Below are 66921 nucleotides of genomic sequence, written 5' to 3' on the forward strand. Positions count from 1 at the left end.
TAACATCAAAATTTGAAAGGTAACATGCCACAGGTGCCAGTACAACCACTTCTGCCCAAGTGACAGCACATGTGCCACTGCATAAACTGTTCACAAACCAACATTTGTGGCCCCTCTGCACACATTTGGGGTTGACTTAGTTGCCTCTTGTGCTTTCCTACCCATGGTGCAACTCTTGACTGCCATCAGCCTTTACCAGTATAGGCTGGCATCACCACCATGAGACATCAAAGCTTGCAACTCTCATCATTCCCCCCGTAGGCCACCCCTAGAGTTGTTTGCTCACCATATGCATACTCATTGTGCTAAACACCTCGGTTCAGAATTGGCCCACTGGTCCTGTGCCTGTACCACAGCCGACAATCTCAGCAGGGCTTCCATATTTTCCCAATTAGACTATACCTAAACATCGGAGCCCATATGTCTTGCAAATGTATCAGCTGCACCTGCTTTCCTGAAAAGTTCACCAATTTTCTTAGTATACATTTTCCTTAATTATTAATTATATTAATTATCCCACTTAATTAATTAATACCCAGAATGTATACTTTATGAGCCCAAAATGAATCCCCTTATTTTGGCATTCCTAACTGGTTTGTTCAGTTTCCACCCCTTGGAATATAAATTTGCTGCAGTAATGAACAAACCTTTCCTTTTAAACTATAGCTATTGTGACTAGTCCTATTATTGCATGACTTGTGGACTTGTTACTCACTTAAACCCCAGTAAGTGTCTTTTTTGCTTTGTCTCTTCAGTTCTTCTTCATGTCTTTGTCTTTGCTGTTGTCTTTTCTTCATTCTGCTATGTAGGCAGGTCTGCAAAATGGAAGGTGACAAAGCAGTTTCTGTCCATCTCATTTTCTTGGCTGTCGACCTGGTGCCAAAACTCAAACTTTGCTTCCAGGCATTCATTGGAACAGCTTGGCACTAGTGCCACGCCACTCCAATGTGCCAATGGTAACCCGATCTCCTGCATGGATTTTACTCTGCTAATTGCCTTCACTATTTATTACCTGCACCAAACCAAAGTCCATAAAACCTTACAATAGAAGTAGCACTATTGCAAAAGGCCAGAAAATTGAAACAGAAATAACTATTTCCCTTTGCTGTCTTCCTGCGCTACACTTCTATTTTTTTCATTGCCTGTGTGTCCTTTTTTATTGTATGGTAACTGCTACCTGAAAGTGTGGCTGAAGCCTCTCCAGAACCCAAGTTCTAAATCCAGCATTTCTGCTAAAACTGACCTGTGTTCTTTACTAAAGACCAGCTCACTTTTCTCCATTTTATTGCATGGAGAGTCATAGGCTGTCTTTTGAACAACTGGTCAGTCAGGTTTCAATTACTGAACCTAAGTGTGTGTGCTTTTAATTACTGCTGGCCCTAGCACAGCTGTTAGGACCTCACACCCCTGTGCATTCCTGGCTTGCTGAGCTGAGCTTCCTGCTGCACCATCCCCATCCTTTGTTCTTTGGCTTGTCCTGTTTCATTCAAACCAACTCCTAAACTGGTGCACTTTCTTTCCAACTCAGCCATTCTTGCACTAGCACATTCAGACCTTTCACACACAAGCACTTGAATTCCTTTCATTTCCATTGTTCTTTGTTTTAATTCCACACTTTCTTTACTCAGTATCCTTAAGCCAATATCCAGTTCATGCCCTCTAGTCAACAATTGCCATTCACACTCACCAGCTCCTCTGCCTTCTATCTGATCTCTTTGTCCTAAATCAAATTTCAATGCAGCACTGGTTACCTTTCCTAACAGTGGTGAAATATCTATCAGTGTAGCATGCTCTTTAAATACTGGACAGACCTCAGAATTACTTGGAGATTGTGGTGCAGTGGAGAATAAAGGAAGAAAACACCCTTGCTGTTTTCCTTCCTTTCATCTCTCTCCTTTTCCTCACACTCACATTCCCACTCTTTATCTGAGCACACATCTGTCTCATGTAAGTCACCCACCCATGTTTTAGGGTTCCAGTCCGATCTGGTTACTATTGCCCTAACTTTCACCATGGGGTTTACATTTCTTTTTCCACTTCTTTCACTGCTTTCTACTTTAGCAGTGGGTGTTCTACATGCTAACACTTCACAATTATCACACCAACTGTTACATCTTTCAAAACTCTCACTCAACATTCCATAACTTTCACTTTCATTCACTTTGCTATTTTCTTCCTTATCATGATCTTCCTTATTACCAATAATACAAGCTAGTAAACCTCTTATAACAGCAGCTGTCTTCTTTAAACCTGATCTCTGTTTTCTTGCTTTTAATCCTTCCAGCCCCCTTCCATTTTGTGGCACACTCAGCTCAGCTTCTGCTTTCTCTACCTGAACTACAGGTTTCCTAGCTTTAGCCTGCTTCCTCTGCCACTCCACTGGAAGATGGCTGACTTTAAAATGAACTTAGGCATTTCTAAGTCTACAATTTACTCTAATACAATTTGCCAAATTCGTTATGGGTTGGCCTACTTTTGCCCCTGTAAGCAAACATACACATACATACACAAAGATTCTAAACGAATAAGTACCGTATGAATGACGAATGCATGTCCCATCACTCCCTAGCACTTTAACCACTTAAATGCCGTATGAATGACGCATGCATCTTTCACCACTCCCTAGCACTTTAATTAGGGACTCACTACCACCAGTACTAACAAACATGCGGGTGTCCTTGTGACACACATGAAGTCTCTACACTTTGTTGGTTATATTCCATTCAGCAACCAAACAATGTTTTACTTCCACCGCATTTGTACACTGGGTGCCCTAAAATTCACATACATAAACAAACACATACATCAAAACAGTATTTGCAAACAGGGTGCAAAACTTGGTTACCCCAAAATCCTGCCGACTACGCCAATTGTTTTATCTTGGTAGAGTAATATATATTGCTCTACTTTCCCCTATTGTATTATTAATATGTAGCCTTAGAATGCCTAATCTCACAGACTTACCACTGTATATAACTTATCCCCACCTTCCCTTCTATATCTATAACCTCAGGCAATTAGATGTAGTAAAAAGACAAGCAGGAGTTAAGTTACACATAAAATAATGTATTACTGATAATATTCATAAATAATAACAAAATGCAAAGTACATTTGAATATTGGCAACCATACAACCTGATAAAATGGTGATGTGTAATTCAGGTGGCACACAGACTTGCAGTTACTTAAAATGTCTCTAGTTAAGGCATCGTTGGTGCTCAGCTTTCAGCCACATGTCTGTTCAATATGGCTGCTGAGCTGTGCTCTTCATTGTGTTGTCTTCATCATCACAGGTTAGCAAGAGAGATGCTTCTTCATCATATGTGGTAGAGAGAGAATGTGGTTGAGCAAGTAATTTATAGATGTTCTGTCCAATTCCTAGAACCAATAGGACATCATGGTACTTGAAGGCCTCTGAGACAAGCCAATTCCAAACAGCCATACCTCAGACCAATGGGTGAAATAGAACATCTTATCTCCTGCTCAAGACCATATCTAAACTAATAAAAGGCAAAGCCCTCACTCACTCACTCACTCACCACTCACTCATCACTAATTCTCCAACTTCCCGTGTAGGTAGAAGGCTGAAATTTGGCAGGCTCATTCCTTACAGCTTACTTACAAAAGTTGGGCAGGTTTCATTTCAAATTCTACGCCTAATGGTCATAACTGGAAGGCATTTTTCTCCATTAACTGTAATGGAGATGAGCTGGAATGACGTGGGGGGTGGAGTTTGTGTGACATCATCACGCCTCCCACGTAATCACGCGGAACTGACTGTCAACGCAGTGTGTAGAAAACCAGGAAGACCTCCAAAAGTGCTTAAGAAAACATGCATTTTATAATTGAGAAGGCAGAAACAATAAGAAGTGAGCGAAAGTGACATATACTACCATATTCATGAGTGTTGCCAGCTCGGAAAGAAAGAAAAATGTAAACCTAAACTTTAAATTAAGTTCATAGACAGGCTAACGCTGGCGGTTCACATACCCACAGGTAATGCGGGATACAAGTTTAATGAGAGGACGAGGATATAAACGAGAGTTTTGATCACTTTGTAACTAAGTTAAAATTGTAGGTGAAGGGTGTGCTTATGCAAATTCGAGAGACTGTGTTTGTGGGGATTGACAGTTAAAGGCAGTGGGGAGTCACGTCATCATCTCCCTCCCACCTCATTTTGCTCTGAGCTGAGCTCAGATGTTAACGCTGTCTTCAAGCAACTTCGCCAGACTGCCACCAAATACTCACAGAAAAATCCACAAGTTAATACACACGCTGTCTCTAGAGTTTCTACACACTGAATCCTCCAGGCACTACTTACAAAAGGTCACATTGACAATCGTGTTACGCTATTTTTAAAATCTTTCCTTTTCTTAGCACAAGCACAGACGAGAAGCTTCGATGCATGTACTCCATAACGCTGCTAAAAATAATGCATTTAATCACACTTTGCATTACAAGCAAAGGGGAGCTTTGTCAATGCATGATTTCCTGGTACACGGATTACATTGATCAGCGATCCCGATTCATTTTACCCTCGCACCACCTTAGTTTGAGAAGAAGTATGAAAAAATATGAGGTTAACACAGAAAAACAGATCACCAATTCAAGCTTTATGATTAATCGATTCGCCATCAATAATTGTTTTGGTAAAGCCATCCTCCTTCCATTTTATAATTTTTCCGCCACTAGCCATGATTAAATGAACGGTAAAAAGTAAGAGCAAAGCGAGGTGACTTATTTAGGCAGGCATATATATGACAGCAACACTCATGACAATGTCAATCATGTTACGTTATTCTTAAAATGTTTCCTTTTCTTTTTCATTACTTCTTTAACACACTACTTCTCCGCCAAGTAGGCGCTGGTATTTTGCTATATATATATATATGAATGACCTCCAAAAAGACTTTTGATATCATGAACGTGTCTGCAAACTGGGGTCTCCTGCCCAGCAAAGTCGAGCAGCCAGCGCTACAAGATAGCTGTGCCGCCTTTGAGACGCTGACTGCGCTTCTGCCTTAAGTCAAAGTGAGCACTTTTAATTTTTTCATCCTCCCTTGCGCTATAGCCCAGACAAGTGCAAACACGGACCCCTTTTCTACACCACGGCAAAATAATATTAAGGCGATTCACACTTTCTTTTGCACATATATGCATTATCAGGTCCTCACCTCAATTATGAAGACACGCACACGAGTGCAGGACTGACAGTGCCATCACAGCCGATTAATGGCGGGACGTCTCACCAGTCTACCTACACAAGACCCACGCGACTGTCCCCAAAAGGCGATCATAACGTCAGCGAACACATCTCTCTATACTATATAAAAGAAAAGGCAACTTTCCTTTCTTTACACCTTTTTCCTTTTATCCCAAACCAAAGCCTTTCTCTCTTAACACTGCAGAGGACACAAAACTAATTTTCTTTAAATGCCGGTAAGGCACATTACCAGAGGCACAAATTTGAACGCTCACATAGAAAATGTAATTTCAATGTACCTGTACTTTTAAAACGTTAATGTTTTACTGTTTAATAACTTATAGACTATAATTTATTATTTTCCCTTGACCAAACCTATACACACACATATAGACACATACAAACATACACACAAGTATATGTATGTGTATACAGTAATCCTCCTCGTCGCGGGTTATGCTCCAGAACCCCCCGCGATAGGTGAAAATCCGCGAAGTAGAAACCATATGTTTGTATGGTTATTTTTATATATTTTAAGCCCTTAGAAACTCTCCCACACTGTTTATAAATATTCTCCGCACAGTTATACAGTAAACCCTTGTTTATCGCGGTTAATCCGCTCCAGACAGATAAATGAATTTCCCAAGTAGGATTCTTTTATTTATAAATCTAATATTTTCGCAGTTAGAGCATAGAAAACCTGTTTACGACCTTCTAAATACGTTTTTAACATTATTAGAGCCCTCTAGACATGAAATAACACCCTTTAGTCAAAAGTTTAAACTGTGCTCCATGACAAGACAGAGATGACAGTTCTTTCTCACAATTAAAAGAATGCAAACATATCTTCCTCTTCAAAGTCTTGGCGTAAGGAGCGGAGAATGTCAGAGAGAGAGTAAAGTAAACAATGAAAAATCAATAGGGCTGTTGCGCTTTTAAGTATGCAAGCACCGCGATAAAGCAGCGGCAATGAAGGGATCAATGCTAAGGTAGCCTTTCAGCATTTTTACAGGAGCGTCCGTATCTTCTAAGAAACTGCTTCTGTGCAAACACAGAGAGAGAGAGTAAAGTAAACAATGAAAAATCAATGCGCTTTTAAGTATGCAAGCACAGCGATAAAGCAGCTGCAATGAAGGGATCAATGCGAAGGTAGCCTTTCAGCATTTTTACAGGAGCGTCCTATCTTCTAAGCAAACAGCCTCTGTGCAAAAGCCCTCTGCTCACATCTCCTCCGTCAAGCGCAGAGAACGTCAGAGAGAGAGAGAGAGAGAGAGAGCGCGAGATTAAAGCAAACAATCAAAAAATCAATAAGTGTGCTTTTGGACGCACCTCGATAAAGCGGCATTTCTTAGAGGAGCGTCCGTATCCACTAGGCAAACAGCTTCTGTGCAAACAGCACCTCTGCTCACACCCCCTCCGTCAGGCAGAGAATGTCAGAAAGGGTGAGATAGAGGCAGAGACAAGCAAGCAATCAAGCTCCAAGGCGGGATGCATATCTTATAGCATTGAGGAGTTTTAGTTAATATGTAATACGTGCTCTGATTGGGTAGCTTCTAAGCCATCCGCCAATAGCGTCCCTTGTATGAAATCAAATGGGCAAACAAACTGAGGAAGCATGTACCATAAATTAAAAGACCCATTGTCCAGAAATCCATGAATCAGCGAAAAATCCATAATATACATTTACATATGCTTACATATAAAATCCGCGATAGAGCAAAACGCGAAAGTCAAAGCGCGATACAGCAAGGATCACTGTATATATATACACACACACATACATACATACACACATATATATAATTTGTGTGTGTGTATGTATGTATGTGTGTGTATATATGATGTAGATAGGTATGTATGTATATATATATATATATATATGTGTAAATGTAGATATGAAAATATGTATGTGTATATATGTATATATATATATATATATATATATATATATATATATATATATGTATGTATGTATGTATGTATGTATGTATGTGTGTGTGTGTGTGTGTGTGTGTTTATATATATGACAGCAGCAATCCAAGCTGTGAGAAAACAGTAAAAGGAGGCGTTTCAGGCGTGGTACATTTTCTGATGCAGCTGCTGAAAACAACTTCGTGACGCTGCCGCCAAATACACAAAACAATTACTTTGACAATCATGTTACATTATTTTTAAAATGTTTCCTTTTCTTTTCATAACTTCTTTAACACATGACATCGCTGTGAAGCGGGTATTTTGCTATATATATATATATATCACAGCGACATTCATAACAGTGACAAAACAATTACATTGACAATCATGTTACGTTATTTTCAAAATGTTTCCTTTTCTTTCTCTTTTCTTCTTTAACACTCTACTTCTCATTGCCAAAGCGGGTATATATATATATAGATAGATAGAGATATATATATATAGATAGATATGAGAACAACATATATATATATATAGATACATAGATATATATATATATATATAGATAGATATGAGAACAACACTCATATCAATGACAAAACAATTACATTAACAACCATGTTACGTTATTTTTAAAATTTTTCCTTTTCTTTTCGTACCTTCTTTAACACACTACTTCTCCATGGCGCTGGGTATTCTGCTAGTATTACACTAACCTGGCTTTGTGTGGGGGATGGGGGAAAAGACTTTAGCAAAGAAATGCTCATCAAACTGGTTTAAGACACATCCCCCAAATCCTGTCGTAAAATTACAAAGAAAAGTCGTAAAACATGGGGGGGATAAACAAGAATGCCTCTCACCAAGGTACCACTAAATTACATTGGTTTGCCTAAATTATAAATAAAGACATACAAAACATTTATCAAGTTATATGCAAAATCCCACATCACAACACTCCGGTTGTATTGAATAAATTTTTGAACGTGCACAAGCTGGAGAAGTTGCTTCACCCGTGCACAGTTTTTACAGGTGGTGCAAACAATGCAGACGATCGCTGCAGACTTGAGAGGAGCGGCTGAAAAGTCTATGAACAAATTAAATGAGTACCTGCGGCGATTGTCTCGGGAGCCTCCTGTCTTAATTGATTTGGCGGTACAGGTAGGTAAAGCCGTACCGTATATAATGAAATAGGGATGCAGAGTGACACGGGCCCGCATTTAATCCATAGCGGGTGCCAAGTGGATGCGTGCCCTACAAGAGAGGCCGGAACGTTTACAGAGTGGCCGGGGGAAGGGCCGGTTGAGCCGGAGCAGCTGGATGGTGCTGTCTCTCGGAGCGATTCGGTCCTAAAGACCCCGACCCATGTTATTTATAAATCAAAGGGCGTGCAGACAGTAAAAGGGCTCTCTTTCACTAATAGAGAGACCCAGACTGTGGACAAGCCCCAGAGTGAACCGGAGATCCCAAAAATAAAGAGGAGGTCTCCTGAAAAAGTTGAGCAGCGAGCTGAGAGCTCAGGGGCGGCCGTGGAACCCTCCTCAGTGGACAAAGGGGCGGAGCGAAAGTTTCCCGACTGTTTCCAGACAAGCAGAGGGATACACACTGGAGGAAGGCGGCTGGGCTATGAATACGCCGACCGGGACATGGATGTCGAAGTTGTCCTGGGAGGACGTGGAATACAAATCCTTTTTATTTAATATTCCCCCAAGGTTCTCCCAGAAATTTTCTGGACTTCGCCAGGACCCGAACAACAACTCCTCCTGGAGGAGGACATCCCTCGGGCTGGCAGCCTGAATCATGATTCGTCACTGGGGAGTACTGTTAGATATGGCCGGCCATGTACCCCGCCAATACCCCAAGCGCCAGGTGGAGCCCTCCTTGCAGCATGGAGGCCCCAGAAGACCAGCAGGGCATTATGGACAATGTAGTTTTATGCACCGCCCTGCTGGATGCCATGGGGCCACGAGAGGGAGCTGCAGGGAGGACCAAGAGTTCTTCGTGCCCTATGACCCGGAAGTTCGATCATAGGAAGAGCGGCGGTTTCGGGTGAGAAAAGCATTATTTACCCTGACCCGAAGGAATAAGGACTTGTGGACTTTTGGATTGGGAACACTTCCGGGTCGGGGAATATAAAAGGACTGTGGGAACTCCCAGGCAATGAGCTGAGTTGGGAGGCAGGGTGGCTAAGCGTCTGGGAGTGGAGGATTGTGATTTATTGGTGTATTGTTTGTTTATTGAAGAATAGTGGAGTGGTGGTGCTTTGTGCACAATTATTATTATAATAAATAATTATTGGATTTTTATCTGGTGTCTGACGTGTGGTCTGAGGGTACAAGGGTGCGAGAAAACCCTAATCTGTGACACTGTATAGTAGACATCTGCCAGCACTATATGCTGACCTATTCAAGATGTATGGATACAGATTCTTCAATTCTGCATTTAACTTATTTTTACAATGAGTTCAAGACATTCCATAATAAATAAAAATGTGGTACATTTAAAATCACATGCATGTCTATATTTCTTAGTAGTTGGATCCTTTCCATCTCTACCCTTTTGTGCATTTTAAGGCACAATGGAACTGCTGCTGTTCTGCTAGTAATATGCCAATCAATTTACATGGATGGGACATTTGATAAATGATATCTGGGACACATTGTTCAGCTTTAACCCATGTTAAGATAGTTTCCATTTATTTAGTTTTACTTTGTAAGGTTTTAAACTCTTTGGGGCTCCGCCCAATGGGACAACATGCCAAAGAGCCTCCCAAAGTGTGATAGCTGCGTCTATGAAAGACAGCCTGTCGGTTGCTGGGGCAACTGTGGGCCTCAACCACTGTGGCAGCTCACTGCGAAAACAAATCGAAAAGATTGCGGTAACGTTATGAGCACTTGCTGTCAATGGGTGATGCAAGGAACATTATAACTGCAGGGAACAGTATAAACTGGCCATTAACCTGACCATGACCCTGCCTGATTGTTGTGTCTGTGTATAGAAGAGTGATAGATCCCGCTAAAATAAAACCGTGCTGTTCCTGTTTCAAGCTGAATAAAGTTGGTTTTGCTAAAGTACTGAAACACAACCTCGTGTTTTTGGGGTGCAAGACAGGGACTCACATGTTACATGGCACCAGTAGTGAGGTTTTGCACCGATGGATCCCCAGGAAATACAGCAAAACTCAGAGCAAGATGAGACTCTGGCGGCTGCCGCTGCCTTGGCGAGGCCAGGACATGTGCTGCCAAAGATGGCTCCCTCAGAAAACCCTGAGTGTTTTCTAATCTGCTTTGTACGTATGGCAACATTGATGCAATAGAACAGGGAGCCTGAACATCTATTCTAGCCCAATTTTAACCAGAGAAGGCCTCTAAGCTATGCGGAATCTCCTTCTGATAGGCTTGATGATTATGACTACCTGAAGTAACAGATCCTGCTCTGCACGGCAGTGAATGGTTAAAAGGCACCAGTTTTGGCTGTAGCATATTGATCCGGATTGTCCAGTACAAGGACAGAACCAGGACTTAGTGTACCTGACCCAGAGCTGGATCTGCGGAGACCCCTTTGAGTGCATTGTGGAGAAGCTCACTATTGATGCTGTTCTGTCATGGATGGATGGGAGCCTTTGTGATGAAATGCTATGGAACGACGTCCACTGATGCTGGATCTGACCCGCAGACACAAGGGTGCACAAGCCACCTAGAAACAAAGGGGATACCCAGGCTTGACCCGATGTCGATCCAGCCAGTACAGACCTTCAGGGTCACCAGTGCCATGAGTAGAAGAGGCCAGAGGGTGAACAATATAGTGCAGACTAAGCACAGCTGCTTTCGTTGTGATCAACTGGGACACCTGGGTTGGGAGTGTCACTCCCACCAGCAGAAACAATGGCTATCGGTCTGGCTCAGATATGCGGCTTGCAAGTTTCCCTCAGGTTGCTAAAGGATGACAATTTTAAGGTCTCTATTGTAACGGTTGTCACATATTATGTTTTTGTGTACTTTTTAGCTGGATCCACCTCTTGCTTCTTTCAGAGGGGTCCTAGACAATAGCTTACTGGGGATATCTCTTTAAGGGAAGTTGGGGGCCAAACTACGCCTGTGGGTCCTTGCCATACGCATGCGTTGGTGTGACGTAAATGTTAATGACTTTAAAAAGGCAAGGCGTGATGGAAAAAAAAAAAACAAGAAGAAATTAGAAGGAGTAGAAGGTGAACTAGAGGAAAGGAGCTGGGAAGGCGTATAACAAGGAGCTGTAAGCAGTAAAGCATTCAAGACAGACTCTGGATTAAGGATCTCTTCTTGTTATCTAAGTTCAGTAAAAAGTCTCAGCGGCATCACCTCAGGATTGGTCGCTTGTGCTACTGCAGTTTTTCCCTGGCCGAGTGAAGATAAACTTTTGAACAAAGTTAACATAAAAGGGACTGGGGTACATTGGGGGAATTATATGTATGCATCCATTGGTTATTTAGATATATGTGTATTATAGATATATGTAATTGAGAAGATATGTGGGGTGTTTAGAAATAGGATATTTCTTCTTCTTTTCATTTTTCCTTCTTTCCTTCTGGCTTTTTTTTATTCTTTACTGCTGCGCCAATTCTGGGTAATATATTAGAGTGTTCAAAGGGTTTGTATAGATATAGTGATTATAGGAATAATTTATAGGGGTTTATTGTTGTTTAAAATATAATATACAGTATATTATTTTTGTGTTTGATGAAAGATTGATTGGGTGATTACTTCCATAGCATAAATTCACAAAAGTACATTTCATCTGGAAACTCCAAATTGAGGCTTAGGTTCTGTCGGTTGCCGTTCCTAATATAATTTTTTTTTCCTAAGAGTAGGAGATATTTTGTGTGTGAGGGCTCTTCATTCAACAAAAGTGGAGTTTGCTACACTATTATGTTGGCTGGATGGGAATTCTCGGCGCTATTGGATTCTGGCAGCGACCTCTGGGTAGTCCAACGTGATGTACTCCAGCAGATCCCTTATAAGGTCACAGACAAAATGAACATCCCCTGCATCCACAGGGACTTGAGACTATATTACTACAACTGAAATTTAAAGGGAAGAACTTTAAGGTTTGACTGCCATATCAGACTCCTCACCCTGGTTATTCCTAATAGGATAAAGGAATGCCCTCTTCCAACGGGTTTTGGCCCCTACAGAACACCTACCCCCATAGTGGACAGGGAGGGGCTTGCCGCAGCCAATGTCAGTCAAGGAAGCGGACTTGAAATTGAACCGGAATTGTCCAGTGAGCTGGGGTGAATCCTCAAGTTAAGTCCCGGGATAGCGGGCACCTGGGCCGGTTCTAGACAGGCATATATGAAGGGGCAGACAGAAATGTGAAGGGGCACATGGTGATGACGGAGACGGAAAGGAGTGGGGGTGCTCTGGATAACTGTTTTGTCATGTAATTGGATTGCACTTTGTCAGGCCTCTACTCTAAGACCTGTCCAACTTGGGTGCCCCACCTGAAGGCTAAGCTTCTGCTGGTGTAGCTCTTAGGGTCACTGAGGCACTCAAACCCCTGACCACAATAAGGTGGCAATCCCTCAGGAGGAAAACTGAAAAATAAAACAACAAAAAGTAAAATAAAATATTCCTCATCAAATTATAACAACTAAAAACATGACATTTACCTTAATTTTATGGCCTATATCAAATATATTTGAAGCCAACAATAACACTTCTCAATACTAACAAAACTAAAAAAGGGTAGGCCAAGTTACAAAAAAATCAATTCACCAAGTCTTGAAAAATAAAATAAAGAATAGAATAAAATAAAATATCCATCCAGATCTTTACAACCAACAACATAAAAATTATCTTAATTGGATGGCCTAATTCTCAAATAAATTTGCAAAATAAAGTAAGAATAAAATAAGACCTCTCAATATAGCCAATATTTACAAAACTAAAAAGGGTTGGCATAGTAATTTAAAAAAAAAAGATTTACCATGTCTTTTCCTACAATTCTCAAACTAATTTGTAGAGCACAACAGATTTAGAACAGAACATTTGAACTTTTTTCTTCTTTTTCTGTCTCGTTTTAAGCTTGTTTGTTTTGTAAGCAACTGAACTCTCTGTTTGCAACTGAACAGCTCCGTTCTCCTTTCTCCTCAATCCACTCTACAACAACAGTCTCCTGTTTCCCTTTGCAAACACTCTTCCAAATTCATCCACATCCAAGTTATTTGTTATGGACTTCTCATGGGCCAAGATCACCAAATTCCTCTTTGTTTCATGTAACATGGTGCGACGATAGGGGGTTAGGACCCGTGACAAAGTGGAGAAGGAACTCTCACACGATGCTGAAGACACACCAATTACCAGGGCTGTTACATACAATTTATGCAACTCAGGAAAGGCTTCCTTGTACTCCTGCAGGAGTTTACACACAGTGGACAGGTCTGTTTCCTTTGAACATTTTTTGAGCAGCATCTGTTTTGCCACAAGAACTTCAATTTTCAGACTTACAACATCTGCTACAGTGCCAGCCATCACAGCAAGAGGGTGCAACAGGATTTTGAGCAGGGATCTTTTCAGAGACTGATGGGGGGAAATGGTAGGGTCACCAGAGTCTGTATGGCCCAAAGTTGAGAGCACAACACTTTGACCCAGGTGTTTGCTCATTGTTCTCCTTCTCTTTGTTGGATGTGACTCCTCCTCAGCAGGAGATGACACTCCCCAACAGTCATCCTCACGGATGTTTTTTAAGGAGTCCCGTGCTGCACTAACAACCTCAGAAGCACTGCACAGATCAACTGACTGAGACTGTAGAATAGCATTTGCTGGTTTCAAGACACCAAGCACCCGCACTAGGAACTTTCCAATCTCAAAGAAGTGATGCCTCTTAATTTGGCATAGCAGGCCTGATTCCTCAGTGCACAGGTCAACTGCAGCATCATCATCCTCTGTCATCTCAGATAGGATACTAAGGATTTGTTCTTGATTGTCCACAGTGCACCTTGTCACCTCACCTCATAGTGACTTGTCCATCTGATCTCAAGCAGCCTTTTTAGACAAGGTGCATCATGTTTATTGAGCATATAGTGGTGGTGAAAAAAGTTGTAGAGTGAACTAGATAGGCTAAAAAATCTTTTTGCACACGGCTCACTCTGCATGGCATGCACAACCACTAAGTGCAGTTGGTGGTTGTAGCAGTGGATGTATGGGACATATCTGTCAAGCTCTTTTGGAGCAGAGCTTGTACCCCATCTCTAACCCCATCATAACACTGGTTAAGTATACTGTCAGCACTGTAGCCAGCATCACAAAGGTGTAACAGTATCTCAGAGGTGATGTACTCTGCATCAAGTTGTTGCAAGTCAAGCAACCCAATAAGATGCTCCTCTGGCATGGAATTTCTGACAAACCGTATTATCACAGACACATTTTCCACATTGCACCTATCCCTGGTCCCATCACTTTTGAGGCAAAACCCTGCAGAATCAGCACTTTCATATTTTTCCTGACCTTCCAAGCACCATGTCAGCCAGTGTTTGGATAATTTCATTTTGGATATCCTTAGATGTGTATTTTGCATTTTGGGACACCCTTAGCAATGCTTGCTAGCTTCTCATCCTTCTCTAAGGTATATTCCATCAGTTTTAGAAAAATACCTGAAGCAATGTCATCATCATTACCCGCTGCATCATGTCTCAAGGTTTCTGCAGTCCCACGGAGCCCCAACTCATTTACACAGAGAAACCTTATAGCACTACCAATACTCTTGACATAATAATGTTTTTTTTCAAGTTGTGTTTTACCAACCAACATTGAATCCACAGTCCCCCCCGTGGCCTCTCTGCTTTTATGCTCAGTCCAGATGGTTGAAGCATGCACATGGTTGTGGCTGGACACATGCCTCTGTAGCCCCTTGTCTCGATCAAGTGCTGCTTTCCAGTTGTTAAAACCAGTTAAGGTAAAAACTACATCCCTCTCATTAACAGTGCTGCCATATTTATGACATGGGAAACAGAAGCATGCGTCCCACACAACAGAGTACTCCAGCCATGGTCGTGTGCGGTACCAGGCAGGATTGAATGATCTTAATGTTGTACCACCAAATACACGTTTGGGGTAACTACCCAGTATTGGCTGGGATGGTGTATTACCATTTAACTCACTGGGTAGCTGAGCGGGTTGCTTTGGGGCAGCAATTGTTGGCAGAGGTACAGGAGAAGCAGTGCCTGTTGATGCCACAGGAGTAGACATGCTAGTTGCTGTCTCTGATCATTGCTACTGCTATTGGTACAGGCAGGGCAGCGCCACACTTTTAAAAGCTTGGGAAAAGGATGCATCTCACAGCATTAACTTTCCTTTGTGAACTGCTGGAAGCTGGGGAGGAAAGTAATTAAGCTTTACTAAAATCGCTGTGATTTCATCAGTATATGAAACGAGAAAACTGTTGAGTGCAGAGTTGAAAGCTGGGGCGGGGCTTTGTGTCGGGGTCTGACAGACAGACACGGGTCCTCCAGTCGGCTCTATGCAGCAGCAGTGGTGCTTGTGGGATTGAGAAAGAAACACTTCTCTACCAGACTGAAACTGTGAGAAGAACAATGGACTAGTCCCCCATTGACTGTACAAATATAGATGTATTTTTTAGTTGTTAATTATCTCACGAGTCGCTATGACTTTGACAACAGAGATTTGCTGCTTCCTCAAAGCCTGCCGCTGTTGCGCAGCCCTGCCTACTGAGAAACCTGACACCGGGTCATTTGCATACTAACAGTGATTGGATGTTTAGCTGGGGGAGGCGAGTGGGGATCTCTGCAGAGTGCTGTGTGAGCTACGGACAAACAGTCCATGGAGGGAAAGAGCGAACAAGAGGTGAAACCTATCATCTCATTTGTGCCTTTTCCAGTGGATTTTTCAGCTACTGTAGTACATCTTGTCCATATTCAGTTTGTGGGTAATCTATTATTTTCTCTCAGCTTCTAAAAGTTTGATTTAAGGGGCAGGATGTTTGTTTAAGGGGCATTGCCCCCTTTCCCCAGCGTAGAGCCGCCCCGGGCACATATTTCCGTGCTGTCACACACATGAAAAGCCTCCAAAGACAGGAGACTCAATATGGACCCGGACGAAAACAAAATAGCAGTGGGAGGCAAGGGCGAGGAATCGGAAACACGAAGAATGTCCCAAAGTATGATATTCGGGTGAATGTAAGATAGTCTGTCAGTTTCCTGGCAAACGCGGGCTCCCACCCCTGTGGCAGCTCACTGTGTAAACAAATACGAAAAGATCGTGGTCACGCTTATGAACATCTGTCATCGATGGGTGATGAAAGGAACATTATAACTGCAGGGAACAGTATTACTTGGCCATTAACCTGACCATGACCCTGCATGATTGCCATGTTTTCAGAGATGTGAAAAAGATGAAAAAGAGGAAGCCTGCCAATATATCCCAATTGCTACACGTTTCTGCAATGTCGTGCCTCAGGCATAAACTATTCCGAGCCAGTTAGACGCTGCCATAATCAGATGTCTCACTACACATTCTAAAATGGTCAAATCGCTACTTTGTCTTGAACTGCTCCATATCCTGTTCCCACCAGTGATGACTCACCTCTTCTGTATTATCTTTCTATGTAGATAGGCAATGATGATGCCACTCAAAGCATCTTTAAGTCTTCAAATTTGCAGAAATTCTATAATATAAGCAGTCTAAAGTCAGCAATCATTTCTAAATAATTTTGAAGATCCACGTTAGATATTGAAACACATCCAGGTCGTAAGAAAACAACAACTTTTATCTGCCATAGAGGGTGACAGGCAGTAATAAAAGAAACATGTCTAGATTTAGACATAGTTGGCACGTTTTCACAACGTATGAATCTTAAAGTTAATAACGCTTTTATGTGCAAGTGAACTTGATCACATTTGTGTCAAGTGTATTACATGTACTGTTAAGCACAGAGCCACACAGAAAGAAATAAAGAACACACTTTACCTAAATAATTCTTTGGCTGAATGTCCTCAGTGTATAGTGTGTCAGATAGAGGATGTACAGCATTTATCATAATGGCACTTAGTTTGTTTTTTTTCTCTCCTGTGCTACTACCTCCAGGGGGTCCAAAGTGTGTCCTATAACCAAGCTTTCCTTTTAATTAGCATATGGATTCTTAGGGCCTATCTTGAAGACATATTACCAGCCCCGTACACCACAGCTTAGAGAATCGCTCTGGCCATCACGGAGTTATTAGAAGATGGGAAGGATGTTACTTTCCACGCTAAAGGAGCACAGTCTCCTAAGGGAAAAGAACCTGCTCTGCCCCTTTAATATTGTTCAACTGTGTTTCGAGACCAGTCCCTGAGAATGGACCACCTCTACATCTACTCTTTGAATAATGAAAGACATAGAGGCTCTTTTGTGCGACGAAAGTCAATATCCAGTTCCTTGGTCTTGCTGATGTTGAGATGCAGACAGTTATCTTTGCACCAAGTAACAAACTTCTCCACCTAACACCTATGCTCTGTCTCAACTCTTTCATCAGTACACCCGATAACAGCAGAATAATATGAGTATTTCTGCAAGTGACATGACCTGGTGTTATATTTGTAGTAAGAGGTGTACAGAATGAAGAGAAAATGTGACAGGACTCTTCTTTGTAGTACTGCTGTGTTACTCACGTCCATATCAGAAACACAGTCCTTGAATCTTGCAAACTGCAGTGTGCCTGACAGATGGTCCATTTTCTAGGACACCGAGGCACATCAACCTGCATATCTCTGAGTTTACCCCTTAACAGGGATGACTGGATGATACTGAAAGAGCTGGAGAAGTCAAAAGATTTAATCCTCACAGTGCTGCCAGCTTTTTCCATGTGAGAATAAGCCTTTTGCCTTCTTTGTCGATAGGCAAACTGCAGTTGCTCAGGGTGGTTTACCACAAGAGGACTCATATAGTCCTGGACCAGTCTGCTAAAGGTCTTCATGATGTGAGACATAAATGCCATTAGTCTGTAGATTATTAGGTGAAGAGACGTCTGCATTCTTTGGAACAGAAACAATATAGATTGTTTTTCACACAGTGTCAATTTCTGAAGTCTTAGGGACAAACTCAACAGGTGACAGAAGAAACCACAAAGTTGTTCTGGGTGACAAAAACAACCCTCGATGTGCACCACTTGGAAGATGCATTTTCAGGCACTCACGCAAACAAGAATTTAATTACTGATAGAAAACACATTTCTGCAAAATTAGGCTCATAAAAATGGTTTTAATTTTAAGTGGTTATGGACACTTATGAACACAATAAAAAATATAGAACGTAATATGTTAGCATAAATTGAAGAGAAATGTAATTACGCTTGTAACAAATGAAATACTTTTTAATTTATACAATATTCTTCTGAATCCATTTACCATGAAAGGATATTTGGTCAACCTATTATTTGTAAATGTTTATGCAAAGTATTTTTATTTTAGTAAGGGAACTGTGTGTATAGTCAACAGAACTACAACTATGATGGATACTTATTTTGTCTAATGGTTAATTCAGGGCTGCTTCCCACATAAAGCTGTAGATTAATGTGACTGGAGCCAATGTAGAGTGATCATTGACCCTTGAAATAGTTCCAGGGCTCATCCAGGACTGACCTCTTATTGGGGTTTAAAGTCACCTCGAAAGTGAAGAAGGACAAATTGAGTGTAAATGCCTTTACCACACTACTAGCAAGTAGACTTACCTTGATCAACTGGAAGAATCCCATCCCACCTGTTATAAGTCAGTGGGTAATAAATGTTCTGAACTATTTGAAATTGGAAAAAAATCTCACTTAAAGGATCTGTTGAAAGCTTTCTTAAAATATGGAAAGATCTAATTAATCAAATCTTAGAATAAGATTTTATATTGGGGAAAAAGACATTCTCCTTTCTTTGTTGTTTTTAAAGATTTGCTCATGCTGTTTGCTCTCCTCTGTTTCTCTCTGGTAGGGTTTGAATTCTGGTTTGTTAAATTCTACTTGATTGTATGGAATGTTGTTTTCTTTAAATGAAATCAATAAAATAAAAAAGTCATCTTGAGCACAGGAATGAACAGGTCAGGTTGCAAGAGGAACAGAAGTTAGTGTAAGTTACAGGAGGTAAGTAAATGGAGTATTCTGTTGTAGTTCTTTAGTGGGTGTATGGACAAGCCATCCTCTGGCAAATAAAGAGCAAACACCTTTGATAGGAAGGTCCATTTTGTTCATGGTTTTTGAAATTATGTTTTTATTTTTACTGCCACTTTAATTGACACAACACAGGAAAAGGGTCATGTGACCAGGACTGTTGCATTTGTTATGTCACCAGGAAGTGATGGTACAAAATGATGGTGGCCACGATTCAGACAATACAATCCTGAAGATCACATACTGTATTGTAAGAGAAGAGGGTAATCTGGTTTGGAAATTTTCTTGTTACTGCTAAAAAGTGTTGTAATTGATATATGTGTTGCCTATACTTTCAAGGAGCCAATTCCATGGTAAAGAACAGACGATAAAAGATAGGAAACCTAGAACCACTTAGTGCTCATTTAACACTAGAATTACCAGAGCCTACAAAAAACTCGTAGATCCATCCCACCTTAAATCGCTTATCACCTGTCTGTCAGCGCCTTTTGTCCTTTAAATGTGCTGATAAGCAGCAAGCAGTCTGCTATCACATCCCACACCGTGCACAGTTTTCTCAGCTCAAGTCTGTTTACATGCATTCTTTCCAACTCTATCGTCACAAGTTTGTAAATGCAACAAAACTATTTCAATTTCATTGACAAGTCATGGCTCTCTTCCTAATTGATATGCAGGAACGATTTTAAAATCCTTTCAGTGTTAATCAGTTACTTTTACTATCAGGTGAAGAAAATGGAATATTTCAAAACATGTTAGATCATTCAATATTAAGAGTTACACTCCATTTTAACTTACCTGTACATTGATTTTGTTTTTTACCTAAAATAAATTTAAACTAGTTGTTTTAGTGAAGACTAGGAGTGCTCAGTATCCAAATCCGCCCATCCACATAATTTTAGGGGAATAAATACATTTTAACTTCTGTTCAAATAAGTAGAAGCTACAGGTTGGTTGTGGGGTGGGGAAGAAATGACCAGGTAAATGCCTTTTCTATGGCAGTATAGAAATCATATTGTTAATAGAACTGGCCAGGCCGTGACCTTTTTAGCCTGTCATACCGACTGTTGTATGAATTAAATTAGAACAATCAGCCCAGATGTACAGTATATTTGGGGGCTTGGTCCTTAAAAGGATGCACAGGGTTAATTAAATAAGACACTCAAATCGGTGTTTGCCAGATGGTGTTGTGATATTCTGAAATACAGATTAACACTACAAGTGAACAAACATTAAGCTACCTGCACTTGTGTTTATCCCACGGCATTGCATTTGTAACTTATCAGCGACCTTTTGCAGACTTAAGAGTTGCTTGAGACTACTTCCGTATTTATTACTTTTATTAATATGAATTAAAATATATTAGTTAAATAAACTTGCATTATCTGATACTTACATCAATTAGTGATGGAAAATTATACATACTGTGAAAAATTTATTGCTTTTATTTTATTCATACATATTAAGACAAAACATAATCAAATAAAGTCACCAGTACATATTTAAACACATGAAAATATGGAAAATTTAAACACATTTGAAAAATATAACAATATGGTATGGATACATTATAGTTATAATATATTGAGCAAAAATCATAATAAATCCATTAAGTAAGTGACCCTCCATCCATCTATTTTCATGCATATGAGGACACACTCAAGCATACGTAAAAACCTATAACAGTAATTTTAACCATTTTGAGCTGCTAGCTAATCTAACCTGCATATCTCAGGGATTTGAGAGAAAAACAGAATATCCTGAAGAAAACCCACAAGGACATTGAGATGACACAAAACAAATGGTGAGTACACCAACCACCTTAACCCTTCATACTGGAGCTGTGAGGCAGCACTGCTAATCACGGCGCATCCAGTTCAATAAACTATCTCTATTATGTAAAAATTAAAATATGTTCAAACACAACACAATATTGCAATACTGCATTCTGCACTTTGTGAAAACCATGATAATTTAATATCCAAGAGTGATACTGCAGAAACATAATTACAAAGATTGGGCTTTCCAGATTGGGCTATCTTACTAAAATGAGAGGCAGACAGTTTACAACAAACAGACTAACTTTACATTATGCATCATCTCTCCAAGCTCTGGGGATTTGCCCGATATACACAACTGAGTCTATTGAGGGCCCATGAATGTCAAATGAAGAAGCTCTTTTGTAGTAAATATAACTGTTATGTTGCCAACTCTATTAGAACATTAAATAATATGGTAAGAGAAACTCAACTTTTTCATGCTGTGATCTAATCGTTTTTGTGCATCCTGTTCAGGGTTGTTGCTAAAACTCCCACATCCTTGAAATAGAGTAAAAGATTTGAATAATGAAGGAATGGACTGGCCTTTATTATTTTGCATTTCATAATGCAAATGCATACATCTCAAATATGCATAAGATACAATTATTTAGTTACTTCAAACTGTCCATGTGTGACTGAGCATACAAGTGTGCCTTTCAATGGATAGGTGCCCATCTAGGATTGGTCCCTGCCTTGTTTCCCAACAGTGCCATGATAGGCACAGCCTCCACACACGTCTAGAAAATGGATGGATGGAAGGATATAGCAAATGCTGTTCATAATAAATATTAAAAGCAGATTTATGTAAAATAAATCAAACAGTAATAAAACTACTATAATCCAATTGGAATTTAATTTCTAAAGGCATTCATTGAACAAAATCAGTGGCTTTAACATTGACTTTTCTCATCAGATTAATGTTTCTCAATTACATAATAATAATAAAGAAAGGTTTACATTTAGGACAAGCTTTTATGCAAATCAAGTGAGTACCTCATAAATTATATATTTTAAATGATTATATCAAACATCATGTTATATAAAATAGTTCAAGACATTTAAAGCATTATCAAAAGCAGTTTATTCTTTTCTGTTAGCAACATTATTTTAAATCAGTAATTTGGCACATATTTTTTTGTAGTTTGGCTTACATAAATAACTTTGCCCTGCTGCAGGGTCTCACCACTTACTGTATTCAGTCAATTAATGTTTGAGTTATATTAACATCTCAACATCTTTTATGTCACATAATCTCAAAGTGCTGTCCTTATAGAATAAAACATAATTTCCTGATTTAAATTTTGAAGATTATATGATCTTGCATGATCAGAAAGAAAATCAAGTGTATTTTGGACTCCATGTTTAGTCACGTTTACTTGTCATGTTATTTTAATTTGTTTTCCAGCTGCCCTGAAACCCTAAATTTGAAATAAGCATGTTTAAAAATGAATGGATGTTTAAATGTGTTTATCTTTCCATGTATTCATTTTATTTATTTGGTAAATTCAATCAGCCTTATTATAATAATAATAGATACTTAACTCAATATAGGTCAGTTAACAGATAATAAATTGACTTCTGACAGCTTCTTTAACAGTTGAGTTCTGTTCATTTTTACCTTTTCAAATATGAATTTATTCTTTTATTATGGTAATTTCAGTTCTTTCTGGGTGTTGCTTCAAAAGTAATCTTCTGTTTCCTCAGACCACCTTTCATTTTTTGAAACTTTTTAGAAACTGGTAAAACTATAATGAAAATTTTTGAGCAATCCTTGTCTACAGTGTCTCATGCCTTTTTTATTTAGTGTCTTTCTATATCTTGACTTTAAGCAAATAATAAATGATTAGCTATGGTCCTGATAATAGTATTGGTGAGATATTTATCCAGCAAAGATTGTGATCACCTTTCATTTACTAGGCTATGACATTTACCAGCCCTTTTCAGTGATTATGTTTTTATTTTTACCGAATTTAATCAATGATTCAATCATCACATTTGATGAATCAGCAGATATCCATTTCAACCGAAAATTCAGATGTCTTAATTGAAGTACCATTGACAGTGAAGATGCCTTTCTTTAGTGCCGTTCTAAATCTACAAAAGAAAATAACAAACATTAAACATATAAAATATCAATTCTTAATCCATGTTTTCAGTGCTATGTGATCTCACATGTCATTCTGAGATCTTTGTAACTGGAGGAGTAATGTGTTGTTGGTGAAGAACATTGAAGGGCAATTTGCAACTTGTAAATAAAATTAAAGTTTGTTTTTCTTCTTCTAGTAGTCACCTGTGTGTGGCTAAGCAGCTTCAAACTTTGAGGCATGAACCACCCAGCACAAAATAAAGCAGTGCACTTAGTCTTCATTAAACGTGATCCTCCTTTTTCATGTAATCAGGAGAACTATGAGGTGAAACTGAACCATTTCTTTTGATGAATTCCTTTTCTGAATTCAGATTTTCAGGTTGCTGAAACAAGAGTATCTTCTTCACAAATCTTTTTACTGTTTAAGGTTGTTTGCTTCTCCCATTCTTGATTTAAATGCCTTTTTTTCAAAACCATAAATTAATGGTGATACTGCTTTGTATTTATAAATAAGACACTTTTATATGTAATTCTTCTTAAAATGTATACAATTTAAAGAAGAACTGAGGCAACAGAAACCTTAAATTTGTTGGTATGTTACAGAGGTGCTAATTAAGCAATAGCCAGACATTTAACAGCAGGAGTATTGCTAATGCCTTTTACTTCATGTGCAAAACTTCAGAAATCTCAAGAATCTGACATCCTCAAAAGATATGTGATCCTCCATCACTTGGTACCTGTAGAGTTAACTGCTTTAAAGAAATTTAGAATTCTGTAAAAAGAAAGTAACCACAGTACAGGAGAACAAAATGTTTACGTATTAAACGATGTAAGGAGATGGTACTATATAAGCCATATAGATTATTTATGTGTAGTGACTGTGTAATTAGGATTAATATAGTGTTATGGAATTCTTTAAATCAAATGATTTGAAATTACGCTGAAAAGGGCTCAGTGTATAAAAATATATATATATATATATATAAATCTACACCATCTGTTAAGCAATATATATATATATATATATATATATATACTAGACATTAAGCCCGTTAAAATAACAGGCGCTAGAACAGTAGTGCATAAACATTTGTATGAACAGTCTATATTAAATGGCAAGGGACCTTGTATGTGGCTGTAATAAGCGTCACTGTATTGTGTGCCTTTAATTTTCTCTCTCAGTAATACTGGTTTGTATTTCCGTAAAATGCCTGTAATTTTCTATGACAGTAATACAGTGGAACCAAGTAATTTCCCCCATAGGATTGTATGTAAATACAATTAATCCGTTATAGACCGTACAAACTGTATGTAAATATATATTTTTAAGTTTTTAAGCACAAATATAGTTAATTATACCATAGAAAGCACAGCGTAATAGTAAACTAAATGTAAAAACATCAATAACACCGACAAAACCTTGAATAACAGAGAAAACTAACACTGCAAGAGTTCGCTTATAGCGATACGAACCGCTTGCTAAAACACTTTTTAATGAGTTTTAAGCACAGGGAAAAAAACAAACATTTGAAAAATCCGTAATTTAATAAACAACCAAGAAAAATAACATTGCAACAATGCATGCGGGCCTGTGTGTGTGTCTCTCTCATGTGCCTGTGTATGTGTGTCTCTCTCTCTCGGCTACTGTGTGTGTGTGTATGTTTGTGTGTCTCTCTTGCGCACACACCGTGGTGTGTGTGTCTCTCTCTCTCTCTGCACAGGGAGACTGAACACGCATGCGGCCCCGCACATGCGACTTCACCAGAAGACACACACATGAACACCTGGACGCACACAGGGTTTTATTAAAGAGGATATATGTGTGTGTGTATATATATATATATATATATATATATATATATATATATAGTCAGAGATGGCTTATGGCAAGCCAGCCGGACACTCAGAGGGACCGGAGGAGAGCTTATGCCTTCCCCAGACCATGCGGGGTGACCGCCCTGGTACCTTTGGGGCCATGGGTACAGAGCTTTGACGCCAACCCTGTAGGGGCCTGTGGTAACCGCCAGGCGCCCTATGCCTTTGGAGCCCTGGACCTCAGCACTCCACCACACCCGGAAGTGCTGGGGGGAAGAGGAGTGCTTCTGGGATGCAGCCGCACTTCCGCCACACTGGGAGTGCCAGTGGAAGATTGCCAGGAAGCACCTGGAACACATCCGGTGGATATAAAGGGGCCATCTCCCTTCATATGAAGGCTAGAGTCAGGTGGAAGAAGACAAGGTCTTGGAGGAGGCAAGGAGGCAGCTTGAAGAAGATAAGGTATTGGGCTGTGAGGCCAGGACTTTGGGGACTTTTGGGTTTGTGGAGCACTTTATTGTAAATAATAGAATGTTCATTAAACGTGTATGGGGTGATTCAAACGTGTCTGCCTGTCTGTGTCCGGGCCAGCATTCACAATATATATAAATAAAGATATATGGAAAAAACATAAAAATGATTTCATTCACACTTAACTTTTCAAAATTATATTCTTTCTGTTTTATTGTTATTCAGGTAGAATTTACATGTTAAATAAATGAAATGGAAATGTTTTATTGGAATTAATGTTGGCTGATGGTTAAAAAGATATGTTTAGTAGGATTATAGTTTCTGGAGAAGTACATTTTATCTTAAATATAACAGTAATATTTGTGATGCATGCATACAAACATAAGTAGTCTTTGGTCAGCTTTAATTAAGTATATCACACAGTGTACCATATGGCCTGCCTGTGATCTTTGTACAAATACAAGTATTAGGCAGCAAACACAGTCAAATAAAATTCTGCCTTTGAATCCAGCCATTGTAAAGTGGAAAATAGAAATTACTAACAAAGCTCCTCAAATAAATTTAACATTTATAGCTAGGCTACTAAATATATAATTTAAAAATTGAAATAGATAAATTGTTCAAACCAAGCTTATTTTAAATAAAAGATGCCTCTTTTTTAAGTCATTAGTAATTTAATTAAATAGGAATGTGTTAAGATGAATCGGTGGGAGCACATTATGCAATTCTTCCACTAATCTCAAATCAATGTTTTATTGTATTACTAGAGTGGACTACAACTTAGTATTTTACACCAAGCATTATATATTGACCCTTACATTATGTTCTTTTAGGTATTATTATACTTGTTTTCTTTCTCCTGGGAGTGTGAAATAAATTAATAATAAAATAAATTTCTGTTTAATATGCAGTGCAAATCAAATTCAATAGCAATTGCATAATTCAAAAATAATTTGTGCTGCTTGATCTATTTTGCATTTGAAAGTTATATGTGTGATATATGGCTGGCCAGTCATCCCGCCAATACCCCCAGGCCACGGATGGAGGTGCCCCAATGCCAGTAGGGAATTATGGACAATGGAGTTTTTATCCACAGCTCTGCTGGATACCACAAGGGCCGCTAGAAGGCGCTGCAAGGAGGAGCAACAATTGTTTTCCTACAATCCGAAGTGCGCCCTAGTCACAGGGACAGAAGAAATGACGTGCTTCCGGCTGAAGAAAAGGAGTTTTATCTGACCCGAAGTGTTACCAGTCACATGGACAGAGAGAGAAACACCTCTGGGTCAAGGGCTATAAAAGGACTGTGGGAGATCCCAGGGTTGAGCTGAGTCGGGTGGCAGCGTGACAACGCGCCTGGAAGAGGAGGATTATTGTATTGTTATTATTATTGTTGTGATTTATGAGTATAGTGGAGTGGAGGGTGCTTTGTGCACTTATTTGTCTAAATAAAACAAGTATTTGGACTTTTATCTGGTGTCTGGTGTGTGGTCTGAGGGTTCAAGGGGACTACAGCGCCCCCTATCTGTCACATATGATAATACAATTTGATTTAAAAAGTCATAGTAAATTGTGTAAGATAAAATCCCTTTATCTTCTGCAGACTATTAATCAAATGCCCAGAGAGTCTCTGCCTGCCTTCTTAACCCTTTCCTTGGCTTGTAATGTGTGATGTGAATGTTCCAAGAGTTTGTGCAATGCTCAGTTCAGCATAACTGTGAAATATGCTGCTGTCAATCATCCATCCATCCCTGCCTCTTGTAAGGATAATATGCTGGCTACCACAATACAGTTTGCATCCATTATCACCTGTATGTTGATACTGTGATATCACTTGTGATTCACATATGCATGCTCCTTAGCACTTCTGGCAATAATCTTACGTGCATGCTGATTTGTATAAATGCAGCTTACTTTAACAATACATCATGCGGAATTGTGAGAAATGTATACATTTACTTATTACCTCATGCATTGTAAAGGCATTTAAAGTCTGTGTGCAAATTTCAAGAAGTGGTTGGTTGTAACATACCCACATCATCGCTATTGTAAAGCTGAACTTTCCTGTAGCCAAAAAGTAACATTACCACACTTTCATTTCGGCTGAAAGCATATGACTTCTCAGTGTACAGTAGATGGATCAAAACCACTGTGATCCTCCAGGAGAGATATCGGTCACCCATGATGTAATGTACAAGATTTATTACAAATATTGTCAAATCAATATCTTTTTACATGTTTTTATTGTCTAGAGTTTTCAAAGCATTGTGTGTGCCAGTCTTTGCCTGGTGAAATTTGTATCCTAAATTATGAACATTGATAAAATGCTTTTACACCTACTCCTAAGAACAGGACAAAATTTGTATCACTCTGAGATTTTGAGCCAGTTAGCATCATTTTTCTACTCTGAGATGCTGGATAAATATGGACATTGATCTCTAGAGATGTGGATCCTGAAAATAATGGCCACTGGAAGTATCTTCATGGTCTTTATAGTAGCCTCCATAATGGAGAAAGTGAAGTCAATCATCTTACAGCACGCATCCATCTGAACTGAGGGTGAAAAGAAAATGGTGCTAGAAAAGTGTCCCATTTTGACTTGGGATCTTATTTTTAAAGTTCTAAAGATGTCTTATAAGGATTCATGCTGCAGCTGCAAAAATATATATATATTTTACTGCAAGTTTGATAGTAGAATGTCTATAATTGGCAGGTTGCACAGCATCACAATCAGGAATTGTAAGAAAGAGAGTTAATTATTAAAGTAGAGGTTGAAAACAAAAATGCAAAAATCTAAACACCATATAAACATTAGTATAGTAGTATAAATAAGAAACAATCGCCTGTTTTGAAACATCTCTCTAACCCCAGTCCATTAATTTGTTTTTCTCAAAATCAACTTTGTGTGAGAAAGTAACGTAAAATTATGCAACACGGAAAAGTAGCTAATGTTAAATTAACTCTTAAGTTATAAAGATGTGTACACCGCTTATGTAAAAAGAGTAGGCACAAACAGAATTTGCTCTTCAAGTGCTGAAGTTATACTGATGGTTGTAGTTCTTCACAGATTCATCATCACAAGATGAAGCACTATATTGTTAGGTAAAATTGATCGACTAGATCTAACAAATTGACAATAATGGGGAAATGCAATTTGTGAAAGAGTTAATTCAGTTGTGCTTGGATACAGAGTACTAGAAACACAAGGAACAAGAATCTTACTTGATGGTGTCCAATGGTCAGATTGAAAGGCTCTTTTATTATAAAGGTTATTTGCTATTTACTATGTTCACATTACACAAGGACACAACATCACAGTTTGTTCCCAGTATGTTCTACCATTTTACTGATTACTAATGATTTTTGAGTACTTAATTCACCGGCTGTAACCAAGTCTTTCTGCCTATAGTGTTCCAGTGTAAGGTTAAAAGACAAAGTAGCTTTTAGGAGTATATGAAAGCTGAAATGTCTTAATTCCACCATTTCTAAACCCATTTAAACTCATTCAGGGTGGTAGGTAGACATTGATGGCAAGGCAGGAACCAAGTAAAGTATGGATCTGTCGTGCATAAGTGGTCTGTCTTTTATTTTTCCAACATATATATATATTATCATACTAAAAATACTACCATAGTAACATGTACAAAGAAAACAGAAATGAAACAGCAAAGTATAAATTATTATGTGCACTGAGAAAGAGGGAAATGGCAGGTTGTTACATTTACAAAAACGTATTTACTTTATATTACATGTATTGTTTATGTTCCACTTTTGAACAAAACTCGATCATGTTTACTTTATTGAATCTTGTGGGATGTGCAGTATACTAATTTCAGTCATTTAGGTAGAATTCAAAATAGTTATATTTAGTCCTCACGAAATTAATAAGCACCAAGCGGATTCATCATCAGCAGAGGTTGGATAACTTGTCATGTGACTTTCAAAGAAGAAACAGGTTGTGGGTTTGAGTTATTGTCACCGGTTAAGAGAAAAAGGTTAGTGAAATAAAAGTAAAAAAACAAAAAAAAAAACACACACACGAGAAATATTCAGATATTTATTTAAAGCACCTTAATCACACAGACTAAAGTTACTCCGTTTTGCATATTTACGTGTATTCTCTTTAATGTTTTATCAAACTATGCTCACTAACTACCGTCACAAGTCAGTAAATGTTCTATTAAGTTGTCTAGATTTATTTGCTTAGTACAGGTGCGTTTACGTACTTAAAAACACAATGGGTCAACAACTTTCAGTATTGCTATTCATTAGTATTATCATAACATTATGAAAACCAGATAAATACTATTAATAGAGAAAAATAAATAATACACCCGAATACAATACAAGGCAGTTGCTGAATCTGCTTGTTTGAAAATGTAAATATTTATACTAATAAAAGGCAAAGCCCTCACTGACTCACTCACTCGCTCACTCACTCACTTATCACTAATTCTCCAACTTCCCATGTAGGTAGAAGGCTGGAATTTGGCAGGCTCATTCCTTACAGCTTACTTACAAAAGTTGGGCAGGTTTCATTTCGAAATTCTACGCATAATGGTCATAACTGACACGTATTTTCGTCCATATACTGTAATAGACTGAAGCTCGATAGTGGGGGGCGGAGTTTCATTTTAAAGCATTTAACCAATCACATTTCAGCCGTCATTTGTTGCCAGGCAGAGAGGCTTTCACAATCCGTTGTGCAAGCACTCTAACACAGAATGTCGATTAACCTGTTGCTTCAACCAATCAGATTTTGAGTAGGTGTCATTAGGGCCCTCTAGCAGGCGACGGCAACGCCACGTATTCAGACCCATTGATTGGATAGAAGCCGATATGAGGAACTCTTCGAGGCCACTGAATGCACCACCAACGCCCGAGCGAAAGATTGTCGCTACGCACTCACGGCCAACTCCATGGCAGGATTCTGGACAATACTATTTGCCAGACACAGACCAGATTTCAAGACCACGAAAAACTGATGTTTGTCACGCTCCTGGAGCCCCAGAAGTTTCGGGAATACAAGAAAAATTTCACACATGCAGCCTTCTCCAGTTTAACACAAGAGCCACGGGCGCTTTTTGATCTGTCTCGGTAAAAACAGAACTGACTGTAATGTATGCCATGGACGATTTTGCAGGACATTCTCCACTAATCTCCTTGACTTCCTTCATCAGAAAAATCTGAATGAGAGCCTGGGACAGCTATTCACATTGGTATATTTGGTGATGAGCATTCCTGTACACTGCTTCTGTCGAGGGGAAATTTTCAGCCCTAAAGCGAAATCAAACTTATGCCAGAAATACCATAGGGCAGGTTCGCCTTTCAGCATTAGCTTCGATGGCGATAGAAAGGGACGCTTTGATGGAACTGAAGCGCACGGATAATCCGCACGACAGAGTAATTGAACTGTTTTGAGGAAAGAGTGGAGATTGGATTTTGTTTACAAATAATCCTAATTTTTGGTGAGTAAAATGTTGCGATTTTCCTAAATAATATTGCAAATTTATGAGTTATTATTGATGTTTTTATGTGTGTCGCGGCTGTGGCTGCAGTAGAAAGGAACTTGTTCTATTCAATAAAGGCACCTCTAGTGCTGACGTCCGAGGTTCGATTCGAGAGAGGGTGCAGTGAGTTTGTATGCCTGACAAGCCCAGAATTAGGGCGTAAATACATTCTGTGTTTTGCTTGCATTATTTGACAGTAAAACTATTTCAATATATTCACTATATAGATATACTAGCAGAATACCAGCCAGAGAGGAGAAGTAGTGTTTTAAAGAAGGTACGAAAAAGAAAAGGAAAAATTTAAAAATAACGTAACATGATTGTTAATGTAATTGTTTTGTCATTGATATGAGTGTTGTTCTCATATCTATCTATCTATCTATCTATCTATCTATCTATCTATCTATCTATCTATCTATCTATCTATCTATCTATGTTGTTCTCATATCTATCTATATATATATATATATATCTATATATATATATCTCTATCTATCTATATATATATATAGAATAGAATACCAGCAAGCTAGAGAAGTAGTGTGTTAAAGAAGGTACGAAAAAGAAAAGGAAAAATTTTAAAACTAACGTAACATGGTTGTTAATGTAATTATTTTGTCATTGATATGAGTGTTGTTCTCATATCTATCTATATATATATTTCTCTATCTATCTATATATATATATACCCGCTTGGCAGCGGAGAAGTAGTGTGTTAAAGAAGGAAAGAGAAAGAAAAGGAAACATTTTAAAAATAATGTAACATGATTGTCAAAGTAATTGTTTTGTGTATTTGGCGCAGCGTCACGAAGTTGTTTTCGGTAGCTGCATCAGAAAATGTACCACCTACGTCTGACACGCCCCCTTTTTACTGTTTTCTCACAGCTTGGATTGCTGCTGTCATATACACACACACACACACACACACACACACACACACACACACACACACACACATACATACATACATACATACATACATACATATATATATATATACAGTGTATATATATATATATATATATACATATATACATATATATATACACATATATATACACATATATATATATCTTCATATCTACATATACACACACTCGCACATACATACCTATCTACATCATATATACACACACATACATACATACACACACACAAATTATATACATGTGTGTATGTATGTATGTATGTATGTATGTATGTATGTGTGTATATATATACACATACATATACTTGTGTGTATGTTTGTATGTGTCTATATGTGTGTGTATAGGTTTGATCACTGAGTGCAAGGGAAAAATAATAAATTATAGTCTATAAGTTATTAAACAGTAAAACATTAACGTTTTAAGAAGTACAGGTACATTGAAATTACATTTTCTATGTGAACATTCAAATTTGTGCCTCTGGTAATGTGCCTTACCGGCATTTAAAGAAAATTAGTTTTGTGTCCTCTGCAGTGTTAAGAGAGAAAGGCTTTGGTTTGGGATAAAAGGAAAAAAGGTGTAAAGAAAGGAAAGTTGCCTTTTTCTTTTATATAGTATAGCAAAATACCGCGCTTCGCAGCGGAGAAGTAGTGTGTTAAAGAAGCAATGAAAAGAAAAGGAAACATTTTGAAAATAACGTAACCTGATTGTCAATGTAATTGTTTTGTCACTGTTGTGAGTGTTGAGTGTTGTTGTCATATATATATATATATATATATATATATATATATATATATATATATTTACACACACACACATAAACATATATATATACATATCTATACATATACACATATATACATACATATATATATATACATATATACACACACATATATACACACACATACATACACAGAAATACATATATATATACATACATACACACACACATATAAACATATATATACATATACATACATATCTACATATATACACACACAGCTATTTCAGATCAGTGCAATACGCTGTTTGTTAAAACGGTTGACTCCCGCTCTTACGTGCAATAACAAATCAAATCATTCAGTTGTCTTTGCTCATATGTCATTTTAGAGCTGGACGCCTGGCATCTTTTTTTGGCCACAAGTTCGTTTCTGTTTGGTGTGAGGTTCTGTGTTGTGGAGATTCTCAGGATGGATTGCAGGTGCTCATCAGTGAGGTGACTCCTGTGTGCTGTTTTGTTAGTCTTTATCACTGAGAAGAGCTTCTCACACAGATATGTGCTACCAAACATGCACAAGGTTCGAGCCGCATGTAGACGGACTTTTTTTGTTCTTCAAAGTCACCAAAGCGCCGTGCAAACTCAGTGCGCAATAACTCTAGCTTCGCAATAACTTGCAGCATCATAAGGTAGACTTGATTAACGTGGTAAGTGTTCGGCAAGGCAGCTGAAGCGCTGCATTATGGGATCTGTAGTTTATTGTGTTACCAGCGCTTCATATACCCGGCTTTAATAACAATAATACAGTATATAAAATGATCTCGGGCCGGATATAATTACATGCCGGGCGGATGTGGCCCGGCCCTTGAGTTTGACACATATGGACTAAATAGAACTTGAAAAGATATATTTTTCAAATGTGATCACGCAATTCAGATAGAGTTGACGCAAGACTACAGCCTTTATCCTCCCCTCGCTCTTACTTTTTACCGCTCATCTAATGAATACACTGAGTATGGCTTTACCAAAACAATCATTGATGGCGAATAAAGTATCCATTATTCGAGTATGTAGAGCGGGATATATATATATACATATATATATATACCCGCGTCGCAGCGAGAAGTAGTGTGTTAAAAAGGTAGAAAAGAAAAGGGAACATTTTAAAAATAACGTAACATGACTTTCAATATACAGTATTTGTTTTGTGAGTGTTACTGAGTGTTGCTGTCATCAAGGATTTGATTATCATTATTTCTTTCAATCAGGTTTGTATTTGTAGGATGTGTTGTGTTCAAGTTACATTCCGTGTTTGTCAATCGTTGTAAAGATGACAGGTTTCATTCATCGATTCGTTTCTTACTGCATCAATAAACAGCTCGTCTTCTTCTTTATCTGAGACCTGACACACTGCATGCACGGGTTTTTTTTACACTGTCTTCCTTTAGCGGGACATTGACTTTTTCCACCGTGTGCTTTGTTTCCACAGTAGCTGCATTTATGAATATGCTTATCAGACGCTTCATATTTTTGCTGCCTTTTCAATTGTGTAATTCGGTTTTATTCAGCTCTTTGGAACTGTTGCCTTTTATCTGTGCACTGCGCCAGTTCACGTGAGCCACTCGGTGTACATGCATCTAAGGTTCCCAGCTGTGCTGGTGCCATCTCGTGCTATGTCCATAGCTTTATTTAATGTTACCTTAGTCCTGGCACCTAAAAGTTTCTCTCGCAGTTTCGCTGAGTTTGTGCCAAACACCACACTGACCATCTCATCTTCCTCTGCATAAGCACAGTCCTTAACCCGTGAATATTTAGTGGGAGTTTGCTATTGGATTGCCGCTGACGGACGGCCTTATATGGGCAGGCACTAAATTACAAACGTATGACCATTACGTGTAGAATTTCGATATAAAACCTGCCCAACTTTTGTAAGGAAGCTGTAAGGAATGAACCTGTCAAATTTCAGCCTTCCACCCACACGGGAAGTTGGAGAATTAGTGATGAGTCAGTGAGTGAGTCAGTGAGTGAGTGAGTGAGTGAGGGCTTTGCCTTTTATTAGTATAGATATATATATATATATATATATCAGCTTCCGATTCATTTTACCCTCGCACCCCTTGGTTTGAGAAGAAGTATGAAAAATATGAGGTTAACGCAGGAAAACAGATCGCCAATTGAGGCTTTATGAATAATGGATACTTTATTCGCCATCAATAATTGTTTTGGTAAAGCCATACTCACTGTAATCCTCCTTTCATTTTCTAATTTTTTCGCACTAGCCATGATTAAATGAACGGTAAAAAGTAAGAACAAAGAGGGTGACTTATTCAGGCAGGCAGGCGACAGCTCAATAGCTCGCAGGCTCGATGTAGTGCGCCAAGTCCATCTAAAATGCGTTATCACATTCGAAAAAATTTTCAAGTTCTATTTGGATATAAGTAGGTTCTATTTAGTCGACAGTAATATCTTTGGTAGGAATGTAAGCTGAATTTAGTCCTTAAATTTCTATGGTGAAGAAAAATTTATGCAATTATGACTAAATTTAACTTACATTCCTACCAAACATTTCTGTCAACTAAACAAAATTCCTTATATTTAAAATTTAAATAGAACTTGAACAGATACGAAAATTCATAATACACACGCAGCACTAAGTGCACGTAAGAGCAGGAGTCTTCCGTTTTAACAAACTGCATATTGCACTGATACGAAATAGCCTGCCCATTTAATTATTTAGGAATGGATAGATAAATTAAGATTTTGTACAAATAATGTTTTTCATAATGGATTCTGGCACCCCAGCAACAGCTGCTCGCACCCCAAAGGGTATATATATATATATATACTGTATATAATATATGTATGTATGTATATATATATACATACATATATATGTATATATATGTATATGTATGTGTATATGTATATATATAATATATATGTATATATATAATATGTAGATATTTATGTATATATGTATGTGTCTGTATATATATATGACAGTAACACTCATAACAGTGACAAAACAATTACATTCACAATCATGTTACGTTATTTTCAAAATGTTTCCTTTTCTTTTCATTACTTCTTTAACACACTACTTCTTAAACTGAAGCACGGTTATTTTGCTAGTATATATATATATATATATATATATATATATATATATATATATATATATATATATATATATATATATATATATATATATATATATAAATTGTGAAAGAAGGTGCCAAGCAGCAATTTTTGCACTTTTATATGTTACTAATATTTAACATTTATTCTATAATATATACAGTTACATAAATAAATGTATTTTATAATATAACACTCTATCCAAGGTGCATTTTGTGTCATATTTAGTTATACATTGGTCATGGCATTCTGGCACAGCCAAAGAAGCAGTGTTCTTGTACAACTGTTGTACATTTCAGCTTTTGAATACTAATCTTTTGTATTTTTATTGATTTGTATTGTTTTACCAAATAAAAGTAGTTTTGGTATAAGCAAACCTGTTTTTCTTATTAATAACTTTGAACATGAACTATGAAATGATACTGGAACAAGTATAATTAACAAACTAAAAGATTAAAGCTACGTATCCAGGTGAGGTGCATTTTTAAGGTTTATAAAACAATTGTTAAAATATTATGCTTTATTGCCATGAGTCATTTTCAATTAACATAATAATTAATTTAACAGAGAATGAAAAGTTTAATTCATTTTACATAAAAATATGTTGTTTCAGGATATATTAATTTAGTACATTAAGTATAATTGAATTATTTTTGATAAAACAATTTTATTATCTGCAATTGTTTTATTTTAATCTGACATGCCATTTTTTCAGTGTGGGTTGATCAAATGCAATATATAAAAAGCAAACAATTATAGAATTTTTAGGCTTTCTTAGAGACAGTTTTAAAATTCATATTTTTCTCTTGCAGTTTAAGTAAAAGAAATAGAAAAATGGCTAAGGATTTTAATTCAATTCTTGCTTACATGGAACCAGTGCCAGTTCCAGCAACATTAAGCACAAGGCAGGGTGCCAGCCCATCACAGTCATGAACACACCTAATCTACAATTGGGCAAATTTTAGAATAACCAGAATTAGGAGGAGCGCTGGTGTACTGGAAGGAAAATCAATTTACAGTACACAAAGGAAAAATGCACAAACTCCACAGAGATCGTAACCCACTGTCTGGTTTAAATTTTGAATGCTAGATCTATGAATTGACAGTACTGAAAACTGTTCCATCATGCTACCTTTTAATAGAAAGCAGTGCAAAGATTTATTATGGGGCAGTGAATATACTGTAAAGTACAAATGATTATCAACTACAAAGAGGAGTCAGCATTTATTTAAATTGTACACGTGGTATCCCAATCCAGACTTGGTTCTGGCACTCTACATGATTTGCCAGGATAAGGATGAGGCCTTAGAAACTGTGTAATTTAAAATTAATGGAACATTAGAAGAATTTAAAGAAGAACAGACTATTTATTCCAGCAAGCTTGCCAACCCTATTTACCAAGATTCTCCAAAATGCACTACTTAGCAATTTATCCCATGTGGCTATGATTTTTGGAATAGAAAAGAAAAAAAAAGTCTACCATATGTGCAAAATTTGTCTTTAACAAATTTCAAACTACTGTATGTTCTTCGAACAACAGGGATCCACCATACTAATTCCCTTTATAAGTTTAAACATTTTAGTCATGGAACCTTTTAATCTGTGTTTGCTTAAACTGAAATGGTTAAATTCCTTTATTTTCTTCTCATACCTCTCAGCCCCACAATCAATCTAGTCAATATTCTCTAGATTTTCTCTAGCACTGCCTTGTCTTTTTGTAATATGGAGACCAAAACTGCAGAGAGTACTCCAGGTGATGCCACACCAATTATACCACTCAAGCATAAGGGTTACAAACTCTAAATACTAAGTTCTGTATTGATACTGTAATATTTCATTTTTATAAACTTGAATACATATGAGGCAATGAAAACAGCTGTAAAGGCATACCATTATTAACTTTAAGTATACAAGTAAATAAAAAAGCCTTTTTAAAATCAAAATTCACAAATACCAATACAATCAGTTACAGTTGAAATTCATGTGCTTTCTTGCTTTCTTTCAATTGCACTCTCTTTTGGTAAACAACCATCAAATGCCAATTATAAAGTATTAAAATTTAAACATTTTTCTTAGTTAACCTACTTAAAATAAAACATGAAATTAATATTTTATAAAACCTCTGTTTCTCAAATACTCTAAACAGAAGTCTTACCACAATAAAAGTGATGTAGCAATGGACGGCACTGACGTCCCAGGAGGCTCTGTGGCTACACTTAAAATTAGACAGTTAATTATGATTTCTTTCATGTTGAGTTTCAAACAGTTGTGTTTAATGTTGGTTTATTAAAGTAGCTGGAAAGACTAACTGAAATAAAATAATAATTTACTAAATATATTTTTAGTTTTCATTTTAAGGTAAATATTCTTGCTGTTAGTCTTTAATCCTTGTAACTTTTAACTCTGAAACAGAAAGTCATCCCTTACGAGCCCACTTGTATTCATCCAGTGATTGGCGCTGGTGGTCGAGGGCTTAATGTTCACACAGCATTTGCGGTGACAGAGCAAGCTGAATACGGGTGTGTAAAGCGTGTGAAATAGAAAGTGTGATAAAAGTGATAGTTCTTCAGGAGCTGATTGAGACAGCATGATAGATTCTGGTCCAAGTTTAGTGAAACATACCAAGGTGATGATTTTGTTTTGAATGTGCTTAGCAAGTTTCTAAGCTCCCATTCACTGAATCTCTGGGGCTCAAGAGAGAAGAATTAGATACAGATAATCCCTGTTCATTAATAACAGCATGTTAGCTGTAATTCTGACTGAGCCCAAGATATGCACACAGCAACTATTAAACAGCAGCAAACTAAGCCAAATTCAAGGCTTCATGAGTCTGACGTCCACTATGATGAGCTACCACATTTCTTTGCGCTTCTTCTATATCAACATGTAATTCAAACCCTGGAGTTAGAATGTGCTGGTCAACAAAACCTTTACCATATGGACAGAAAAATCACAACTTTTCAGTTTATTTCTCAGGTGCCTGCGTTTTGTTGACAATAGTTCACCTGCCACTTTGCACAGGAGAAATCCTTTTGAAACTAAAACGGCACTGATCGAGACTGACTAGGTCATCATACAAGATTAGCATATTGTTACTGACCAATCACTTTTGATTGAAAAAGTCATTTAACAACAAATCAATACAAACCTTGTAAAATAACTGAGTTGTCAATGTCTGCCAACTGCAGAAAAACTAAACATACTAATATGTTTTTGTATTTATTCTCTATTTATTAATTTATCTTTTTGTTTTACATTCACACCTTAAAAAATCTGATATTGTGAAAATAATAAAGCAGCAGACTTATGTTTTAAAATATTTGACCCCTTTCTTCAATTTTCTCTCTCTCAGAATGGATAGATGAAATATCACAATGTTAACTTGTTCCTAACATATATATATATATATATATATATATATATATATATATATATATATATATATATATATATATATATATATATATATATCCATCCATTTTCTAACCCGCTGAATCGAATACAGGGTCACGGGGTCTGCTGGAGCCAATCCCAGCCAACACAGGGCACAAGGCAGGAACCAATCCCGGGCAGGGTGCCAACCCACCGCAGGACACACACAAACACACCCACACACCAAGCACACACTAGGGCCAATTTAGTAACGCCAATCCACCTAACCTGTATGTCTTTGGATTGTGGGAGGAAACCGGCGCCGGAGGAAACCCACGCAGACACGGGAGAACATGCAAACTCCACGCAGGGAGGACCCGAGCGAACCCGGTCTCCTAACTGCGAGGCAGCATATATATATATATATATATATATATATATATATATATATTATATTACCTCCATAAGCGTACCACACAGATCATATTAGCAGAGTTGTCAATTACAATGGCTGGGTCTTTTTCTTTTATGTTCCACTCATCCAGTGCATCAGCACTAAATCCATGTGCATTTGAAAATGCTTCCTTTTTGTTTAAGGAGGAACTGTGAGGAGACATTTTCAATTCTGATTAACATGACTACTACAAGTGAGCAAATGAAGATAGGTTTAACTTGTAGAATTATAGAAAGACACGAGTCTTCCCACTGTATCTTTAATCTAAAACTAATTCAAGATTATTAGGTGAATAAATTTGGTTAACAGTTTAGTTGAAGGATGTCTACATGGATATTCATAACACATGAAAAGGTTATTGAGGAAGATTTATTATTTAAGAAGCAATGTTTAATTATTTTCTACTAACATTATTCGCAAGATGATATAGATGTTTTATGAAGTAGATGCCATTACATTACATTAAAACAAAGAGTCCCCGATAATATGTGTGGATTCTGTGAGCTACATTTAATTCCTGATTATATTCCCAAAACATATTCTTATTTACAAAGTAGGTACACCTCACTTTCCAAGTAACTGTCCAATGATTGGCAGGATTATAGGGAAAAATAGCATTTAAATTATATTTAAAGCAGATAAATGGGTATCAACAAAATGTTTGTGTGTGCACTTCAGAGGAAGAATATGCAAGACTAAATGTTTAAATTTATTTAAACATGGCATTGTTGTGCGTGTCAAATGTGCCAGAAAAATTGCATCAGGTTTTTCATGATACTGTGTCATGTGAGAACTAAGAATGAGCAACTACGGGGAAGAAACATAAACCAATGGTGTGTATGGAGTAGGAAAGAATTATTTTATTGAGGTTTTCCATAGTAATAGGTAATCTAAAGTGTGCCAACCAACAACTAACAACATCAGTGATGCCTAAAAAGAATTAGAGGGAAAAAATTATGGCTACGATGAGCTAAGGGATAATTAGACACTAATTCACAGTAAATAACAAATTTCCTTGCCTGGGGGTATTTTCCTTACGTCACTTAAATCATCCGAGATCAGATGCCTCATCTTGGATGAGTTAATGCTGGTGAAACTCATCTGGGATAAGTCGGTTTTCCAAACACAGCCGTATAGCAGATTAGTCTAGCTGGATCGAATCATCCGAAATGATTGCGCGCACCTGCGTAATTGAAAAGCCCATATATATTGAGTCTAGAAAACACGATCAGCAAGTCTTTGATAAGCTGTAACAAAATGACGAAAGAACGGTTGCATTTTTTTCACATAAACAGAGCAGGACCTTTTATTTAAAGGATATGAAGAATTTCAAGATTTAATATGCACAAGGGTAACACTGCAAAAGCAGCCCAAACCAGAAAAGATGGCTGGCAAAAGTGTCCGACAAAATAAAAGCGCAAGTAGTGTGCATTGTACTTACTGAATGCAGTGTTTCATTTCCTATGTGTCAAATTAATTATTTTTAATATGTCATAATTCCAGATCAAGCGTGAGCACAAAGGAGAACATGGGAACAGGTTAAAAGTGAAGTACAAGAATATACTTCAAACTGGTAAATATTGGTATATAACTATTTAAAGAATTGTTGACATAAAGAATCATATCTATACTAATAAAAGGCAAAGCCCTCACTCACTCACTCACTGACTCATCACTAATTCTCCAACTTCCGTGTAGGTAGAAGGCTGAAATTTGACAGGCTCATTCCTTACAGATTACTTACAAAAGTTAAGCAGGTTTCATTTCAAAATTCTATGCGTAACAGTCATAACTGAATTCTACTTACGTACATATATCGTCCATAGCCTGCAGCTCGGTCTCCGTGGGAGGCGTGGTGATGGGGGACGCAACTCCGCCTCACTAGTTGGCTGCCTACCTATATGCGTCCCCCGCCTCCCACATAATTGACTGCCTGCCCATATGAGGCCGTCCGTCGCTCCAGTCTCTTCATTCCCTTCTTTGGCTGCCTGCCTATATTGCATCCCCCATCCCCATGCCTCCCATGTAATTGACTGCCTGCCCATATAAGGCCATCCATCGCTCGGGTCTCTTCATTCCCTTCTTTGGTTCGCCATGTTATTCACGTCTCCCTGCTGATAACTGCAGCCTTTTATTTAATCTACGGCTTCTCTGCTGTTTGATGTTCGTTTATTACGATTATAGTTATTGTGTAGGTATTTTAGACTTAGTTTACTGTTCAGGTACCCATTTCCTTTATCATTCCAACCGTACCCCCATTAACATGTCTATCGAGGTGATCACCATCAATCAAAGAACTATCACTTACCGAGTGGTTTCCATGCCCGGAGATGGCGCCTGCCTTTTCCATTCTCTGTGTTACATATTGCACGGACATATCAGGCTCACTCTTGATATCCGGAGGAACATTGTGTCTTATGTATTGAATGACTGGGACAGGTTCAAGGTGTGGACTGATGACGGTACAGGAGATAATTATACTACACAGGAGCACTATAAGAGTGAAATGCTTAAGTACTTCTCCTATGGTTCTGCATGTGAGTTGATGGCTGCCGATGAATTGTTCGGTTGTCGCTTTCAAGTGTACCGAAATGGCCAAATATTTTACACCTTTCGAGAACCGCCAATGCCTCTTAAAAATCTTAGATTCACAGATGACGATTTGAGTAGTGGACACTTTGACGTTTAGGAATGTTTGAACTCTTAAAAGTTGGATGCGAAGTTATTGATGAAACCGGTTGTATGCTTACATCGCTTGACAGATGCTGAATGTCACTTCAACACAACAAGTCCTGCAAATACTAACATAATTGAAACAAACCATGAAACTCAAACAGATTATGACAGCAGCAATCCAAGCTGTGAGAAAACAGTAAAAAGGAGGCGTGTCAGATGTCATGGTACATTTTCTGATGCAGCTAGATGGAAACAACTTTGTGCCGCTGCTACCAAATACTCGCAGAAAAATCCACAAGTTAATAGACACGCTGTCGCTAAATACCGCAGGCAAATCCACAAGCTGATAGAGATGCTGTCGCTAAATACTCGCAGGCAAATCCACATGTTCATAGAGGCGCTGTCGCTAAATACTATGAGGCAAATCCACAAGTTCATAGAGACGCTGACGCTAAATATTCGCAGACAAATCCACAAGTTAATAAAGCTTCTGTTTCTAGATACAATCCCAATAATGAAAGCGGCTCATACAAAACAGCAGGTTTGGCTCAAAATGCCAATTGTGGATTTGCGTATGACCCAAACATACATTATGAATCTGACAAAACTGTACACATTGAATTCATGTATGTTCACTGTGACTATTGTCAAGCTCATAGGTGGAAATGCGAGTCTCCTGGTTTGTGCTGTAACGGTGGTAAAGTCTCTCTCACTCCTTTACATAAGCTTCCTGACCTTCTTGTGGGCCTATTAAATGGCGAACATCCTCAAAGTGAGCATTTCTTGAACAACATTTGAAAGTAAAAAAGCGCATTTCAAATGACATCATTTGGTGCAAACCAAATCGTTGAGGGAAATTTTGTGCCTTCGTTTAAAGTTCAGGGACAAGTCTATCACTTGATTGGCAGTCTTTTACCTATACCAACTGAGGAACACAAATTTTTGAAAATTTATTCCGTCGGGGACAATGAAAAGGAAGCACAAATGCAGTGCGCTAATGTTTCTTGAGTTAACACGCCCTGGTGTAGCAATTACAAAAAATGCTGGCATGATAGTAACACTCACATCCAAGACTTCCACTCCACAATCAACAGTATTTCAGATGAAGACAAAGACTTCAAAGTTGTCATTCACGAAAAAAACCATTACATGCACACAAAGGCAGGTTTAATAAAACTACAGTACGTCAAGTTGGTGTTGTCATCGTTGGGCAAACGTTCGAAAATAGGATATTGTCTTGAAAAGCAGAAACAATAAACTGCAATGCATTAAAGAAACCCACAGATCCTATGATGCACTTCAATATCCCCTCATGTTCTGCTATGGTGAAGACGGCTATTCTGTGTCTATACCTCAAGTTCATGCTGCCAGTAAGTTACCTATGAAGAAAACCGTCTCTGCAGCAAACTTCTATTCATACCGGCTTTGATCAGAGAACATCATGATTATACTATCCTTTTTAAATCAGTTTTAGTTGATATGTACGCAAAAATTGAATGCCAAAGGACTAAATTATATCAGACTAAATCAGAATAAACTACGAGCTGAAAATTACGTCCACTTGAAAGATGCTATTGACAAAAACAACACTAATTTAAGGGAACTTGGTCAAGCTCTGATATTACTTTCGTCGTTCACTGGAGGACCTCGCTATATGCACGAGTGTACACAAGGCGCAATGACATATGTACATCATTATGGCTGCCCTGACTTATTCATCACATTTACTTGCAATCGTAAATGGACTGACATCACTGAAGTTCTCCTTCCATGTCAAGAACCTCACGATCGCCACGACCTTATCAGTCGTGTATTTCATCTCAAGATTCGCAAAATGATAGACTTGCTCATGAAGAGTAACATTATCGGCTGTACAAATTGCTACATGTACACCATAGAGTGGCAAAAGCAAGGTATTCCCCATACACACATTCTATTGTGGCTAAAGGATACGATTAAACCAGCTGTCATCGATCAACTCATCCGGCGAAATTCCTGATTCACAGACTGACCCTGCTCTCCACAAAATAGTAAAATCCATCATGATTCACGGCCCATGTGGACCTCATAATATCAACTCACCCTGCATGATCAACGGAATATGAAGTAAGAGGTACCGCGTCCTTCGTCTCAGAAAATCAGACCGGAGAAGATGGTTACCCTCAGTACCGCGCGCACCTGCTGATGGAGGTCATACAATTAACATCAAAGGAGTACATATCGACAACAGATGGGTTGTCCCCTTATAGTCCTGTGCTGACCCGCTTCTTCAATGCTCAAATCAATGTCAAATTTTGCAATTCAGTAAAATCGATCAAATACATCTGCAAGTATGTTAACAAGGGAAGTGACCAGGCAGTACCGTAGATCCCGTTATATAAGCCGAGAATTTCGTCCTAGGTTTTTGGCTTGGAGTTTGGGGTCGGTTTATACAACGAGTATTGTTTCAGATTCAAGATTTCCAGCGCAATGGCGGTTTTGCCGATGAATACAGAAGTAAATAATGACGAAACCACAGAGCCATCTTTCAGATGAAGAAGTAACTTTGCATGCGGATACTTTAAATAAAGAATTTATTCAAAAAGTGTTTTAGTTGTTGATTTTATTATTAAAATTTATAATAAATTATCGGGAAGTTTAAAATAAAATTTTGTTTTGATTTACAATCAACATCTTGCGTTACGACCCGGATGCGGTCACGTGTATCCGCTTGCGCGATTGTAAACAAACAACCGAGAGCGTTAGTAGCGTCAGTCAGAGCCCAGATACATGTGTTTGTGGATGTAATTTCGGTCACTGCAGTGATTTACCTATATATATATAATTCATTAAGACCATGCAAGCAAGACACATAATTGCTAAGGAAGGAAGAGAAGGTAAAGAAAGCAATCACAATCGAAACGAAGATGGAAATTGTGTGGAAATATGAGAGTGCTGTTCGTGTGACCAATCTCGCTAATATGTACAGCATGAGGAAATCCACCATCTCGATAATTTTACAAAGAAAAGATTTGCATAAGGAGGCTCCTTCTAAACAATAACCACCTTCCGTTTCATTCTCCTCCTCCTCCCTTCCTGCAGCCCAAAGATGTCAAATTAAATGGTGAGTACAGTATGAAATTGTTGTTTCTAGAATAGAATGCCTTTTATTGTCACTATACACATCTACAATGAGATTAAAAGCAGCTCCTTCAGTGCAGAAAAAGTTCTGTATAGGGCTTGTATGGTTGTTTTTAGCCTTAGCATAACGCCGGATCTGCGGTCCCGCTTCTGCTTTCTTTCCCTCCTCCATCTGTGTTGTCTCCTAGACCCAACAATAATCCACGGAGAGCCCGCTGGTCTCGCTATGTTGTCTGGGATGTTGTGCGTGTGATGAAAAACACTCAAAACAGATGTCTGGCTCTGGACACCGATGTCTATAAGATTCTAACGGGTGTAGCGGATGTTAGCGGAACCGATCGTGCACAAACAAGGAAAAAAAAAAGTACAAAAACAACAAAAAAGTGCACTGAAAAGGAGAGCCCTGAGCTGCTGCGACCACGTGCGCGCCATGCTCCTAGCTTAATCTAGTCTAGGCACTTTTATAACTTTTGGTTAGCACATTAGAAAAATTATTGGTGTTTTGGTAAATTATGCACATTATACAACCCTTTTTATTATGAAAAGGTTAAGTAATTGTTGCAGTTTGAGGTTCGAACGCATTATGGGTTAGTCTTAGCGAACAATTAAGTTCGTAAGTCAAGGGTCCACTGTATTGCGTATTTATGTTAATCAAATTTATAACGAGTCTCCGAAATCCACCGCCGATGTACCGTATTTGTGTATATAGTTTCAACACAAAGTTTCATTTTTCCAAACGTCTCCATAATCACTTCCTGGTTTCCATCAAAATTGCCGGCAGTCTCAAATTCTCGCCGATAAACATGATAAATATACCTGAAGAGACACTTTTAAGGAAATTTAGAAAATTTTGCTTGGAGAAGGGAGTCGGCTTAAATACCGGTCATCGGCAATTACATGTAATTTAGTAGGTAGAGAAGGGGGTCGGCTAATATACCGAGTCGCTTATATTCCGGGATCTACGGTATTTACAATACAAAATCAAAATGATGAAGTATCTCTCGAAGCTGGGCATTACATTAGTAGCTCTGAAGCAGCCTGGTGTATTTTCTGTTTTCCCATTCACGAGCGTTACCCTCCGGTCGTTCATCTTGCTGTGCATCTTGAGAACGGACAAAGAATTTATTTCACAGAAGGCAATGTTGCCGATAAAGTACACAATCCACCACAGACAACCTTTTAAGCGTTGTTTGACCTTTGCAACCACGATGATTTTGCAAAACAACTTCATTATAATGAAATTCCATCATATTATGTGTGGGCAAACAACATGTTTCGTATTAGGAACCAGGCAACCCTGTACCAGGACATTCGGGAGTGAAAAAAGATAATGTGCTGGGACGGGTCTACACTGTGCACCCGAATAACTCTGAATGCTACCATCTTCAACTGCTGCTCAACAAAATCACAGGTCCCACGTCTTTCAAATCTCTCAGAACAGTTGATGGTGTCCTACATCCAACCTATAAGTCGGCCTGCAGGGCACTTGGTTTTTTACAGAACGATATCAACTGGGACAAGACTCTACAGGAAGCTGCTCTGTCCACCTCAAAAGATCCGTGAACTCTTTGCTGTCATGCTGGTGTTCTGCCAAATGGAAAACCCCTTAAACCTATGGGAAAAACATAAAGACAGCATAGCAGAAGATGTTAGGAGACAAACTGAAAGAGATCATATACGAACAGAAGTCCACCAGTGGTTACATTTGATCTATAACAAGTGTCTACAGTTGCTTGAAAACTACGTAATTGCTATTGGAGGTCAATCTCTTGATCATTACGGTTTGCCTTCACCTTTCAGAGAACTGACAGAACTTACGTCAAATCCCGAGTACTTGAAAGAGACATCTTACAACACCCGCAATTGGCCAATATAGTCACAAATAACGAGCGGTTGCTAAATAGTGACCAAAAGTCAGTTTATGAGCAAGTCATGAGGAGCGTTGTCTCGCCACTGGCACGGTGTTTTTCCTTGATGCTCCAGGAGGAACTGGTAAGACATTCCTCATAAACCTTCTCCTTGCAAATCCGAGCAAAAGGTAACACTGCCATAGCTGTGGCTTCTTCTGGCATTGCTGCAACTCTTCTTGAGGGTGGCAGAACTGCTCATTCAGCTTTCAAGCTGCCTCTGAACCTCAGCCATACTGAATCCCCCATGTGTAACATATCAAAGCAGAGCAACATGGCTGAAGTGCTGCGACATTGTCAGCTTATTGTCTGGGATGAATGCACTATGGCACACAGAGGAGGTGTTGAGGCTTTAGACAGGACCCTCCAAGACATCGAAACACCAACAAACTTATGGGAGGCTTGACAGTGTTGCTGGCTGGAGACTACCGTCAAACCCTACCAGTCGTGCCCAGAGGAACAAGCGCTGATGAAGTTAAAGCATGTCTGAAGTCTTCATACCTATGGCCACAAATCAATGTTGTTACCTTAAGAATAAACATGAGGGTTCATTTGAAAGGCGACAAAAAAGCCGGGGAGTTCTCTGCTCTTCTGATGAGTATAGGTGATGGCACCTTCATTTAAGAAAATCGTAAAATAAATATTCCTACAAATCTCTGTCTTCTCGTGAATACCTTACAAAGCCTTTTTCAAAATGTTTACACCAATCTACGACGTGTCATGGTTGAAGGAGAGAGCTATCTTGACACCAAGAAATGACATGACTACGACTATAAACCACATTTTACTTCAAGAACTACCTTCACAACCAAAAACATATGAGTCTGTGGATTCAGTTGTAGAAGTGGAAGACGTGGTGCACTATCCGGTAGAGTTTCTCCACACTCTGAATCCTCCAGGCACTCCTGAGCATAATCTAATTTTGAAGGTTGGGGCACCAATAATGTTACTGAAAACTTACAGCCACCGAAACTTTGTAACGGCATGAGACTTCAGGTCACGTGTCTGCAAAAGAACCTAATTGAGGCAACTATTTTTACTGGCAGTGGCTCAGGGGAGAGAGTTTTTATTCCTCGCATCCCCGTTATACCCTCTGATCTCCCATTTCAATTCAAACGCCTTCAATTTCCAGTAAGGCTCTGCTTCGCAATGACAATTAATAAGACTCAGGGACAGACCCTACAAAAGGTTGACATTGATTTGAGACAGGATTGCTTTTCACATGGCCAACTGTATGTTGCATGCTCAAGAGTAAGCTCAGCGCACAGCTTGGTCATATTACAACCGGAGGGCCGAACTGACAATGTGGTATACAAAGAGATCCTTAACAAATAATTATTTGTATATTTTCCCTCAGTTTAAAAATGTTTACTTTTTTCTTAATAAAAATTTTAAGGCAGTACTTCGCCACTGCAAAGTGCGGGTATTTTGCTAGTATAATATAAAAAACATAAATTTTAAAGCTAATAAGAAGGCAGATAAGCAAAAATAGGTGGAGGTCCACGCGGTCCAGGCCTAACGCCTGAGAAGAGTTGGCTCTCCAGCAAAATGCCCATCACCCTGTTTCTGAGGACATTCCAGGGAAGCTCCTCCTCAGAACCAGTGGCAGGATGCAGTGGTCACTTCATTTCAGGTAAAGGATGGTCATTGCATATATTTGTCCGCAATGTGTGCCATAGGTATGTTCCATATAGCTTTTTTTTGTTGGGTCAGTTGCAGGGAATGTCATATCCCTAGAGCTTGTGTCTGGCCAACGAGATATCGATGAAGGTCAAATATTTGATGAAGACACTGTGTCTGATTATTCATCAGGAGAAGAGGTACATTTTCCAAATAATGCTTGATCAAACTCCACTCTAATCAGTTCCATATGCCTAATCACATTTGGAAATCCTGGGTAATGAGAATTTTAGGCTGATTGTGAGATTCTTTATGGAACTGTGGGTGTTTTTGCCTACCTGCAATGGCATGAAACACTTATTTTATTGTCTGCACACAAAGGTGTCCAGGTAGCACTATGAAAACCCGAAGGAAATGTTTCAGAGCCAAACAGACTTTACAAATTGCCTGGCAAACTGCACTTATAAATAGATTTTCCGCATAGCCTACAGTATATAAAAAAAAAGTGCCGCTTGCAAAAAACCTCAAAGCAATGCATACTGTCTGTGTGGTTGTGAGAGCCCGACTTTGCCTAGTTTGACTTCGAATATAAGGTTCTAATAAATCTTTGAGGTACAATATTCCCTGAAATTCCCGAATTATTATCTTTCGAAAATAATTTCCTCCAAGAGCAATAAAGGATCTTTCTGATCACGCAAAACCCTCTCTATATGAAATTCTCTTCTTATATTGTGCACACGATATCAATTGGTCGTTCATTCATGAATGTCAAAGCCATGATTGAATGAATTCAATGCACGGACACTGATTAAGTGTGTGAGCTAATCCTTGTTTACATGGAACAGAACAGAAACTGAGCAGGTTTGAGAATTTGGATGTGCTGCTATGACAACACATCCAGCAAGAGTTTCAAAAATCGACAGATCAGGATCATGCCAAATTGTCAACAATTACATCCGCTAAACGAGTAATCCACGTCTGAAAAATACCTCCCTGGTGAATCCTGGTTCCTGTTGTGTTTTATAGATAGAAGGACTGGGACCTAATGTACAGTATAATGCCATGCATAGAATTCACACTAAAAACATAGCGAATGGATAAAACTGGAAATGTACATATGCATAAAAAATCCAGATGCATAAAACTGTGCATACACCAAGTTCCACGCATTTCCCCTTTATAAATACCAATGGACATGAAATTTAATGCATGTGCACATGCCTACAGCCCCACCTCAACTCCTCCCAGAGTCGTGCATATTTGAATGTGAAAATCAATATAAATAGCCCATTCCTTTCACATTTTGTTAAAAGACAATGGCAAAAGACTGTGGAAAAAAGAAGAATTTCAGCAAATGCGAAGTGTAGGCAAGGAAAAGTTACTAATTATTGGCTTGGCTTATATACTGGTATAAGCACATTAATAGATTGGAAATGCTTTCTATTTACATAAGCAAATTCATTCTCTTTTCTCTAAAGGCACCTTTATAATGTAGCTTAAACACCAAGTACTACAATGGATTAATACTCTGCTCTTCACATTGCTCTTTGAGGTGACTCACTATCCTTAAAAGGACTTGTCCACCACAGTTGCAACAGTAATATGCGGGCAGTTGATCGCTCTGATTACATTTGGAAAACCGGACATTGCTGTGAATTGCACTGTCATGTTTCCCACTTCAACCACAGTGTAAAGAAATCTTGTATATCTGGATGACAAGTGGAAAATACCATCCCATAGAGCTGCATGGCGTGACTCAGTGATGATTGTGAAATACCTGATTGATCAGCAAGTTCATGTTGAAAAGCTCCTTTAGACAGAACTTGCAAAGGAGCAGGTAGAGCATAATTACTCAAAGTCTGTCTTTGTAAAGCTGGTGCGAGTTCATGGGAACAGCTCCAGAAGGATACCTCCTTGAAATCGAAATCGACTTAGAAGCCAGACACCATCACCTATAAAAATGCACTCTCTTCTAATTCTTCAATTTGTGATATCTTCTAGTAATGCTAAAGCAGCTATGGTAGTTGGAATAGTTTGGCCATTCTATGCACCGTTATATTGTTACAGAATGATTACATCAAATGAATTAAATTTGTAAACAATATGCAATTAATTTCTGTGTATTTGATAAATACTGTGCCACTGATGTGAATCTGAAAAGGGAGACCACACACGCTGGGTGCCACCGGTTTGCAAAACCGAGCAGAAACATGTGTACGCAAAGTGAGGGGCTGCCATAAAAGTGTGTGTGGAAACAGACATACACAACAATTTTGTGCTTAAGTACCGTTTACACATAAGGCCCCAGATATAATCTATTGACTATAATCTATTAATCTATTGACTGGATGTCATCAAGCCAACATCTGTCAGGGTTGCACACAGGGTTGGGGCTGTGCTTGGTGGAGGAGAAGATTCTCTTTGCAGAAGAATAATGCTTCATTTAAGAAGGTCAGGAAGGTTTTGCAATATGAACTTAAAAAGTGAGTTAAGTTTAATACTGTGACCAACAACTGAACTTGTAAAGGAAGCCACAGAGAAAGTTAACATTGAGTAGTGAGAAAAGCTATATAATAGCAAAAGAATTATTATTATTATTATTAACAATCCTTTGAAAGACCTAAAAGATAGGAAGTGGTGAATATATAAGTAGACTATCAGAGGGTGGTAATAATTAAAACCATTACTCAAAAAAATTAAATTTAGTGCTGGTAGGAGTGTGACAAAAAGCAAGAAAGTGAAGCAGCTAGGTATTAGTGAAAGGTCTAGAGGTCAGCTGAAGTGAAGACTGATGCTTTTGGGTAATTCAAAGGGGTAATTTTGGCTCTAACATAACATTCCCATAATTAAAGAACCCTTAACCCTATAATAAAGTATGATTATACAATTATCATGTTTTGGAGATAACTTTCCTTAGCAAGAATTTGTCAACTACCTTGACTTTAAGGGAAAACAGATGAAGCACAACACCTGAAAGCTTTGAAAGAAAGAGTGTTTCACTCTTCTAAAAATTAACCTTACAAGAAGATTCACCTATCAGGTGAACAACAGTCCCAAACAAATAACTGACATAAAATTGGCAATTGATAAATAATAAAAAATGAAATATTCTTAAGTGGCCTGATTAAATTCACAAACTCTAGGTAATATTGAACTACTGTTATACTTGGAAAAGGGATGTCCTTAAGCACACATTTACAATTTAATATGTTTGATTTAGGAAAATAATTCCCAATCAATCACAAGGACATTGACAATTACAAAAGTCAAAATTGTTGCAACTAACTTACTCACAAACAGCTCCATTTTAGCTGACCTCTTTTCTTCAGTAACAGAGTTGAAAGCCTCACAGGTGTAATTGCCTGCATCACTTAATTTGACTGATTTGATTAAGTATACCGTTCCTTTGGCTATGAGCTTCCCCTTCAGATACCAAGTAAAGATAGCAGGGGCTGAGACACAGCAGAACATATCAACTTGACTTCTGCTCCAACACTTACAGTATGTGATGATCCACTAATAGACACTTGCTCAGGTCCATCTGCAATGCAAACACAAAATACATAAGACTATTTTACTAAAAGTGTCAATCTATTTAACTAAATATTTATCTTCACTTACTATTGACATTATGATGTTATGTAATGATTGAAATTGTAATGGGACAGCCAAATGATACAATGGGTAGTGCCTTCATCTAATAGAGCCTCCATCCTCAAATTGAATCCTTGATGTGGATTTAGTTTAGGTTGATTTTGAATGTTCTTTTTGTCGGCATGGTTATTCTGGTTTTCTAGTAAACAATATGCAGATGGGGTTAATAGGTGTTTTCAGACTAATAATTATAATAATAATTGCATTTACATAGCACGTTTCTCATTACTCAAAGAGCCTAGAGGGGAACCACTTCAACCACCACCAATATGTAGCATCCACCTGGATGATGCAACAGCATACATATTTGTGCCAGTACACACACCACACATGAGCTAGTAGGTGTTGAAGTGGTGAGGGAGACAGGCAATAAGAGAGTGTGGATGATAAAGGGGCCAGAATGGACAAGGCTGTGATGTGCAATTTAGCCAGGGTATACACCCTGCTCTTTTTGAAAAGATGCCCAGGGATCTTTATTGACCACAGAATGTCAGGACCTTAGTTTTACGTCTCATCCAATGGATGGCACATTTACAGCACATACCATAGGGTAAGTGTCCCTGCTTGCCTCACCAACATCTCTTCTAGCAGCAACCAAGCTTTTCCTAGATGGTCTCCCATACAAGTGTTGGCCAGCCCAGAACATATTGTACTTACCTATAAGTGGAAGACCTGTTCTGAAGTGCATGTGGTGAGGCTGTGTAAGTGTGCCCTGTGATAGACTGATGCCCTTTCTCAGCACTTTTTCCCGCCTTGTGCATGTGCTACCAGGACAGGCTCCAGTTGCCATGAGATGTATTAATTGAATCTAACAAAGCTACATTTATGAAAGTCTGATGTAAATTACAGTGAGAATATTTCTTAAATAATGTTTATTTTGAGAAGAGCTTTTAATGGTGAGTAACATGTTAAGAATTTTAAATAAACAGCACAATACAGTTTTAGAAGATGTACAATAAATGTGTTTATTTTCAGCCAAAATAATCTTATTAATGTAAAATGATATTTCCATTGCAGATTATCAATATATCTATATACCTTGCCTACCATAAACCACACCACTATAAAAACCTTTACACGTCAGGGCTCTAGAGTGCGACTAATTTGGTCGACGCACCTAATTTCTCAATGGTGCGACTAAAAAATCAAAGGTTGCACCGTGCACCAGCCGCTCGAGGGGAAAAAACGAAACTCCGTGATTCTTAAAGTCTCTCTGTTGTTCAACAACAGACACACATTAGGCCCATATCGTGGTCTAAACCAATCAGAGATAGTGAAGGCGGATCCCGCCCTCTGATTGGCCGTGGTCCAGATATTCCTGTACGTGTGTACGCTTGAAAATGCATGTGATGCAGTCAGACAGAGAGAGGTGAGTAGCCCATCAGGTAAACAGTGGATGTAGCCGCGATTATGAGAGAAGATGAAAAGAACGATTGACAGCTTTTTCATTAAGAATGTTAAGTTAGGGCCTGATCCGTCCGAAAATCATAACCAATGCTCTGACACGGAGCCATCAATCTCCCAAGTTATAGCAAGCCCTGGTCCGAGACGGCATTAGATAATGAGCCACATACGATCGAGTCCGAGCCCACTGAAATTAAAAGGGGTAAAGTGTATACATTTCAAAAGAGTGGCTTGACCAGTTTTCCTGGCTAAGGTACAGTAAAGCCGATAATATAATGCACTGTATTTACTGTAAAGAGTGTGGGAAGACCATGGCTGGCAGTAGTGCATTTGTGACTGGTTCTAATACATTTAGAATTGAAACGCTGAAAAGCACAATGCATCTATAAAACACATTACATGCCGCGATAAATGCACTGCTCAAGTGTCCCTCTCCCGCTGCCTTCCGCGCCAGGCAGCAAACAGATCATCAGACGAGGCCGAGATGATAATTAAGTTTAACGTTGCCTACAATATTGCAAAGAAGAACTTCCCTTCACTAAATTCAAGTCCAAAATAATTCTTATGAAGAAAAATGGCTTGAACGTAAACCCACCAATTTATAGGAGTCATCGCAGATACATTGAAAAAAAAGACGTCTGTGCAAATTGCGAACAGTGCGTACATGGCATTCCTGATCGACGGAGACACAGATATCGCCACAAAGGAATGCGTCATTGTGTACGGTCGATTCATGGAGAGGAAGATCGGTGAATATACTTATTGGACACATTGAGGTCGAGCATGCTCATGCCCAAGTCTGGAAGATTTTGATGCTAGAGAGAGTGTGGCCAGCTGGTTTAGTCAAGGCCAAAGATCAAGAAGGCCAAACTACAGGAGTTGGCCATCCGAGGGCATGTGACTGCAATGGAGGATAGTCCATAAGACATTGATCAATCAATCAATCAATCAACATTTATTTATATAGCACATATTCATACAAAAAATGTAGCTCAAAGTGCTTTACAAAATGAATAGAGAAATAGAAGACACAATAAAAGATAAACATAAGTCAACATTAATGAACATAGAATAAGAGTAAGGTCCGATGGCCAGAGTGGACAGAAAAACAAAAAACTCCAAAGGCTGGAGAAAAAATAAAATCTGTAGGGGTTCCAGACCAAGAGACCGCCCAGTCCCTCTGGGCATTGAGCCATGAGATGTTCAGTTTGAAGCCCTTAAAACACTTAATTTAGATTTTCTTTTAGTTAATTTATCTTGAGATTTTTAAGTTTAAATTTCAGCTCAGTAAAGCACTTTTAAGCACCAACACTTTTTCAGTAAGTTACCTTTCTTGTAGAATTGTGCTTGCCTTCAAATAAAGAACTTTATATTGACCAGATTGTTAGTTAATCATTTACAAGTCAATATTGCCTATATGGACAGCGATTAAAAAAAACAAAACAAATAAATAAATAAAGTGAACTTGTAAAACTGTGGTGTTAAATGAGATGCGGTTGAAAATTTGGGTGCACCTAACTTTGTGCTGGTGCACCTAAGAAAAAAGTTAGCGCACCAGTGCAACCAGTGCAAAAAGTTAGTCTAGAGCCCTGCACGTGCATACCTTCTTCTCCACCACTAAATCTTCACAAAAATAGTCCCCAAAGGTAAAATGGTGTATAAGTTGTGGCAGATGGCCGGGACCCATGCCCGGTCAGGATGCCCTTGACACTGGATCCAGGGAGCAGTCTTGGGATGAACACTACATCCCCCGAACACTTGTTGGCAGCGCCTGAGTTGCATCGGGCCAATACTTTGGAACACCGAACTCATTCCTGTTGGGCTCTGTGGCCAACGCCAGGAGGAGCTGCATGGCTTAATCAGCCCATGTTGGCTGGACTGCAGCCACACCCGGAAGTGCAGTCTGAAGTAGGTCAATGAGCACCTGGTGCACTTCCAAGGGTGCTATAAAGGAGCCTGCAGCCACTACTTTAGGTGCTACCATCTGGAGGACGAAGACGAAGAGTGTGGCTTGAGGTGATTTACTTTGTATGTTGTTTTGGGCCTGTGTTGGGTCTGTGGGATACGGGAAGACGTGCCCCATGGCTGAAGAAAATAAAGTTCTTTTGTTTATTTTGCAAGTGCCTCCGTTGTCAGTCTGTGTCGGTCGACGCCTATATAGCGCTTTTACCACAAACTATACTATCATTTATTCTGAAGTCATTTAACAGGGGCAGGAGTTGTTCTGAAAAGGCTGAAGCCATTACTCTTTGTAATGTTATGTCCAGATCTCTCAAAGTACTGTTATCAAATGTCTTTTCTTATTTTAAGACTTTCAGTATGTGCCAAAGAAAATCATTTTATTGCTTGTTGTATTCTCTGGCGAGTAGACCAACAGTGCATTTTAAGTAGATTGCTTGATAGAGTGCATGTTATTAATCTACTTCTTCACATAACAAGGTATTGAAGTATAAAGCACATCAGTGGCCATACTTGTATCTGGAAGTATACTGTATAAACACAGAGTAAGAGTTAGTGTAGTTTTACTGTGCCACCTGACCTTTTGTCCAGGTCCTTCAGCATGTAACAATACAGTATACTATATATATATATATATATTATATTTCAAATAGAGTACCCAACATTTAAATATTTTTCAGAATAACACAGGGAGCAAGCAGTGAACATTTCTCTCTTCAGTTTCTAGTATATCACTAAACAACATAGACACTGGGTGACCTGAAACAAGGTTAGTTCATCTGAATACAAAAGTTAAAGATTATTTACTTACAGCTGACAGTCAGTGTATATACTTCACTGCTCATCTTGCTGACTGGGTTGGATGCTGTACACTTATAACCACCATTATCTGACCGCAGTACAGGATTAAAAGACAGTGTTTTACTGTCTGCAGACAAGGTGATGTGGCCAAATGGAGAGACAGGCTGATCGTTCTTTACCCAGTGTATTGAATCCACCTGTCCAGATGCATCACAGGTCAGAGAGAAAGCCTTGTTTTCTATTGGCTGTCCAGGTTTGGCTGTTATCCTGACATTAGAAACAGCTTCTGTAAAGAGAAAGACCACAACAAAAATGAGTCACACAAAGACTAAAGAAAGAAAAGGTGTGACCTTCATTTAATTAATTGATTCTCCAAAGTGATACTGGTATAATTAAAAAAATCAAGAAGACATTGGCTATTAAACAAATTATTACAAATTAAACAGTTATTTAAAACCAGAACTGTAGATCTGTGAGGCTACAATAGGCCAACCAATGTACACCCATGTCACTGGCAACTATCACATACAGTAATATGCTGATTTAATTGTATTAATATTTTTTTTGTTTGAAATTATAAATCCTAATCTTTCACACATCAAGGAAAATTCAATATATTACACATATTTCATTCCTTTCTTTACTTTTTTTCTTTTACAGGATAATTTGCTGTGGTTTACTAATGGAAGCAAAAGGGTGTCACTGTCACATTTGATTGTATATGTTGGTCTGACAACCTTTGTCTTAAGAACATAAACTATCTAAGCAACATTGTCAAAATTAGCAGTTAAATTATTAGTTTGCAACAGCCATCTGTCAATGAGCTGTGTTACAAACAAGTTAAAAAGAAGGCTGATTTAATTTTGTCAGACATTAGCCATCCTTTTTATTTCATTTGTTGCCAATAAACAGCAGATTTAAGCTCAAAACAGTAAAAGCATCAGATCAGAATTCTAGCAGTCATAGGGATATTTCCGAATTCTTAAGTACTGCTATGTACTGTTATATACTGATTATAAAATGAGTGTCATATGTTGCTCCTTGGCTTTTTTTTTTGCATCTGTTTAACAATGTTCTATGATTTTGTACTTTTCTTGTCCAAACAAAATTTCCTTTCAGATAATAATATCTATGTAATTTGTGGCAAACTCTAACAGACATCTTCACTCTTAAACGCTACTGGAAGTAGTCCTCTGGAGCCTTATTGTTAGAACTTTTCAAGCAAATACTAATAAATTTAAACAATCAGCCATCCATTCTCAAAATCAAGTATTCGAATGCATATCAACATTATTAAATCATACCTATGCAAAAAGATATTTGTGAAAAAACTAAATCTTAGCCTAATGGAAATATTCTGAGTATTATATACATTTAGCCAAAAGAGAAAGAGTATTTTTGTGGCTAATGTTACTGTTTTTCTTTTAAAAACAGTGATATAAAGATGAATAATATGTGAGTCTGTAATAGAATCCCAGCTTTGTTCCTTTTGTCTTCCCTTCTATCCTTCAGAGAAGCAGTAGGGCGAGACATTAAGATCATGGAAGACATTTAGAAGACCCGCTGAAACTAAACAGATTGGCCACGGAGCGTCTCGCGGGGACCTTAAACATGAGACTTTGTGCCAAAAGATTGACCCAGGACCGTCTTGCGATGACGTAGAACATGAGATTCTTGCAAGACACGCCCTACTTATAACCAAATAAGAGCAAGGTAGCAACACACTCAGTCGTGTTTTGGCTTTGAGCACACACAGATCCAAGGCTCTCAGCGCATATAAAGCGTATAAGGACAATACGTTATAGATGAAATGTAGACGACTAAGAGAAGAAGAAAGCATCGCAGAGAAAAGACTCTCAAAAGCATTGGAGAGACAAAAAGAAAAAGAATAATCTAGGTGCAAATTCAGAAAATAAGGAAAGTAATTATCAGTCTGGAACAAGTGTAATTGGAAAAAAGCACGCCCAATCCGGATGTTGGCGCTATACACATGCAGAGCAGGTTGGAGATTATGAAAGCAATGGAATTGAAAGGCTAAAAAAAACATTGGCGAGATACACATGTGGAGAAAGTTAAAGAATATGAAAGTAGGAAAATTTGAAAGTATAAAAAAAAGAAAATAAAGATCACGGTAGCAAACAAATGGAAATTATTACTCGAAAAAGGGAAAATAATCACCAAGGACCAGATATCATTGAAACAAAAGCAGGATAAAGTGAGGTCAGAAATAAAAGATAGAGTAGAAAACAAGGTAAAATGTCATAAAGAGGTTAAAACAAGGAGGCGAAACACATACAGAGCAGGTTAGAGATAATGAAAACTGGAATTCAAAAGACTCAAAAAAATGTAGGCACGAAACACAGCAAGATACAAAATATGAAAGCAGAAAAAAATGACAGTGTCAAAACAAGAAAGTAAACATCACATTAGCGCAAAAAAAAGAAATTATTACTTGGAGAAATAACAAAAGGGCGAATAGAGATTGAATATATGGACATAGGTGATATGTCATAAGTATGTACTGTAAATATTGTAAGGCTTTGAAGTTTAAGTCAAAAGAATTTCAAAACGGAGTTTACCTCACATGCATTTATTGGTTACTTTTCAAAAAAAATTATTAACTGCTGATGGTGTAGATCATTTTATCTGTGCTGAAATGCCAAACAGAGAAAGCTATCCTGAATTATGGTACAAAGTCATTAAACACATGTCTCACTAACCTCATTTAAACAAATCAGCACGTTGGGACTAAAAAGATTCCAAATATTTTTTACAGAAGTTCTGAAATAAAAGTGAAACTAATGAAATACCAACAATTCAAAGAAAAAAAATTCTTAAAAGTGTGTATCTGGAAAAACAAAAATGGGGGTTGGCGAGAAGCCCCTAGTTATTTCTTAAAGTATGACAACAATGACAGATTAGATGTGTGTTAAATTGCATGCCACTAGTGTTTCTCTGGGGTAAAAATTATGTTGATTAACCAGTGTAGATAGATAGATAGATAGATAGATAGATAGATAGATAGATAGATAGATAGATAGATAGATAGATAGATAGATAGATAGATAGATACTTTATTAATCCCAAGGGGAAATTCACATAATCCAGCAGCAGTATACTGATACAAAGAAACAATATTAAATTAAATAGTAATAAAATGAATAAATAAATAAATAAATAAATAAATAAAAAAAAAAAAAGGCAGACAATAACTTTGAGTAATGTTAGCATTTACTCCTGGGTGGAATTGAAGAGTTTCATAGTGTGGGGAGGAACGATCTCCTCAGTCTGTCAGTGGAGCAGGACAGTGACAAAAGTCTGTCACTGAAGCTACTCCTCTGCCTGGAGATGACACTGTTAAGTGGATGCAGTGGATTCTCCATGATTGACAGGAGTTTGTTTAATGCCCGTCGCTCTGCTACAGATGTTAAACTGTCCAACTTTATTCCTACAATAGAGCCTGCCTTCCTAACAAGTTTGTCCAAGCATGAGGCGTCTTTCATCTTTATGCTGCCACCCCAGCACATCAGCAGAACAGGTGCCATCTGTTCCAATAGAACCCCCAATGCCACATAAACCTATACCCTTCTACCTTACACCAAGACAAAATTAAGCCTTCTAATCTCCTCAAATCTTACCTGGACTGTTACGTGGCACAGACAGAACTTCAAAGAAGACTACCTTGTCAGTTCTGCTCCTCACCCTGGCACCTAACTATTTGAATTGGGATCTCAGAGCTGACAGAGTTCCCTTATGTATGGACACTTTGCAAACAATTCCCTGCTACCATATTTCTTAATAAATCCTTCAATTGATAAATGGCTTTCAACATTTATCTGACGATCAGCTGAAACTAATTTCTTTGATGCTGCTTACAGAATTTTTAGTTAATATTTGATAATCTTTTACAATTTATTACAAGTATAAATATATGAAGCTATAACAGAATTAATTATTAAACACTAGGAAAAGGATTGAGTGTAACTGTAGGGTTAACTCAATGCAATGAAAAGAACAGTGAGAATGCAAAACTAAGGGATTGAATTGAGGGATTATTTATTATTATAAATAATAGATAAATGCAAATCCTATAAGTACTTATAGATACCTATTAATAATTTCCCCATATATTGGAAGTATAATATTGGGGATAGGCAGACAGGCAAAAGTCTTCTGATGCTGCTTCACTGTGGGTCTTATTTCTTCTGGTAAAGCCCACGAAGGGTGGGATAAGATACAAAAATCCCACTTGCTTATTTATCTAAGTAGGGGGACCTGGGTTGTTGGTTCATTAAACTGAGCATTTTGGTGAAGTGACTTTGAAATAATCATTTTGGAATAATGCTGTACCTGGCCAAGGTGGAAGGCTGCCACAGTGAGTTACATTAGGTCATTCTATTGGAGGGCTGGTTAGAAAACAGATGCAAATCCTATAATACTGCTGTAATGCGAAGGTCTGAAGGAGGTTCCATCTGCAGCCAAACTCGCCTTAGTAGAGAGCCAAATTAATGTGACACTTTGTGAAATGTGGTTTCTTGCTGCGTGATTTCCTAGTTGTTCGATATTACATTATTTTTGCAGAAATGGATCACCACACAAGATTCTTCCTCGTTGTCGCTGACCTGGAGATCAGTACCATGTAGGTACAAACAGGGAGAGCTGAAATAACAGGTCACTTAAAGGAGGAGTGTAGTTTTAGTATAAATCTAGGAATAAGAAGAAATCAAATATAAGAGACTTCTTGTCTGCCTAAGAGAGATCTTATGCCATCTCAGGGATTCACTGGGATACACTGGAGACTACCGGTAAGTATGAATAGTGCCAAGTGGCTTCTTGCCGTGTGGCATCTGGATTGTGGAATTTACTTTGAGTGTGACTGGATTTTGGGTTGACGTCCAGAGGAGTTACACCTCTCTGTCTGTTGCTGTACCTAAAGTTCATGACCATGATCCTTCTACTCCTGTATGCCGGTGAGTGAGGGGACAACTTTCATGAAATTGCTGAGAAGGCCCATGCCACTTGGAAAGAATTAACGGTGGTGGACCCAGGGTTTTGCCAGTTAGTAGACACTATTGTGTGTGTGTGTGTAGGGCAGGGGTGGGGTTCCCCAGATCTCACTGCACATTTGGCAGGAGGCCTCAGTAGAAAGTATATGGAAGATTGATAGGTCATTAGTGTAGCTTTGTATATGAAGTAAGTACAGAGTAAACCAATGAAATCAATAAGTCACTAGAAATCAAAAAACTGTAAATACACATTTTCATATGGTAAACCAAGAAGTATGGCAAGACTGAAGATACTACTAACCCACTGTAAGGAAAATATTGACTAACTAGACACTTTAAATAAACAGATCTGAATGCACTGCAAAGTCACACAAGTGAGAAAAAGGCAAGATAGTACTTTTGAAAAGAATGAAAGGTGAAAATACTGCTGAAAGATGTAAAAACGTAACTTTATTTTTATAGAATGACATGTTTAAGGAAAAATGCTGCGAGTGATTATCCGTGTTAAAAGAATGCTCAGTGTGTCTGAAAATGTTGCATTATGCTTAAAACATTATGTGTTAATGGGACTGCTTTGTCTGATATATTCTAGTGTTAAACTGAGTGTTTAAGCATTTGCTGAAAATATATTGTGCACACAAAATTTGAAACAGCTAATATAAATTTCCACAGCTCTAAATTAATTTTGGTTAAAATATTACGTTTGAACATTGTAATATTTGATATAATGAAAACATCTGCACTCTTGCTTTTATAAAAATGTGCAAAACATCTGATCATGTTTTAAGGATAAATGTTTTTTGATAATTATACAATTATGAAATGTGAAATGCTTGAAAGTGAGCTCAGAAAGGCATCCATTGAAATAGTATAAGAACAACATCCTTTAGAGAAGCCATTTATACAGACTGTAACTTACAGTAGTGGAGGAAGGGAATGCCAAATAGTCTTTTGAATGTGAAGAAGATCTCATTTGTAATAGATAAAGAATTATAAGTTCATAAATAGAATTAGAATAGTGAAGGCTAGAAACAAGGCTGGAAAGGATTTTAGTCAGATAAAGCAGATGAAAGATGAGCAAGGTGTGGTCTTAAATAAGCATGATAGAATCAAAAACAGATGGAAGACACACTTTGAAAAGCTGTTTAATGAAGAAAATCCAAGGGAATCCAAGGGCAGTATTTGGGTATGGAGTCCCAAATGAAGTTTATTATCAAGAATAAGGAGGGAGGAAGTAAAGGAGGTACTGAAAAGAATGAAAACTAGAAGGGCAGCAGGACCAAATGAAACACCAGCAGAAGTGTGGAAGGGTTTAGGAGAAGAGGAAGTAGATGTGTTGTGGGATCTAATGCAGAAGATCTATGAACAGGAGAGAATACCAGAAGAGTGGAGAAAAAGTGTGAATTTATAAGGTGAAGGGTGATATTCAGAATTGTGGGAACTATACAGGGATGAAGTTCATACACAATTAAAATTTGGGAAAGGAGAGAGAAGACATAGGGAAGAGACTACCACAGAGGAGGATCGGTTTGGTTTTATGCCAGCTGATAAACAAACATCAAGAAAGAAAAAGACTGCATTTGGTGTTTATTAATTTGGATAAGACGTACGACAGAGTGCCACATCAAGAGGTCTTGAGGTGCATGAGAGAGAAAGGAGGATCAGAGGGATATGTGAGGCTTGTCCAGGATATGTAGTGAGTACAGTATTTGGGTTAAAAGCAGTATTTGGGCAACAGGGAAGACACCATTTAGAGTTGGTCTGTACTACGGATCTTCTTTAAGTCCTTTATTGTTAGATCTAGCTATGGATGTGCTGAGTCACAGGATAAAAACAATCCCTCTGGCGCAGTCTTTTGCTGATGAGTACTGAAGCATGGTGGCACAGTGGTAGTGCTGCTGACTCGCAGTTTGCATGTTCTCCCGTGTCTGCATGGGTTTCCTCCCACCGTCTAAAGTCATGCAGGTTAGGTGCATTGGTGATCCTAAACTGTCCCTGGTGTGTGTGTGTATGTGTGCCTGGCACCCTGCCCGGGTTTGTTTCCTGCCTTGCGCAGAATAAGTGATTGTATTTTCATATTGTGGGACGGAGAAAATGATTGTGGATGCTATGACAAAGCCACTGCAAGAAACTCATTTCTAGATCTAAGATCCAGAATGGGACTGATATAAAAGGTAGTTGTTGAGTGGGGTATTGGAGTAATGTAATACATTTTTAAAGCAACAACTACAATATACAGTATATAGTTTAGCAGTTACTGTTTATCTTACCACTGGTGGCAGTGTATTATTGCTGTTTGCTGGAAGAAGGTGGAATGTTCCTTTTAATATTTGTTGTTGTTTATCCTGCTGTTAGTAATAAAACACGCATGGTAGGCTGCAGCCATGTTCAGTTAAAATCATAAAGACTGTTTCACTTTATTTTCCATACTGTTTCAAGAATTCCCAATAAAACATTCACCCTCTGGGTAGTTGAAAAGGATGAATTTATGAAAGACGTCCTGATGGGAGAACAGGGAGATCATCAAAGATCATTAGATTATTATTAACCTAAATTCGATGTAGTGGCTTTAGGATGTATGACCTTGTTTAAGAGCTGAACAAGCTGTTGTATTGACAATACAAGCAGTTTCACCTTTGATGTTGATAAAACACTAGTTTTATGATGCCCCCATTCTTTATGTACCTTACTATCTTTGAAAAGAGAGGATGGTGTAACTCTGTCAAGAATAGCAAACTACTCTGGAAAACCCAAATACTGAAGTTAAAAAGACCCACTGAATAATCTAGCATGCTTTATTTTGACAGATTGGGAAAAATAATGGGAGTTTCACCCTTATTGAAATGGCGAATCTAATATAGGCCATCCCAGACGCCCTATTGCCTAATTCTGATTTAGAATTTTTGGGGAGAGTTCACCATATGTACAGAATGGTGAATGAAAGTTTGGATGGGCAATAACCAATGACTACAAATGCATAGAGGATGTTACTGTTACCAAGGATGTTACCACAAGAGCCAACCAAAAGCCTTGGATGACAAGAGAAGTGCACAAGCTGCTCAAGATCAGAAATGCAGCCTTCAGACCTGGAGACAAGGCCGCCCTCAGGGTGACCAGAGCCAACCTGTCTCGTGCTATAAGGAGAGCTAAGTGGGCATACGCAGAAGATCAACAAACAATTCAGCAGCACCAGACACACACGTCTTATGTGGCAGGGTGTTCAGGCAATTACAAACTACAAGCCCAATCCACACAGCAGTGATGGTGATGCCTCCCTTCCGGATGAGCTGAACAACTTCTTTGCACGGTTTGAGGCACAGAACAAAGAGCCTGCAAGAAAAGCAACACCTCCCTCCACTGACCAAGCACTCTGTCTCTCCATAACAGATGTGAGGAGGACTCTATCCAGAGTCAATCCACGGAAGGCTGCAGGACCTGACAACATACCTGGTCTTGTGCTCAAAGAATGTGCAAGTCAACTGGCTGGTGTCCTCACAGACATCTTCAACACATCTCTGAGCCAGTCGTCAGTCCCAACATGCTTCAAGTCGACCACCATCATACCAGTGCCAAAGAAGTCATCAGTGACATGCCTGAATGACTACCGACCAGTTGCACTCACACCAATCATAATGAAGTGCTTCGAAAGGTTAGTCATGTCACACATAAAGACTAATCTCCTGCCTCCTTGACCCTCATCAGTTTGCATACCGCTCAAACAGGTCAACTGAGGATGCCATATGCTCTGCCCTTCACCTCTCCCTGACACATCTGGATAAAAAAGACACATATGTCAGGATGCTATTCATAGACTTTAGCTCTGCCTTCAACACAATCATCCCTCCAAAGCTGGTTGTAAAACTGAGCAGGTTGGGCCTAAACACCACCCTCTGCAATTGGATCCTGGACTTCTTGACAGAGAGGCCCCAGTCAGTTCAGATGGGCCACAACACTTCCAGCATCATCACACTGAGCACTGGAGCACCACAGGGCTGTGTGCTTAGTCCACTGCTCTTCACCCTGCTGACTCACGACTGCACAGCCACGCACAACACCAATCACATCATCAAGTTTGTGGATGATACGACGGTGCTGGGACTGATAAGCAGGGATGATGAAAGAGCATACAGAGATGAGGTGAAATGGCTGTCCGCATGGTGTGAAGACAACAATCTATCTCTCAATGTCGACAAGACAAAAGAGATAATCGTGGACTTCAGAAAATCACGTCCTGCCCACATCCCACTCAGCATCAACGGTTTAGATGTGGAGATTGTTAGGAGTACCAAGTTCCTTGGTGTGCACTTAACTGAGGAACTTACGTGGACACATAACACCTCATCATTAATCAAGAAAGCCCAGCAAAGACTACACTTCCTGAGGCGGCTGAAGCAAGCACTCTTCCCCCTTCCATCCTCACCATGTTCTACAGAGGCACCATAGAGAGTGTCCTGACCAGCTGCATCACTGTCTGGTATGGCAACTGCAACATATCCGACCGCAAGCCTGCAAAGGATAGTGAAGACAGCAGAGAACATTATTGGGGTGCCTCTCCCTTCACTACAGGACATATTTTACAAATGCAGTGTCCGCAAGGCCTGCAGCATTGTGCAGGACCCCTTACACCCCTCACATTGACTTTTCACACTTCTGCCATCCAAGAGAAGATACTGCAGCATCAAAGCCAAATCTGCCAGGCTGCAGGAGAGTTTTTACCCCCAAGCTGTTAGACTCCTTAACACCAGGCTGCCCCCTGGAACCTTCCACACGGCCTCAACCACCACTAAAAACAGAACATTTATACATGAAAACCACTATCCTGCAAAAATGAGTGTGCATGTAGAAAAGAACTGAAAATCTCATACTGACCTTTAAGGATTTTGACACTCTTGATATCCTTCTGCTATGAAACATTCTGACCTGTCATTGTTTACACACGTCTTAAACAACTATTATCATACACTGATAATTTCTGTATTATCTATATCTATTATTTATTATTCATGTATTTATTATATTACATAACTTACACATCAATATTGCTGCTACTTCTTTGTCCTATCTTTGCACAATGTCTTGTTTGTGTTTTAATCTTTGAATTTTTAAATTTTAATCTATTTTTAATTTACTATTTGCACATCATGTTGTTACACTGTGGACCCTGAGCTTCGCAATTTCGTCTATCTGTATACTTGTATATGGTTGAGATGACAATAAAGTTCACTTTGAC

The 66921-nt window shown here is 38.4% G+C and overlaps 1 protein-coding gene across 1 annotated transcript; it reads right to left on the bottom strand.

Annotated features, from left to right (window-relative positions):
- Positions 1-23095: 23095 nt before the first annotated feature.
- Positions 23096-56971, bottom strand: LOC120521976 (carcinoembryonic antigen-related cell adhesion molecule 20-like; the record flags this gene model as incomplete). The annotated part of the gene is made up of 3 exons (XM_039743226.1): positions 23096-23148; positions 52368-52408; positions 56696-56971. Coding segments are annotated over 3 exons (323 nt in total), but the record flags the coding sequence as incomplete, so codon positions are not given.
- Between the last annotated feature and the right edge of the window lie 9950 nt (positions 56972-66921).

This window comes from Polypterus senegalus, unplaced genomic scaffold (assembly GCF_016835505.1).
Source record: "Polypterus senegalus isolate Bchr_013 unplaced genomic scaffold, ASM1683550v1 scaffold_3417, whole genome shotgun sequence".
Lineage (NCBI taxonomy): Eukaryota > Metazoa > Chordata > Cladistia > Polypteriformes > Polypteridae > Polypterus > Polypterus senegalus.